This window comes from Candoia aspera, chromosome 4, assembly GCF_035149785.1.
Source record: "Candoia aspera isolate rCanAsp1 chromosome 4, rCanAsp1.hap2, whole genome shotgun sequence".
Taxonomy (NCBI): Eukaryota; Metazoa; Chordata; class Lepidosauria; order Squamata; family Boidae; genus Candoia; species Candoia aspera.
Window position 1 is genome coordinate 115,957,542 of NC_086156.1, and position 58,940 is coordinate 116,016,481.

Sequence of the window (58,940 nt, forward strand, 5' to 3'; positions counted from 1 at the left end):
GCGGTTTCAGGAAGTTGGGCATCTCTCAATGGAACTCAGTTCAGGGAGTTGGAATGAAGGTAACAAGTGAGAGGATATATATATGAAAGAAAAGAATGCCACAAAATTTAATTTCCCATATGGTGGAAGAGAGACAGGAGGAAAAAGGGGAGGGAGATGAGGCAATTCGCAATGCTTAACTACCCTACAGATGATTTTGCCTTCTTCTGCAGGCTGTAGCTTGACTCACTTGCTTGAGCTTCACGGCTCTTGGCTCACTTACTCCCTACCAAGTGCTGGAGGAACCCAGCAGTAGCTCTTCATTGTAGCAAAGCCACTCTAGAAGGAAAGGACCTATTTAACATCTTTCCAGCCCCCAAAATCCCAGGGCAAATTTCTTGGCTCAGTCAGGGAGTTCCTGCTCAGGAAAGGCACTGTTTGGTGTTTATTTTATTTTTTAATTTAAAATATCTATCAATAGCCACACACCCCCACCCCTTCTAAGTCCATTTTAATAGCAGCGACCTATTAAATCAGCTTAATCAGGAAATCCAGCATCAGACAGTCTAATCTATACATAGGTGTGCTTTCATCACTTCTAATCTCCTTGTGTATCAGACTTAATACTTCGTGATCCCTAATCAGGCTTGCTTTAATCTCATTTGCACATATGCATATTTTAAGCTGCTTTTCGCTTATCAGGCCACACTACTGTCTCCATCTGCAAATTCTGCATGGCAGCCAATTTCCAGGCCCTTCTTCCCCAACCTGGCACCCTCCCAAGGGCTTGGGGCAGCATCGGTTGATCACAGGAGCTTCTCCCACATGTAGCCAACTCAACAGATACACTTGATCCAACTGTTTAGATCAACTGAAAAGGCAACAGAATAAAAACCAGACAGCAGATTTTATTTCCAAGGAGGCCTTGTTTGCAATATGCCAGCCCAGGGTGAGTATATAAAGGGAAAAGTGGGGTATAATAAATAAATGAGGAATAGAAATCCTGGCAGGGACAGGTGGACGGAGAAAAGCAGAGTCTGTGTTTTTTCCTTTCCCAGTGGGAATGTCTGCTGCATCCTATGGATGCAGCCTCTAAAAAAGATGGAAAGGGTGCTTTTTGATAGGCACAACTTTCCCTAATTCCTCTTTAAAGTCCAACAGAAATTCCTATTTTTTTAAAGCTTCTGTCCACGATGCTTTACTCTGAGAAGCCAAGATAAGAAGTTTTTCAAACAAGCTGATCCGGGAGATGAAGGGGAAAACCTCAGAGTGAAATTCAGGAAAATATTCTGGAAAACAACTCAAACGCTTAAGTCTGATTTCAAATTCTGGAGGAGGCCCAAGCAACCACATATCTTTAAAGTCATCAGAAGACACCGCAATGCCCAAATCTCCTTTTTTCTGTCCGTTCTGAATCCGCTCGCAACAAATTCCATCGATTTGCTGCTAGCCCGGTCAACTTTTATATATATCATGTAGGATGAAGGGGTCATATTTCTTTGAATATACTTTAAAAATTACAGCCATGGTCCTGATTTCAGGGCTTGATGTCACGGCAAGCATCAAAACTATTTTTCCTTTGTCCTCCCTGCTCTAAAAAAAACCTCATTACAATGGCAAAGAGAATGCATAATGATTGCTTAAGCCATTACTTTCATAACGCAAAAATGGCAACACCAGGCCCTCCAGATGCTACTGACATCCGTCCTCAGCTAACCAGGATAGCCATGAGGGATCCTGGAATCAGTAACATACAGGAAGTCCTCACTTAACAACCATTCGTTTAGTGACAGTTTGGACTTACAACAGTGCTGAAAAAACTGACTTATGACTGGTTCTCACACTCAGAACTGTTGCAGCATCCCCACAGTCACATGATCACAATTTGGGCGCTTGGCAACCGGTTCACATTTATGACCATCACAGCATCCTGTGATCACGTGATCACCATTTCCGACCTTCCTGGCTGGCTTCTGGCAAACTAAATCAATGGGGAACTGTGTGATTCACTTAACGGCCACATGGTTCACTTAATGCCTGCGGTGATTTGCTTGACAAACGCTGCAAAAAAGGTTGTAAAATCGGGCCAGATTCGCTTAATGACCACTTTGCTTAGCAACTGAAAGGTCCCAGTTGTGGTTGTTAAGCGAGGACTACCTGTAGTTCCTGACCTCTCCTTCAAAGGGTCCCTGTGTGTTCTTCCCATAGCTCTATCTATAACTTGTATGAGCATGAAATATATATTTCTGAATCTCTCTCTCTCTTTTTCTCTTTCATTCTCTCTCTCATTCTCTCTAGATTTTCTAAATTTAGAAAATCTAGATTTAGCTCAGCTAAATAGGAACAGCTAACCAACTATGGCTAACCTTAGAAACCAAGCAGTAACCCTTAGGTAGTATTTGGATGGGACACCACCAGGAGATATTTCCCACTGCAAGGTACTCGGGCAATAGGCCAGACTATGGTTGCTGAAAAAATTCTGGAGAAGGCCGTGCCAAATCACTACTCTATTGCTTCCAAGAGAACTAAATGAGAGCCTCCCTCTGGTCACCAGGAGTTAAAAGAGAATTTTTAAGTCTCTAAATCAGTTCAGAGTAGGCTATCCTATCTCTCCCATCCTAAATTCATCTCTTCTGAACTTAACCTCCAACTCTTGAGGTCAGGCAAAATTATTTCCACGCACAACTGAGAATGGGTTCCCATTTTCTCTAATCAGAGTTTTTGTAACTGTGGTTTGTAGAATAACTGACAATTGGTGAGATTCACATGTTATGTTAACTCATATGCTTTGATTTCAAAACCCAGATGACTGGCTTCACACAGCACACCAGATTAACATCAAAGATACCCCATTATAGTCAAAACATGATTTACTTGCTTGGGGTATGTGAACACAGTCCTTGGGTTTTGCTAATGTAGGGGTAACATTTTCCAAGTCTTGAGAATGCACCTATTTGTCCTGAGTGGAAAAAACAAATTTTCTTAAATGGAGGGGAATTGTAACTGCATGGTTCATCCCAGGACAGAGGAACAGCATCTGGTCAGGAAGGAACTAATATTAAAGCCACAGGTGTGGCACCCGCTGGACGAAAGGGAACTGAATGTGGGTGGACACGCTCATTCAAGGTCTTAATCGGCCTGCACCAAGAACAGAAGGATGGATTGTAACTTCCTTGGAGAAGAGACCAGCTTTTTTCACACTGACGGTGCCAAAAAATCTTAGGCATTAGCAATAAACAGAGGATGCTTCTTCCCTTCCTCTGATGGCAGAGAAACATAGCCTGGTTAGATGGCTTTTTATGCCACATCTTTGTGACACTGCCTTTGCCCCAGACCCAGACCCAGACCCAGACCCAGACCCAGACCCAGACCCAGACCCAGACCCAGACCCAGACCCAGACCCAGACCCAGACCCCAGCCCAGGTAGCTTAAAGACATCTTGAGCAGTCCCAGTTTGCAAGTAGTGTTTTTCCACCTTTCCCGATAGAGTTCTTGCCCTGAGCATCTCAAGGGTACATGAAGCTGGGCTGCCTCAAGATCTCTTCTTTCCAGTCATTGGATCTTGTTCCCGCTGGTTATCTTGTCCTGGCTGCAGGACAGATCAGACCCGCAGCTTCCACAGAGGCATCTCCCCACACGCTGCCTGAAGAGCCCTCGTCAGATGGTTGGTTATAGATACGAGTTTTGCGCTCTTTTGAAAGGGCGCTAAACCCCTCTCTCAAGCAGCTTTGAACTGACCTGCACAGGTCAAATTAAACTGGGAGGAGAGTGAGAGTCGGTCTGGTGGGTGTTGCTGGTTCTGTCCCCAGTGAGTGTTGTAGAGCTGTGCTTGTTTCCTTTGTTTTTTAACCTTTCTGGGGTGGCAGCTCTGTTTTGCCTACTCCATTAGCTACTTGGGGTGTGGCCAGCCACGGCCACTCATTGCCAACTCCGCCGTTCCCTGATAGCACTAGCTGAAGGTGGAGTTCACTCATAATCAAATGCTCCCTCCCACTTCAGTCCGTGCCTCTTCTCAATGTCCACCAGGCTATTCCGGGGAACACAGAATTAGTGCTTTTTCAGGAGAGTGCGGGACCCATGTTCAGAAATAGCCCAACTAACAGGGAAGAAGGGCCGGGCACCTTCATCTGTCAAGCTAAAGCAACTATTCTCTGCACCCGCCTCCCCTCACACAACCCTGCCCTGCCCCACATTAAGTGTGTGTGTGGGGGGTCCACTAGCAAGTGATGTCTGGAGGAGGGAAGCAAACCAGGGGACTCCCCCAATCCATTCCTTAACTTGTCCCACATTAAAACAGTAAAGGCAGCACCACTGTGAAGGCAAAATAGGGAGATGAACAATTGCACTTTTATGTGGCTGTCTGGCCTAGCCCAAAGTATCACTGGTTATACAGGTAGTCCTCACTTAACAACCAGTTTTTTAGTGATGGTTCAGCTTTATGATGGTGCTGGAAAAACCAACTTACAACCAATCCTCACACTTATAACCATCACAGTGGCGGTCACGTGATTGCCATTTTCGACCTTTCTGGCCGGCTTCTGGCAAGCAAAATCAATGGGGGACCGTGTGATTTGCTTAATGACCATGTGGTTTGCTTAACACCCACGATGATTCGCTTAACAACCACCACAAAAAAGGTCATAAAATTGGGTCAGATTCGCTTAATGACCACTTCGCTTAGCAACCAAAATTCCAATCCTAATTGTGATCATTAAGTGAGGGCTATCTGTAAAGGTATTGTTGCACCAGACACCAAGGTCCCCCCGACAGGTTTGGGGGAGCCCCGAGGGGTGTAAAAATAAAAAATAAAAAGTAAAAAAGGTAATGTTCCTTCTCATGAAAAAAAAAACCCCAGCCTAATTAGAGCTTTGCACAGTTAAGTAATCACAGGATCTTGAATGTCTGGGAGGAATGATTGATACGCCAGCTGGAACACCCTGTGGGGAACTCCTTATGGCAACATTTTTGGTGCGCATCCTGCTTGTAGTAACAAATGAAGGATGCAGAAAGAGACCTGATGGACCCTGTCTATTATCCTGGCTCCAGCAGCGACCGACCCGGTACACTGCTCCTGGACAGGGAGGCTCGATTTAGCCATCATGGCTGAAAATCACCGACATCCTCTTGGAACGCAGGGATTGCACGCACCGGAAGCGACAGCAGTTTCATGGTTTTTATTCTACTTTTTAGAAGGGAGCAATGCTGATATACAGAGCGTGGGAGACGGGGGAAGGTTTCCCCAGGGCCTTTTAGGTCTGGAGGTGGGTGCGCAGGGGTCCAGGAGAGTGGAACATCTGGTCTTCAAAGGAGTTACTCCTCGTACAAACCTTTCGGCTAAGGAAGAGAGCGGGCAAAAGTGAGAAAGGAAGGAAGGAAGGAAGGAAGGAAGGAAGGAAGGAAGGAAGGAAGGAAACATGAGATAGAAAACAGACCTAGGGAAAGGGATGAAAATGGCGGGGCCAGTGCCTTCACAAGCTGCTCACCTTCACCCCAATGTCACGACTTTTGGCCCTCAGCTTGTTGACCTGGGACTCAGCAATGTCCGCCCGCTCCTCGGCTTCGTCCAACTCGTGCTGGACCTTCCGGAATTTGCTCAAGTTGCTGTTGGCTTGTTCCTCCTGGAGAAAGAAGGGAGGCATTGAAAGTTCTGGAGAACTTCCTTGCTCCTGGCTTTCGGCTCTGGTGAGCCACCACTGCAGGGTCTGGCGCATAAATCGGCCCTTGGGATGGGCGCGAGGGAGCCGGCTGCTGTTGACCTGGCTCGTACAAAAATTGCTCGTCTTTGTAAGGCTGAGCTTCCCAGAACCACAGCAATATGTGCCCTGGAGGAATTGATTTCTAAAACTGAATTTGGTGCCCCCCGTGGCACAGCGCCTTTGTGCAGGACACAACTTTCACACCCACTTGCAGCGGCCCCGGCGGGAGCCCTGATGACAGGGCTGGGAGATTCCGGTCCCGCTTGGATCAGGCCCCAAGTGAAAAGAGGAGGTCTTTTTGGTGGTAACAGGCCTTCTGGGTCATCTACAGCATCTTCCTATTCCCCCCAGCATTTTTAAGATTTCATTCCGTCTCCCCCAACTTGGGCGTTAAAGTGCCAAGCGAGCCACGGATCTGAGGGCAGCAAAGAGCCGGTGCCAGCTTCTTTTAAAATGTTTTTCTTGCCACACAGAGTGAGCCTCTGTTTTCTGTTTCTCTTTTGAATGGGCTGCTTTGGAAACAGGGTTGGGAACGTGGAAAAAACCAAATAATATAGCATTAGGTATCTACAGCGTCAAAGGAGAGACACGTGGAAGGTTTGCTAAACTGGCAAGACGCTTTAGGAGATACCCCGGCAGGAAACGTCCATCATGGGGCAGGATGCGCACAGTAGTTTGAATTCCAAATATTTTGAGCTCGAAATGGATTGTTCGGATCTTACCCGCAGCGTTCGGACGCAGTTCTCAACTTTCTGAAAATGTTACATGCTCAAGACAACCAGGATCCAATTCCAGTTCAAAATGGTTTTCACACTCCTAATGTTGAGGAGCTGAGAGAGGACGTTTGCGTGAGGGCCCAGATCAGTCACCTCAACTGAGGTGACAATAAAAGCTCAGAGATGAAAAGGAAGAGGATGGCTGATGTCTTCAGTTCAGCATCTTGCAGGTGTGCTAAACGGGGAAGACTGCCAGTGATGGACAAGGAAGGTACAGGCAGTCCTCGCTTAACAACCATTCGTTTAGTGATGGTTCAGACTTATGATGGTGCTAAAAAAATGACTTATGACCAGTCCTCACACTTACGACCATCACAGCGTCCCTGCGGTCACATGATCACGATTTGGATGCTTGGCAACTAGTTCACATTTATGACCGTTGCAGCATCCCATGGTCACGTGATCGCCATTTTCGACCTTCCTGGCCAGCTTCTGGCAAGCAAAATCAATGGGGAGTCCACTTCATTAACCACATGGTTTGCTTAATGCCCACAGTGATTCGCTTAATGATCACTGCCAAAAAGGTCGTAAAATCGGGTTGGATTTGCTTAACGACTGCTTCGCTTAGCAACTGAAATTCCCAATTGTAGTCGTTAAGCGAGGATTACCTGTACCAAGAAGGAGAGAAAGATGGACGCCACTCACCGCCTCCTCTGCTTGCCTCTTGTAAGCCTTCACCTTCAACTGGAGTTTATCAACCAGGTCTTGGAGGCGAATGAGGTTCTTCCGATCCTCCTCCGTCTACAGTGCCAAGAACAAGACAGGGAGAACAGGGGCTGTTTGGCTGCAGCAAAAAGTGGCTTACACCACCGTGTTGAAACGGCGTCACCTCCTACGCTGCATCACAAGCTCTTAATTATCTAGAAGCAACTGTGAGATTTTAAAAAGGCACTCTTTTTGGGAAATCCTTCTCTAAACCAGCACTTCACAACCGTGGTCACGTTCTAGCCTCCAAAGTGGAAGGTGGGGAAATCCAGCCGTCTTCTGACCCTAGAGCAGCCCTTCTCAAGCTTCTGACCCCGGAGGAACCCTTGAAATATTTCTCAGGCCTCGGGGAACCCCTGCCCATTCAGGCTCAAATAGAGGCCAGAAGTTGCAAAAGTATTCAATTCGTTTCATGGGTAGGCCTGGATAGATGCATCATTAACAGTGTTCTTAAACTGAAAATAAAGAATGAAACTTACCTCTTGAATGTGAAGTTGCCCACATTTGAAATAATTTTAAAAATAAACCGTGATCTCCCAGGGAACCCCTAGGGACCTCTCCCAGAACCCGAGGGCGCCACGGAACCCTGGTTGAGGAACCCTGGTCTAGAGTATTTTTACCCCACAGATTTGCTTTGGATGCCTGTTTGAAAAGCGTCCAGCTCCCAGGTTCTTACTGCAAGTGGCTGGAATAACAGTACACAAAGTTTCTTAGGAAATGTGTTTTTTAAACAGGACACGTTTTGTCTTCAGCTTTGGCAGAGGGAGTGGCATCTGAGATCTCGCCCAGCTACAATGTGCAAAATGGCATCTTTGATGAGATTCTGGGAAAAATGGGGTTCAGTCTACCCACCACCCCCAAAACTCCTTGTCCAACCCACGTTAGAAGAGATGCCCAAATGTGAAATGTTAAAGTAACGGTGGTGGACCCACCGGTCAACATGAAGGAAAGGCTTAAGTCTAGAACCAGGGTTGTTCCAGACAATCCGAGTCTCCTCACCTGGTAAGTGAGCTCCTTGATGCGGCGCTCACACTTGCGCATGCCCTTGACGTTCTCCACGTTGCGCTTCTGCTCCGCCTCCAGCTCGTTCTCCAGCTCTCGCACCCGGGCCTCCAGCTTCTGCAGCTGCTTCTTGCCCCCCTTCAGGGCCAGCTGCTCCGCCTCGTCCAGGCGCATCTGCAGGTCCTTGATGGTCTGCTCCATGTTCTTCTTCATCCGCTCCAGGTGGGCGCTGGTGTCCTGCTCCTTCTTCAGCTCCTCCGCCATCATGGCCGCCTGCCCCGGTCAAGAGGACATCCGCCGGAAAGAGGGAGAAGGACGTTGGGTTGGGCAGACCTCCCACCTGCTCTACTCTTCACACCGATTGGGGACCGACCCTAAGCTCACAGGCTGCTTATTCACGTGAATATTCTGGTCGGGGTCCTCTTTTGACCCAGGAGGCCTCTGTCCACCAGCGGGACGGTGGACCAGAGCAAAGGAGAATCTTGAGATGTGTCTCATTTCACAGACTTTGGGTCTCCTTATTGAAATCAGGAGAAGGAGGAGCTATTTTTGTACTACGTGGTCTGTGATGGAGAGGGAGGGAGGTCCTGCCCCATAGGGGCCGGTTGGACAGCCTCCCTGTGTCCTTCACACCCAACACTTGGCCTCTTCCTCCCTCCCAGGATCTCCTGAACCAGCTCTGTGGATGTGAGGAACAGAGAAGGGCTGGAGGATATGCATGTAAAAGGGAGAAGCCCTTCCTCCCCCTGCCTCATATTTAGACGTGAATTCCATCTTTTTTAATCCTTGTTTTTTCACTAAGGAAGCAAAGATTCTGTCTCAATTTATCTGTAATTCATAAACTGTTTATTCTTGGGCACAACAGAAAGGGCTTTCTCCTGGGTTGATCTCACAACATGACCTACATTCCTTTCAGAATTAGCAATAGTTGTCAAGGTCTGCATGACGTGAATTTATTAATAATAAACACCCATGCACAATGAAGGCCTCTATTCTAAATTAACTGCTTTTGCTATTTGTAGGGCTGCTACCAGATTGGGTCTGCAAGCGTTGAAGTGGCCACAAGATGGCAGTAAAGAGGAGTAGAAAACTCCCTTTGCTCCCATCTGCTGGTCACTTGGAATTTCTGCAGCCCAGATTGAGTATTTTTTTTATTATTATTATTTAGTTTCTATCCCGCCTTTATAATTTTTATAAATAACTCAAGGCGGCGGCCATACCAAATACTCCTTCCTCCTCCTATTTTCCCCACAACAACAACCCTGTGAGGTGAGTTGGGCTGAGAGAGAATGACTGGTCCAAGGTCACCCAGCTGGCTTTCATGCCTAAGGCGGGACTAGAACTCTCCTACCATGCCTGATTGGCTCTTGGGCTGAGAGAGAGGGACTGGTCCAAGGTCACCCAGCCAGCTTTCATGCCGAAGGCGGGACTAGAACTCTCCTACCACGCCTGATTGGCTCTTGGGCTGAGAGAGAGGGACTGGCCCAAGGGCACCCAGCCGGCTTTCATGCCGAAGGCGGGACTAGAACTCTCCTACCACGCCTGATTGGCTCTTGGGCTGAGAGAGAATGTCTGGTCCAAGGTCATCCAGCCAGCTTTCATGCCGAAGGCGGGACTAGAACTCTCCTACCACGCCTGATTGGCTCTTGGGCTGAGAGAGAGGGACTGGCCCAAGGGCACCCAGCCAGCTTTCATGCCTAAGGCAGGACTAGAACTCTCATACCACACCTGATTGGCTCTTGGGCTGAGAGAGAGGGACTGGCCCAAGGGCACCCAGCCGGCTTTCATGCCTAAGGCAGGACTAGAACTCACAGCCGCCTGGTTTCTAGCCCAGCGCCTTAACCACTAGACCAAACTGGCTCTCAAGAGTATCCTTGATATTCAGTGCTTTGAGCACTGCCAGAAACAATGCTTTCCAAATAGCCACTCATTGAAATTACTGCTTTCTTAGAAAAGTAGATGTGCTAAAATTTCACTCACATCTGTGATAGCTTTCTTAGCCTTCTCTTCGGCATTTCTACATTCCTGAATGGCCTCTTCCACCTCTGTCTGCAGCTGGGAAAGGTCAGACTCCATCTTCTTTTTCTGGTTGATGAGGCTGGTATTCTGAGAAGAGGAGAGGAGAGGAGAGTCAGGGAGTCTGTAATTTTTAGATCACCCAAAATTGGAAATAATTTCGTTAAAGCAGGATAACAGTGTCTCTCTTGGCTGCCCACAATCCGTGAGCTTTAAGAAGATCTGCTTCTTTGCTTTCAAATCTCCCTTACCTGGGTGTGAAGGAGCTGGACTCTTTCACTAGTTTCAATCAGTTCCTGTTCGGCCAGTTTCCGGGCCCGTTCTGTCTGTTCCACCACAGCCCGCAACTCCTCCAGCTCAGCCTGGAGCAAATTGTTCCTTCGTTCTACGATGGCAATGTTTTCTTTGAGGTCCTCATTGGCTCGGACCACATCATCCAACTGTATCTGAGTGTCCTAGGAAGAGGAGAAGGAAAGATGGGTTGAAGGTGTGAGCAAGGGAGAAAAGGAAATGGCACCATGCTGGAGATGGAAGGATGGAAGGATGGAAGGATGGAAGGATGGAAGGATGGAAGGATGGAAGGAAGGAAGGAAGGAAGGAAGGAAGGAAGGTCCTCCAGATCAACTTCCAGGCTGTACCTTCAGATAGCCTTGCAAAGTTTTCACTTGCTTCTGAGCTTCGGCTGCTATGCGGTTGGCATGGCTAAGCTGGATCTCCATCTCGTTGAGGTCGCCCTCCATCTTCTTCTTGACCCTCAGTGCCTCGTTGCGGCTGCGAGTCTCGGCATCCAGGGAAGCTTGAAGCGAGTCCACCGTCCTCAAGTGATTCCGCTTGGCCTGCTCCATTTCCTCGTCCTTCTCAGCCAACTTGCGCTCAATTTCAGCCTTGATTTGGTTGAACTCCAGCTGAGCTCGGAGGATCTTTCCTTCCTCGTGTTCCAGAGAGGCCTGGAGGTTTGGGGTAATATTGGACAGAGGGAGAGAACAAGTTGGCAAAGAGACTCCTTAGATCATGGGTAGCCAAAGTGGTAGATAATGTCTGCAACTGGTGTCTTCAGAAAAATGTCTGCCCGTTGGAAAGAGCCATGATGTGCATTCATGTCCAATACTTGACCATATTTGCATTTTTTAAACCCTTTTAATGTCAGTGCAAATGGGGCCATGAGCCTGGATTTCCATGGGGGGAAGGGGGGGCAAAAAAATCAAGATGGTGGCCACGACCATGCAAAGTCTGAGTCTTTTATGTGGGTTGTGATGCTAGGCTTCAATTGCATGGATGTGGTTGCTATCTTGACTTTTTTGACCTCCTTGTGCCCTTGCTCCCTGATTAGCTGAAAGTTGGTAAGGAATAAAGTCACATGTTAGAAGAGGAGAAATGAGGCATAGAAAGGTTGGGGAAAACATGCGTAAGCCAGGTTTTCCCATAGGATATGGTAAAAAAATGGCAGCCATGACGGTGCAATCAAGATGGCAGCCATGACAGTGCAATCAAGATGGCCGCCATGACAGTACAATCAAGATGGCAACCACAATGGTGCAATCAAGGTGGCAGCCGTGATGGTGCAATCAAAGCTCTGCATGTGATGCACATAAAAAATGGGCAGTTTTGATTACACCGTCGTGGCTGCCATTTTGACTGTTTTGCCTACACCCTGCAGACTCTCCTGATGCCTAGGAAGCATTCAACTGAAAACATAATGGTGGGAATTTGGTATTTTGCAGCCAAGGGGGCTTCTCACCTCAGCTTCCTCTAGAGCGGCCTGCAGTTCCAACTTCTCTGTTTCCAGCCCCTTCCGCGCCTTCTCAAGCTCATGGATGATCTTGCCGCTGGCTCCAAGCTGTTCGGTGAGATCTGAAATCTCCTCTGCCCAAAAAGAAGAGGGAACGTTGGTTCTCCAGAAGAAGTGGGGTCCATTGAGAGCACAGTGTGTGCTGGAGGAGACATAGGGAGGCTTCGGCCCTGAAGGAGACAACCTCACCTTGCAGGTTCTTGTTCTCCCTCTTGAAGGTCTCCAGGTGCTCCAGGGACTCCTCGTAGGCGTTCTTCAGCTTGAAGAGCTCCGTGCTGAGCGAGCGGGACTCCTTCTGTGATGACTCCAGCTCAGTTTGGGACTCCTCAAATTTCTGCTTCCACTCGGACAAGATCTGGGGTGGGTCAGGAAGAAGAAGAAGTGAATGCAGGTTGGGTCAGACAGGTGGAACGGCTCTACAGCTCCTGTTTTCAGAGCGAGAACTGGCTGGAAGAGTCGCTGGCCATAGACACAGTCTGGGGTTTTGTAGGTTCTGGAGATACAACTGGCCACTTGGATCCATGCTGGAATTAGGACGGGCAAAAATTCCAGAGTAGGACATATTCTGTCAGGTCTGGGGCATGACAAACCAAACTTCTCCAGAAGCCCAAGAACTCAAGTTTTTGCCTTTCTGCCTAAGATCCGCCACTGGGAATGTCAGACCAAAATGCCTTTTTTAAATGTAATCTTTGGCTTTCTTCCATGCAAAACCAGGAGTGGGCAGCTTGTGGGCCACACGGTGTCCACCAGGACTGTATTCGTGGGCACCAGCACCTCCAATCCAACAAAACCACACACACCCAAGTTCAGTCTTCCCCTTCAAGTGATATCACAGCATAATCAGATGTTGGGGTGGTGAGCCCAGCCTTCCAAAGATTGCCCACCCCTGGGCTTTTGAGCTTCCTCCATCAAATGCCCTCTTTAATAAGAGCAGGTCTAAGGTGGCTTAAGTTTAAGAACAGCCCCTTTTCCTCTCTGTAGAGTCAGACTGTCCACATTATAAGACTGCCCCACCTGTAATGCCCAGCTCTTTCCCCTGCATCTTCCCCAACATACTTTGTCGAAGTTCCTTTGCTTCTTGTCCAGGGCAGCTGCAGCTGCGTTTGAGCGCTCCACGTCCACCATGAGGTCTTCAATCTCGTTCTGCAGACGGTGTTTGGTCTTCTCCAGGGAGGAACATTTGGCGTTCACGGCCTCCACCGCTTCCTCGGCCTCCTGCAGCCGCTGGGCCAGCTTCTTCCTGATACATGAGAAGATGTCCCAGTGAGCCAGTCCCCAAAGCCATGAATATGTCATCCAGGATGGGACTCCAAGGCTTAATTGAGAGGTAGGACCATTACATTTCCATATTGGGTGAACTCAAACTTAACCATGACTCCTCCAGATTCTGGGGAAAATGAAAATGAAATTGAGGAAGATGGAGGAGGAGGAAGTCAGGAAACCAGGATGGAGGAGAAGGAAGCCATCTTGCATGGGGGGTAGATGGGCAAAAGAGGTGGAGAAGGATGAGGGGTGCTTATAAAGGGGAAAGATTGGGATGAGTAGATATAATGGCATGTGGGAAAGACCATGGGAGATGAGGCAAAGAGACGCTGCCTAGGGAATGGTTGGATAAGAGAGGGCATAGCCTGCAGCTGGACAGTGGGCCGGGCAAGAGGCTCAGAAGGGACCCTCCCTAGTTTCTCGGGCTGTAAAGGAGACTTGCAAGATGGTTGTCAGCCATCCCAGGTAGACCAGACAGGGAACATGACCAGATGAGCTAATTCTTCTTTATTGTAATGCTACATTGACAGAATCTTGCAAGTCTGTAAGTGCAGTTCTCCCACCGTCTCCTTTACAGCCCGAGAAACTAGGGAGGGTCCCTTCTGAGCCTCTTGCCCGGCCCACTATCCAGCTCCAGGCTATGCCATCTCTTATTTGACCGTTCCCATGGCAGCACCTCTTCGCCCATCTCCCAAGGTCCTTCCCACATACCATTACAGTAGAACACCAGTCATGCAATGGTCTCTATGACATGGATGAAGGTAACTAAGGCACTTACTTGGCCTCTTCCAGCTCTTCTGTCCTCTGGATGGCATCAGTTTCATACTTGGTTCTCCACTGGGCCACCTCGGAGTTGGCCTTGGAAAGTGAGCGCTGGAACTCAGCTTTGGCCTCTGTTTCTTCCTCATACTGTTCCCTCAGAAGGTCGCAGTCATGGCGAGCTGACTGGAGTGCATGTGCCAAAGCATTCTTGGCCTGAAGGTGGGAGAGGAACAGACCTACAGTTTCAGTGCCTCGTTCTCAACCTAGCTAGCTCTCTTGATTTCTCCCCTCTTGACCCTCAGCCTCCAGGCATCCCATGCCTTAGCTTCTTCCTCTAGCTGCCTCTTCATATCTTCTAGCTGTTGGGTGTACGTCAGCTTCCCTCGTGTGAGCTGGCTGATCAAAGCTTCCTTCTCATCCAGCTGGCGGGACAATTCCCCTGGAATAAGACACAGGTAAGGGAGAATGGAGGAGCTCACCATGGGAGAAGAGCTCTTGCTTAGTGGTGGACTACTGATTACTCAGGTGAAATATTCCAGGTTGAATATCTCCAAGAAGGATTGGGATAGACCCACATCTGAAACCTTGATCAGCAGCTGCTGGTCAAAGTATACATTTCTGGGGAAACAAGACCAAAAAAAGGATCTGGGCTCTTAAGGATAAATGAGTGAAGTTCACCCATTGCTTACCATTCTCTGTCTGGAGCTTGGCTCGCTGCGTGGTGAGGTCATGGACCATGCGCTGAGACTCTTCAGACTTGGTCCGGTGCTCATTCATTTGGTCTTCAAAAGTTCGACACATCTTCTCCAGGTTCGCCTACATTCCCAAAATGAGAAGAGATGGTGAAAAAACTAAAAGAGAATCAGATTTAAATACGGGATGGATGGATGGATGGATGGATGGGTGGGTGGGTGGGTGGGTGGGTGGGAGGAGGAACAAGTAATTTTGTCTTGACATACTTTGAACAAGGACTCCTGTCGTCCTCACAAACATGGCTATGCTGGCTGAGGATGATGGCAGTTGTGACAACATACTAGGAGGGTGCTGGGTTTATATATCATATCAATAGTTATTGCCATGATATATGAAAGAATAAAGAAAGTAAAATGGAATGAAAGTCAATGAAGTTCAAAGAAAAAGAAAATGGAAGGAAGGATGAGCAAAATTAGACAACCATTTGACTGAGATGGTATGAGGATTCCTGCCTTAAGCAGGGGGTTGGACAAGAAGACCTCCAAGGTCCCTTCCAACCCTATGATTCTATGATTCTATGATTCTATGATTCTATGATTCTATGAAAATGCAAATCTTTAAGAACCAAAAAGTTGAGAAGCAGATCCCATTCACATGCCGGAACAATTCATGTTCTTCCCATCTTTGGGTCCTTCCCCCTTTCCAAATTAATTATTTCCATGTCTCCCGACCAATCTCCAAAGCCCAATCTTGTCCACAAATCTGGACTCCCCCCCCCACTTCTAAGGGGCACCTCCAATGTGGTCCCACCTCCCCCTCATGCATGTAGGACCTTGGCTTTCATTAGCTGCTCCATGTTGGAGGCAACGTCATCCAGTTCTAGCTTCAGCTCGCTCTTCTCCTTCTCCAGCTTCTGCTTCACGCGTTGCAGGTTGTCGATCTGCTCGCCCAGCTCCGCCACAGAATCAGCATGCTTCTTGCGGAAGGTGGCCGCCGTGGCCTCATGTTGCAGCGTGGCCTCTTCCAGGTCACGCCGCATCTTCTGGAACTCGGCCTCCCGTTTCTTGTTCAGCTCAATCTGCACCGAGGTGGCTCCTCCGGCCTCCTCCAGCCTCTCGCTGATCTCCTCAAGTTCTCGCGAAAGGTCGGAGCGTTGTTTTTCGACCTTGGCGCGGGCCGTGCGCTCCGCTTCTAATTCCTCTTCCAGCTCCTCAATCCGTGCCTGTGCCAGGGAGAAGGAAGCCATTAATGTGTAGAAAAGTGGACTCCAGGAATTAATCTGAAATGTTCAGAAGGCCAAATCCAGATCCAGATCCTAAGTCTTCACAGACAGACATAGGAAAGGCAAAAAATGTTCCAGACAACTGATCATTTTAGGTAGAACCAGCTAGATTAGGGGTCCTCAACTACTTCAGCCAATGGGAACATTTTGACTTTTGGATTATGGCTATTGATTGGTGGAATCAAAGAGAGGTGCCAGAGGGAACCCTGGTACCTGTGGACACTGTGTTGGAGATACCAGACCCTACCCAGAAATGCTGTTTTCTGGTTTTGATCTAGATTTTTTTAGAGAAACCACATCAGTGAAGCCTTGGACTTTGTACCTGTAACTCTTTGAGTTTCTTCTGTAACTGGGCAGCCAAAGATTGCTCATCTTCAATTCTAGCATTCAAGGTGCTCAGCTCAAAATCTTTCCTGAGAACCAGGAGGAGAACCAGGTTGGATCCAGCAATAAAGAGAGGGACAACAGCTTGCATATCCATAACTAGGAATGATTAAGTATAAACCCCCTACTTTTTCAGCTTTTCGTCAAGTTGTTGCTTGTCATTCTCCAAGTCCATGATGCTTTCTTGAGCCAGCTTCAGGTCTCCTTCCAGCTTCCTCTTGGCCCGCTCTAGGTCCATGCGGATCTTCTTCTCCTGCTCCAGGGAGCCCTCCAGCTGTCAGGCCAAGAAAAAGTGAATCATCTAGGTCAAAAGTGTAGCAAGATATTGCTCCTACTAAAATTGTTACTGCAAGAGATTTTCTCTAGGGAAATATGAAAAACACAAAAATTCTGGCACCCCAAGATTGGTGTACTTACATCATCCACCTGTTGTTCCAGTTTGACCTTGGCTTTAGTCAGCGTGTTGACCTTATCTTCTTCAGCTTGTAGATCATCTAGAGCTTGCTGATGGGCCTCTTGGAGAGCCTTCTTCTCTTTGGTTAGCTTGACAATAATCTCATCCAGGCCAGCCATTTCTTCAGTGAGGTTCTTCACCTATGGCCACATCATAATGTGCAATATAAACTGTCTGGAGCTGGCAAAATTCATTGGGTACCTTAGGACCTGGCGACTTAGTAACCCAAGTCACAGCTAACAGTGGAGGTTTCAGGTCAGTGCCCTGGATTGTTTCTCTCACAATCCAAAGCTCTTAAGGAAGGATGAAAGCTCAGTATTTTGCTGTTTAAATTCCTGGCACTAAAATGGCAAATGTTCAAGTGGCAGATCACAGGAGACCCCTTGTGTCATCGGTTGGAACAGATAATACTGTACGTGTGAACTAATGGCCGGATGTGGTGTAAGGCAGCTCTTTGGGTGTGAGTGTGTGTGTGCACATATTCCTAATTAGTAGCTGCAAGCAAATGCTGTGATCCATCTATTGCAAAGACCTAAGTAACAATATTTCACGCTGATGGTCGTGTGAATTTTTCCTGAGATAATGCAATTCAACCCAACCCATTTTCTAGAGTCAGTTCATTGGTATCCAAGTCCAATGACCCAGAGCACTGATCACGGGGCTCAGTCCTGGGTGTGCCCCCTTTTCTAGAATGGAGTGCCATGTAAGGGCATCATATGTGGCTCAAAATCCTTCAGCAGGGTGGTAGACGACAGGCATTCAGCCCAATTCAATAAAACAGCTTTTGAAAACCAGACCAGGCTAATTTGCAGCCACATCAGGGTCCCCTTCAGCATTAACCAGAAAGGTGGGGTATACATCTAAAAGGGAAAGAAATTCAACTAATTCCACCCAGCCATATAAATACTGCTTGCCCACCCTACAACGCACACACCATACAACTGGAAGGAAAACCAATGGCTACTGGATGCTTCCAAAGCAAAGTGTGTGTCATGATCACCGATGGATGCTTGTGACATCGCAACGGCTCACATAACAATACAAGGAAATGGGTACCGGGCGGATTAAGGGAAAAGGCAACTAGCTAACAAAAGAGAGCAACAGGTGCTGGCAACGAAGTATCGGCTCTAGCCGGAGGCACGGAAGGAAGAGATGCAATGTTGCAAAGAAGGTGATTGACAGGACCCGACCACGAGGCGCGCCCGAGCTGTCAGAAAGATTACGAGCCTGATCGCCCGGCAATGACCCATCTCCGGCCGGGAAAAACAGTCAAGGAAACGCCCGAGGCACAGGAGGGGCTCCACGACCCCTCACCTACCGACCCCTCACCTACCGAAGATGGAACCAACGGGGCTTGGGGCACACTCGGAGGAGGAGGGGTGGAGCGCTGACCGGCACAGGCTATTTAAACCCCGTCCCGGCGGGCTCCACTCACTCTCAGCTTTTCCAAGGGCATGCATTCTATACTCAAATAAAACCAGAACCTAAAGCCTACTCTAGCGTCTGTGTTTTACTGGGTAGCAGGCAGAACCTGACAGGGTGTCTCCACCAAGTTCAACGTTTCCCTGAGTGATCCCACCAACCAACCCTCAACCAATATTTCTAGTATCTCCTTGCATACCTAATGAACAGATTTTGGATTCTATGACATGCTTAATCCACCCTTACCTTATTCTCAGTTGCATGCTTCTCTTTTTCCACCTTAGCCAAGGTCAACTCCAGGTCATCGATATCCTTCTTGAGCTCCGAGCATTCATCTTCCAGCTTCCGTTTCTTGGCTGTAAGTTCGGCATTCATCTCCTCTTCATCTTCAAGCCGTTCTGTCTGTTCCTTCACTTTGGCCTCCAGCTGGATCTTGTTCTTGATTAACTGGTCACAGCGTTCTTCAGCATCTGCAAGATTGTCTTGCTCCTAGGAGGGAATAAAGAAAGGGAAAGGTGAAGACTGTACTCATACCTTAGTGCTTTCATTTTCACACGTAGAAAACTTAGTCAACGTTGTTCTTGGCTTAACATGACCAGACTAAAATGTTTGCATGCTAAGACATGTGGAGCTTCACGACTTACTGCCTGAACTTGCAGTTGGAGGTCGTTCTTCTCCTGCAGTAAGGAGACCATCTTCTCCTCTAGTTCCTTCCGACGGCCCTCGGTCTTCTCCAAGGCCTCTTTCAGTCTAGCCAACTCCTCCTTCAGGGCCAACAACTCTTTCTCAGTCTCTGCACTCTTCAACAGTGGTTTGATCTTGAAGTACAACCTCATCCAAGGCCAGTTCTTCACCCCCATGAAGGCCCGGATATTGTACTGGATCACCAGCAGTGATTCCCTGCAAAACAAATGAAAAGGGAAAGCAGAAGAGGACATCAGGCAACAGGGTAATTGACCTCACTTTCATAGACTCTCCCATGCACTGATGGTGTAATCTAGCCTGGTAATGTTTCTAGTCCACAAGAAAACCAAGCTCAGAGAATACCAACAACCAAACAGTTTTCAAGCCTGGGCTACAGATATTCTCAAGTATGAGAACTTTCTTGTTCCATAAACATTATGCAGGTCTGATCTTGCTGTGGCACTGAGATTTGGGGCTAAAAGCTATTTCGTACATTCAGATCTGGATGTCCCTCTTTCTTACTACAAATCTCCTGGAAGCTATTTCAAAGTAAAGAGTATCTAGGATCTTTCTTATTCTTGTGCCTCCTAAATAATGGGGAAGGGGAGAGACACCACCCTGGCTGGTGAGCAAAGCCCTCCCATCATTCCTTCACTTTCACCAAATCATGATGAGACCACAAGCCCCAGGAATCAGGCCCACAACAGCAGAAGAGGATCTGTTTTTGAACCAACATCAGCGAGGGGACCCAGGGAATGGTCACAGAAGGTCTTCGCAGAGCAGTCACCAAAAAGAACGTGCTCCAGATGAAATAGCAATCCCAGGAGGACCAGCCTAAACACAGATCGTCCAGTGGAGGACCTACTTCCGTTCCATGATCTTCTTGAATTCTATCCTGGCCAGCACACCGCGGGACTGGGCCTGGATGCGCGTGATGATCCGAGAGAGGCGTTCATCTCTCATTTCCTCCAGCAGCCCCAGGAGACCCGCCTTGAAGAACACCTGGGTGGGAAAAGACTCTTCTTAAGATGGGTGCTGTTGCCTCCTAGCGCCCCACGTTTGCTCCGCAAATGAAGCCCATCATCTTTTTTCCGAACCCTGGAGTCTTTCAACCACCGTTGTTCTCTCACCTTGGTATGTCCAAATTTGTACTGGCTGTGGTCAATGTCCAGGGAGCCCAAAAGTTTTTCTGCCCCCTTCCGGCTGTCTATGAACTGGCCCTCTGGGATGGCCGCAGGATTTAGGATGCGGTACCTAAACATGAAAAAAAGGAAGGGCTGTAAGTTCCTGTTCTCATCCACATAGATGCATTCAAACTTTGATTCCATTCTACAGCTCAAAGTCTTTTGGAAAAGTATCCCGTGTTCAGGAGAATTGGCAAATAACGCACAGAACTTTTAAACCAAGACTTACAACTTTTCATTAAGAAAACTCGACTTAGAAACAAGCCCTTCTTTTATAAGGACCAAAAATGTAGATAAAATATCTGGTATAAAAGTTTTCCAATTATATAAACCTTCTCACTTTCATTTTTAATTAAACATTACAATGTCTGAACCGGACAGTTGGAATTCAGTCAAATATTGAATGAATGTTGATGAGAGTTGCCCTCTACAGCTGTTCTCTTTGTCTAATCCGTTAATTAGCACTTTTTTTCCTCTTCCCTCCACTGACACTCCTCTTTTACCATGCCTTCTCTTTCATAGTAGCAGCTTCTCTTCTTGATTTTATTATGCTATGGGACTCAGAATCCTGAATCTCCTCTCTCCTCTCTCTGTCTCATTGTAAAAATAAACTTTAAAAGGGGTATTTCAGGTCTGGGAAAAAGCCAAAAACCACAGAAGGAATTTGGGTGGGAATGTCTAGTTGAATGTGGACTGGAGTTTCTACGTTCGCCAAGGTTTTAATTTATTTTTAAGTGAAGTAAAGACAAAATAACCAACCAACCTTTCTAAAACATGAAATCGTTGTGTTAGGAGCTTTCCTCCCACCCCCACCATATTTTCCAGTGTCTTTTCTAAGTGTCTTTAAAGCCCATCCCCAACTATTGAAGTTGAGACCTACCTTTGCCGGAAATCCCCGTAGAGGATCCGGTTTGGGAATCCCTTCCGGCAGATTCGGATCCCCTCCAGGACCCCATTACAGCGCAACTGATGCATAACCAAGGGATTGTCTATCAACCCTATGGGAGATGGACAAAAGCTGGTATGTACTAAAGAAAGAAACTAGTCCTCATTATGGAAGTATCAGAAGACTATGAGGCAAGCATCCCCAACTTGGTGCCCTCCATTGGGGTTGGACTGCAACTCCTATCACTGTAGGACTGGTAATCCAATATGTTTGAACAGTGTTTCTCGACCTTGGCAGCTTGAAGAAGTGTGGACTTCCACTCCCAGAAGCTGGCTGGGGAATTCTGGGAGTGGAAATCCACAAATCTTCAAGTTGCCAAGGTTGAGAAACATGGTGTTTGAAGGATACCAGGCTGAGGAAGGCTGGCAGATGTTATAAACGACATGGCTGGGATCCCAGGAATGTAGGAAGGCCAAATAATAAGATTTTGAAAGCCTCTCCAATTTCCTCTCTGCCCCATCTTATACTAAATAAAATCAAGGTGGGGTTATTTTGAGTTTCTTTCTCACCTTCCCCACTTTCCCAGGGCTGAGTGATCTTTTCTGTAAGTCCCCCATAACGGCTCCGCCATTCCTCCCATATCCCTATGTGGGTTGGATCTGCATTCCTTCACAAGTATGAATTGGGATGAGCTCTGAGATAGTTCATTAGGACCCTTGGTTGCATAGCCTTATGGTTTATTTATCTTGTGTTGTCTTATGTTTACTGTTAGCCGCCCAGAGTCACTAGATTGAGGTGGGTGGCCATGGAAATGCTTGAAATGAAGACACAATGAATAAATAAGATCCCTCTCAAGGGTGGGATCTGGAATGAGATCTCACCTGGGGTTTTGGACTCATTGGGAATAATGCAACGTACAAAGTGGGGATGGGTGGAACGCAGATTGGTCATCAGTTTGTTGAGGTTCTCCTGGGAAAGGAAAGCAAAGGAGAAGTATTAAGATTGGAGGGAAAGGTGGGTAGGTGGATTGATGGAAAAAGTGAGGGATGGTGGGGGAAGAGAGGAGGGGAAAAGGGAAGAAATGGAAAAATGGGCAGATGGTAAAGAGGTAGGTGGGCAGAACTTCAGTTAGGCAGGAAAGAAAGGAAATAAATGGATAGCTTGGATGGATGGATGGGGGAGGGGAGGGGAGGGGAGGGGAGGGGAGGGAGAAAAAAAGAAGCTTGATAGAATCAGAAAAGAAGAGAGCGAGACCAATGGATTGATAAGAAAAGAAAGCTAGGAGTCAAAAAAAGAAACAAGAACCCTTGTGACCCCTTTCAGTAAGGAATTAGGACAAACGGGCATTGGCAAAGCCTTCACTGAAAAGGCCACCATAGACTTTGCCCAGCTCCCAGGGTGGGCCTTCCTTCTTCCGGTCCCTTTTTTTTCTGGGTGCAGCTGGCAAGTGGGTGACAGTACCGGAGTTTTGGAGATAAGATGATGCCTCGAAAGGAAGTTGATGGGCCAGAGGGATGCAACAGCAAAAGGAAAGTGGCCATTCCCACAAGGTCCAAGGGCACCCCTTGAAAGACCCGCTCAACCAGTCTTCGGAATCTCCTTACCCTGTGCAAGGCTGATACAGTCTGGAAGGACGAGCCCTTCTTCTTATGAGTCCCTTTCCCCTTGATGGACTCAATCGCTATTGGGGGTGAGAAAGACGGACAAACATTGAAAAGCAATTCTGGGCCCGGTGGGATGGAGCAGCTATTGTCCAATCGGACTGCTGGACTACAATTCCCATCATATCCCAGCTGACCCAACTGGTGGCTGGTTGTGGATGATATGGGGTGGAATTCAACACATCTGGAAATACTCTGCTTGGGAAGGCGGAGTTATATTTTTATGGTTAAATAAAATAAAAGCCATGCATTCATCAAGAAGATATAAATAGTTGTGTGAGATCAGGCCAGAGTATCTGCTTACCTCACCCAAACATTTCTGCCCTGAAGAGAGCTCCTTCCCATCACTTAATCCCTGATCCTCTTAAAGGCCAAGGCTGAACCCAGAACCACCTGAATGTTAAACTAGAACTCTACTGTGAATTGAAGAACTTTTTCTTCAGTGAGCAAAAATGAGCAGACATCAATCTTCACATTATTCTCAACAGAACCCTACACTGTAAGGGAGGCCACGCTGGTTATCCTGAGAGCACCAAGTTTGCTGTATCAAGGATTTGAACCCATATCTCTCTAGTCTAGGTCCATCACACTTTCCATACAATCGCATTCGCTACAACACTCCCTACTCTCATGGCTGATGAGTTATGGCCGTTGGGTTCTGCCTTCATCTCATAGACCAGACAGTTGTTTGAAGGCTTCAGAGGGGACAGAGGAGACTCTGCCTGCCTCCTCTTTTTCCTATCTTACTTACGTGCATCTGCTCCAGCGTAGTTGGCAAACAGATTGGCTAGGAGCTTAAGAGATGATTTCTGGTAGAGCCCCACCACCGTTTCATTGAGAGGGTCCTTGTTCTTCTGCAGCCACCCATTGATGTTGTAGTCAACGGTGCCAGCGTAGTGGATGAGGGCAAAGTGGGCTTCTGGCTTGCCCTTGATGTTGCGGGCTTTCCCAAAGTTGGCTGACTTGCCCAGGTGGTTATCGTACAGCTTGGCTTTGAAGGTCATGTCGGTGGCCTTTGGGAACATGCACTCTTCTTCCAGGATGGACATTATGCCCATTGGCTGTGGAAGAGGACAAAGATATTACTACTGAGTAAGTCTGCTTGCGATCTGTCTTATAGTCCCAATATGGAACCATTAATTCCTAAAATAACATTTCCTCATGGATCTAGATAGGTCACAACCCACTGGCTGGAATCAGGAATGAAAGATGGAGCTTGATATTTTAAGGAAGGTGCATGAGAAAGAGTGAGGTACCTTCTCAATGAGGTCAATGCAGGCCTGCAGGTCCATGCCAAAGTCAATGAACACCCATTCAATGCCCTCCTTCTTGTACTCTTCTTGTTCCAGCACAAACATGTGATGGTTGAAGAACTGCTGTAGCTTCTCATTGGTGAAGTTGATGCAGAGTTGCTCAAAGCTGTTGAACTGGATGGGAGGGAAAGTGAAATCAACTTTCATGGAGGGGAGCAAGTCGCTAAGATTAGCCTTTTCAGAAGGGACCACTGCCAGTTAGTTTCTAAAAGGCTCCTGAAAATTAGTTCAAGCTGTATTGGGCATGGATGGATGGATGGACCTGGTGGAAGCTAAACAAGATGGGATTTAGGGCCCAAAAGCCACCTTGACAAATTCCTAACTGCAAACAAAATGGTCCCACCACCCATTCATCTATCTTAACTTTACCCAGGTGTTGCCTGGGGAATTCTGGGAACTCCCAACACATTGGAGAAGCGAGTTGGAGAAGGCTGATCCATCCAATAAACAAACGAAAGGAGGAATTACTCACATCAAAGATCTCAAAGCCAGCAATATCCAACACCCCAATGAAATACTGTCGGGGCAGCTTGGTTTCCAGGGTGGAGTTGATTCTCATGACCATCCAGCTGAACATCTTCTCATAGACAGCCTTGGCTAGAGCCCCAGTGGCATAGTACACCTGTTTAGGAAAAGGAAGGGGGAGAGATGAAGCTTGTTCCCTTCCTAGATTCTCAGACAAAGTTGAAGGGAAAGGAAAGGAGAGAATCCAGGTCTGCTTGTGCATATGTGCATAAGCACATGCCACCACATTAAAGAAGCCAATGCAATGTTTTGTCCAGCTTAAGACTGAATTTGAAAACTGGGTTCTTCCCATTTTTATTTTGAGAGTTTGGACACAGAAGTTGGTTCTCTCTAGAGAGGTGGGATTCTTACCTGCTGGACATTTTGCCCTTTGGTGACGTACTCATTCCCCACTTTGACCCTCGGGTGGCAGAGACCCTTGAGCAGGTCTGCTGAGTTCAGTCCCATCAGGTACGCCGACTTGTCAGCTTCTGTAAGTGCCGTGAAAGCAATTCAGTACAATCATCTCTTGGATCGGGAGGTAGGATGGCAGGTTGGAAAAGATTCAAGGGGCTGACTGCCAACATGATACAACGCAAGACCAACCCATAAGACTTGCTTTTCCACAGAAAATTGATGGGCTGCTGAATTTCTATGCTACAGTCTCGGAGCACCAAAATGTTAGTTTGCCGTGTCTTAAGACCTCCACCTTAACGTCTTTCAAACCATAGGGTAGAGGGGAACATACACATGGAAACCTTGTGCATTTCCAGTTCTGTTACCCTTGTTTTCCATTACCCAGAGGAGAACCCACCACTGGAACGATATGCCTATTGAACTGATTTTGCTGTCCTGGTGCAAAATCTTAGCTGGGAGTTTTCACAGCTCTACTTTACAGGTAGACCTTGCTTTATGATCACACGCAGGACTGGAATTTCTGGGGCTAAGCGAAATGGTCATTAAGCAAATCCAACCTGATTTTGCGACCTTTTTGCGGCAGTCGCTAAGTGAATCACCACGGGCATTAAGCAAACCATGCTGGCTGGGGAATTATGGGAGCCGAAGTCCACACATCTTCAAGCTGCCAAGGCTGACAAACACTGTTTGCAGGACACACCGTATGTTCTGCAATCTCTCTTTGGTTTGCCTCCATTTTGTGCAACAACCATGACAGTTATAATTGGAAAGGATTGATAATTAATTGGAAATAATTTATACGTTTAATATTTTATAATTAACCATACATTAATAACCATTTGTAAATTATTTATCGTAGTTATAAATGGTGGCAATGACCGTTCCCCCCCCCCCACCTTCAGTGCCGTCTGGCTCAGCCTGTTCTTCCCGCTGCTTCTGCTTGAATTTCATGTTCCCATAGTGCATGATGGCTCCCGTCAATTTGTAGATGGAGTTTTTCTCCTCTTGGGTGAACCCTAAGATGTCAAAGGCACTCTGTGTTTGGAGAAAAAAAAGATGGCCAGTGAGTATTTCTGCAGAGAGATTGGAGATTGATTCTTTGGCCAGCCATTCAGTGCCAAAGAATCTATCTCCAATCTGGTACTTCTCAGATGTAGGTTGGACTACAAGTCCCATCAGCCTTTACTTGGGCAGGGTTCAGGGAGCAATAGTCCAATACATCTAGAAGATGCCAGGTTGGGGAACACTTAGACTACTACTGTCATGTTCATCGTTCCGACGTTACCGCTGCATCGTAACGTTTCGCATGTCATTTGGCTGATGTGTGGTTCGTCTGGGAGGGGAGGAGGATTCCGTCTCGTGGGATTGTTGTATGTTAGCAGCTGGATTGGAATGTGTTTGGGTTATCTCGGGTGTTCAAGGTTCCTTTCCCAGGACATCAGCAGAAACGGTTACCAGCACCTGGGGGGGGGGAGTTTGCAACGGCCGGGCGAGGGGAGGGATTACGTTTGAGCCGAGGGTTTTTAGTTTGTATTTGGCGCGCTTTTGCTCATTCTCAGCTTTCTCTGTATTTGCATACTATTCTTTAATAAATCAGATATCATTAAGTTCCTGCTTGTGAGTCTGAGTCTATTAGGGTAGGCAATCCTTACAATTACTGTACCCTCAACACTCACATCAGTTGCTAACAGTTCCTCTGCATCATCAATAGATGGCACCGTGGTCTCTCCTTGGGAGATGAAGGCATAATCGTATGGGTTGTTGGTCACCAACATCATATCTGGAAGGAGAAACCCAGGGAAGAGGTCAGCAGAGTAGGGATTTACGCAGACTGACAGACCTTCTCTTCCTAAGTGGTTACTCCATCACCAGACAATAAGTATGTCCTTAGATGAGGGCAAGGACAAATCTTCAGAGTGGACATGGCAATTTAACATATCCTTATAGCACTAACCAATACGGTAAATCTCAAAGCAGTTCACAATCAAACAGTGAAAACACTGTCATGCAAACCATAAGTCTAAACAATGTAAAAAGGTGCGACGGGGGACGGAAACCAAGAGCCAAAGCAAGCCATCCCCCATTCTTACAGAGAAGGTCTGGGTGAGGAGAGAGGCCTTTGACGGGTGTCTAAAAGCTGCACTCATAGACACCACCTGCATTCCAGGGGAGACAGTGTTCTAGATAGTGTTCTAGAGTGTTCTAGAGTACAGGTTCCACCACAGAGAAGATCTAGTACTCTGCAATTCTTGGGGTGTAGAGGGGAACCTCCCCTATCAACCAGGTCAGCAGTGATGGAGACAGAGATGAACTTCAGACTAAGTAGAGGAGAGTGATTGAGGCACCAAGTAGCCCACTCGATCCTTGTTCAGTCTTAACGAAGTTGGAAGTCACACCACAACCAATCTGAACTAGTGAAGAGAGACCCAATTCAACTCATACTAAGTCAAGACGATCTGACTAGAAGTAACTAGAAGGGAAATGCCAACTCAACAAGACCAAGGCACGTCAACTGGGAGTCAACGAAACCTTCCCGGCCTCAAATATATGAACTCATCAGACCTGTAAGAGGTCAAGACAGAAGAGCTGCAGTTGATCTGAGCCAGCTTGGACAAGCTCTTATGAATCTCAAAAGCAATGCAGCAAAATCTCTGGCTACTCAGCATGAAGCTTCGTGGGAATAATCCACTGAAAATAACTCACCCAATAGCTCTGGCTTCTTGTTGGACAAGATCTGGTAATAGATGTGATAATTCCTCTCAGCTTTCAGCTGGAAGATTACCCTCGATTTTTCAAGGAGATCTAAGAAACGCATTGAAAAGTGGATGGAAAAGTAGAGAATGACAAAGATGCTGGGAGGGTGAACAAGTGGGACAGAAACAGTCCAGTCAGAGGACGCAAGATTTGATAATTCTGCAAAATGAGCACTCACAGGTTTCTATGTCTGCTGATGCCAGCTTGCCTGTGGCCCCAAAGTGGATCCGGATGAATTTACCCTGAAGAAGAAAGGAGAAATTAAGCAGACGGAGAGCAGGTTGAAGTTTGGAAGATGAGGCATGATGGTCTTGTCATCTCAGATAGGCCACCCATTCCCCCACGCTTCATCACACTTACAAATCGAGAGGAATTGTCGTTCCGTACGGTCTTGGCGTTGCCAAAGGCCTCCAGAGCAGGATTGGCTTGGATGACTTGGTCTTCCAGAGTCCCCTGTGGGTGGGTGGAAATATTAGAGCAGGGTTCCCTGGTAGTCTGGGGGCATGTGGTCATTAGGAGGGGAAAGATGATTCCAGATGAGAAAACGAATGGGTGATAAATAGCAGAAAGAGGAAATTAGAGCGATGGCCTTTGCTTCCTAAGTAGAACAACTCTGCTCCCCTTGAGAAGGTCCTTGTGAAGCTCGAAGCATCCCCAACCAACTGGTTTTTCATGTGACTGGTGTAAGACAGCCTTCCTCACTGTGGTGGCCTCTGGATATTTTGGACTAGGACTCCCAGCCCTCCTAATCATTAGCCCAGCTGGCCAGGGCTGGTAGAAGCAGCACCAGGTTAAAGAAAACTGGTGTAATGTGTAGCCCGGCTTTGGACACATACCTCTATAGCAGTGTTTTTCAACCATGGCCACTTTAAGATGTGTGGACTTCAACTCCCAGAATTCCCCAGCCAGCTTGGCTGGCTGGGGAATTCTGGGAGTTGAAGTCCACACATCTTAAAGTGGCCAAGGTTGAAAAACACTGCTGTATAGGATTCTTACCTTCCCTGTTGCAGCCGCCTGGTCTTTCTTACTTCGGTCCCCAATAGCAGCAATTACCGCAAAATATTGGATGACCCGCTTGGTGTTCACAGTTTTCCCAGCACCGGATTCTCCGCTGCAGGTAGAAAAACAAGCCTGCCTTAATTTCTTCCTTTTTTGCTATCTGTCTTTTTGTCCCGGGTACAGGCACTCATGGTGGTCCGCAGAATCCGATGCACGTCTTATTCTTTTAAGATTATATGGTGAATCTCTGTCTTGATGGTGGGGAATTCTGAAAAATCAGGAAGGCCACAGCCAGCCTCGGAACAGTGCCTATTTCACGGAGCAGCTTTCATATGGGCATAAAGAAGCAAAACAGAAATCCCGAAACAGACATTTGAGATTCGTACATTTGGGCACAAATACAGCAGTCAGCCCGGGTGATATCTGGAACCCAAGGCAGATCTGGTCTGTACTTGGATCTGGTCTGTACTTGGATGGGAGACCACCAGAGGATCCCAGAACTGTCGATGGGACTGGGAAATTTTAAAAAATAGCAAGGGCCACTTTCATACTGTTCCGAAGAACTTGACTTGGGGGACACTTTGCCTTTACTGTAAAGGTACAGACTCATTCACACACATTTTGCGTGCATCCTTCTGAGCTCCAGATCAAACTTGTTTGAAATACTGTTTAGCCCAGCTCCTAATGGCTACCTTAGAATGGGGCGTGCAAACTCCCTCCCTCCAGTCCCTTAGCCCTCTTCCGGGGTCATTCCCATCTGCGCAGTAGGAGAACCCATTTTTTCACACCTGCTCTCCTTGTACCCACCAGATCTCAGAGCCGATTCCTGATTCAGTGACCTGAATCAGCCTGAACAGCAGCAGGCGGCGGATAATGTGTGAAGCAGGCACAAGTAAGACCTCTCTTTCTCTGCTGTTGAGCTATTCTTGAACAGGGGTTTAGTGCTCCTCTGGAATAGCGCTAAACTCGTGTCCAAAAGGACACCAGCTGATAACTGGGTCCCTTAGAACGCACCCACACAAAACACTTGCACAACACCTGAGTGAGTTCTAACAAATGGCTAAGCTTTCCTCTCCCACTAAGCTATCAAAGCTCAACACATCCCCACATTCATCTGATGTTAAGCAGAATGCTTGCTGGATGTTTTCCCACCGTCTGGTGCCAGGGAATAAACACAGACCACCCCAGCAATCCCGGCCTTTTATGTGTCCTTATTAGTAAGCAATCCAGCACCATTTTCCCCAGCGAGAAAACAAATGTTATGCCCATATAGCTTCCTGCTAGCTGGCTGGGGAATTCTGGGAGTTGAAGTCCGCCCCTCTTGAAACTGCCAAGGTTGAGAAGCACTGTGCTTGGTCAAGGACTGATGGAGAGAACTTTAATCTGACCATGAGAAGGGCCCCCCAGTCAAGTCGGAAGTCAAGCTCCAGGGGATGGTAAGCCGTAAAGAGCGTTGTGAAAGGTCAAGGCAGGGAATGGGACTTACGTGATAAGAATGGACTGGTTCTCCCGATCTAGAGAAGAGAAAAAATGATTAGAAAAGAAAGGGAGGAACATGAAAGCAAGGGGGGGGAGGAAAGGGGGGAGGAGGAGAAGGAGGAGGAGAAGAGGAGGACGAAGAAGGAGGAGGAGGAGGAGAGGAGGAGGAGAAGAAGACGAGGAGAAGGAGCAGGAGAAGGAGGAGAGGAGGAGGAGGAGGAGGAGAAGAGGAGGAGAAGAGGAGGAGGAAGAAGAGAAGAAAGAAGACAAGGAGGAAGAGGAGGAAGGGAAAAGGAGAAGGATCATTGGACTTCCTTATATCTTCAACATTTTTTCTTCTCCCAGGACATCCAAGTCCCCGCCCCCTCTGTTACCTGTCAACATGTACTGATAGGCATTGTCAGAGATGGAGAAGATGTGAGGAGGGGCTTCACTGCGCTTCTTCCCTCGATAAGCAGCAACGACTTCAGCGTTGTAGACTGGCAACCACTTGTAGGGGTTCACCGTCACGCAGAACAGCCCCGAATAGGTCTAGAGAAGAGAGGGAAGAGAGGGCTGAAGTTCCCAGTGTCCTCCTGCTCTGTGGAGGAATGTCCAGCCTTAAAGTCCCCAAATGTGGGAGAGGACAATATATCTCTTTGTTACAGGAGGACCCGTCTTTTCTCCAGAACAGTGTTTCTCAGCCGTGGCCACTTTAAGATAGGTGGACTTCAACTCCCAGGATTCCCCAGCCAGCCATGCTGGCTGGGGAATCCTGGGAGTTGAAGTCCACCTATCTTAAAGTGGCCACGGCTGAGAAACTGCACCAAATAGTTAACGGTGCTCCACATGGAGATTGGGGGAAGGTTTCTAGCTGCGATGCGCATTACAAGCCTTTATTATTCTGGCAGTAGGGATGGCCTCCGAACACACAACCCCACTTGCGCTTTGCTCCTCGCCCCCTGGTTCCTGGAGGGGACACAGAAGAACCATTATGGAAAGCCATCCCTCCCCACCCCTCCAGCTTACGTAGATCATCCAGGAGGCGTAGCGCTCCTTCAGGTTGTAGAGCACGGCCGGTTCGTGCAGAAAGGTGAGCATGGCCATGTCCTCGATCTTGTCGAACTTGGGCGGGTTCTGCTGCATAATCTGGTCTTCTTTCACGGTCACGGTCTGCCAGCGAAAAGAGATTGGATCTTGAGGACAGACGGGCCTCACCACGAGGAGGGGGATCCCTTTCCTCAGTCCTGCCTTGGCCCCTGATGCTGCTGTGTGAGTTCTAGTCCCGCCCTAGGCACGAAGCCAGCTGGTGACCTTGGGCCAGTCGCTCTCTTCGGGCAAACCACCTCCGAAATCTTGCCGAGGAAACGGCAAGATTAGTCCAGGGAGGTGCCAGGAGTCAGCACTGACTTGAAGGCGTGCACACACACACACACACACACACACACCCCTAAGGGGTACAATAGCACTTGACCCACTGGAAGATTCATCACTGTCAGCCCCACGAGGCAGACCAGACTAAGAAAGCAATGCCATGTAGGTCAATACTACTTTTATCGTAATAGCTAGAGTAACAGTCTTGCAAGTCTGAATGCGTTTCCTCCTCCCTCCCTTTATCATCATGAGAACCAGGGAGGTGCTTCTCCGAGATGTTTTCTCGTGTTATTTTCTTGGTCGGGGCTCAAATCCCTCTTATCGGACCATTGCCTTGGTAGGGACTCTCCCTCCTGTCCTTCAAGGCCTTTCCTGATGCCCTCTACTATCATTCCTTGTAGGAGCCAGTCATGGGGTTCCTGTTCCAGGGGCATTTGGGAGATGAAAAGGGGCAGAAGGTATTTTAGGGTCTCTAGCCTTCCCCAGTTGAAGACCCATCATCCCCAGGCGGCACTATGGACATCCCACTCTACAGCACACCTGGATGAAAGACACCAAGCATTTATGAGGGTTCCATCCGCCTCCTTCAGATCCGGAGGATCACTTGCGGAGAGAAAGCACAAAGCAGCTTTCCTCCGTGATCTGACTTGTGAGGATCGTGCCTGGCGCAAACAGAAATCTAGGGGCGGGGGGGAGGTTACCTTGCCACTTTCCGTTTCCGCGGTGATTTTACCACCTTCTTTGGAAATGATCTTGGCCTTGACAAATTCCTCCTTGTTGTCTGGCACGAACACGTCCTTTTTCATGTCGAAAGGCCGGTTCTGAGCTTCGATCCTGAGCTTTTCAGTCATGCGCAGGAAAGGGGCGGCGGGCCCAAAGTCAGCCATCTCAGCTTCCATGGTGGCAGCTGGAGCAAGACAGGAATAAACATCAAGAGCAGGCCGTGATGCTCCCACAGGGACACCTGGAATCCAGGTGGGATTCAAACTTGCAGCACTGGGCAGAGTTTTGTGCACCCACTGAGCGCTTAAGGAAAGAGATGCTGGCCCTACCAATATGCAAGTGTCATTCACAAGGCATCCACCAGAGGGCACCCTGGCCTAAGCCATTTCCCCAAAGTTTTGAATGGTGCTGCTGTCCCCTGGTGTGCAACACAGGAACTGCACCTTGTTGAATCCCTCTACTTCCAATGGAAATATTCTGCCCCCTTCTGGATGTTAGCAGACTTGCACTCTAGAAACCAGCTTTAGGGCTGCACCCAGAACAGGCTGTAACTGGAGTGTGGATAGATATACTTGGAATATATTGCTGTCTATGTCAGAAACAGCTGGTTATGGTAATTACCCTTTGCTTTTAATAGGATTCCACAGGAGAAGAACTGAGGACACCTCAGGCCGGACTCCTGTTATGAAAAAGGGGAGTGTCAATACAAAATCGACCCCAATCCTTCCCCAGCCAGACAGATATCATTTCTGCCATTATGATTCCAATATATTTTAAGAAGAAAAAAATATTGGGGCGAGGGAAGCTGTAATATATAGATTTTTATTATATTTTATTAAAGATCCAAGACTATGGCGTATTTCCATAATGCACAGCTCTTTCCCTAAGGAATTTCCAGTCCAAATTTGGCACTGCAACAGCCAGGGCTGAACACAAAGGAGCTGTGCTATTCTTTCGGCCCGACACATTGAGAACAATAGCCATTTGTTTCTGTCTGGTGAGGATTACAATGGCCATATTTCTCAGCTGGCACTTCAGAACAATGAGAGGTAGTTCCAACTATTTGGAAGAGATCAATTATGGGGAGCAAAAATCAGAAGGGGTCGGGGAGCTCCTTTTCTGACCAACCAATTTTAATAAAATTGGTTGGTCAGAAAAGGAGCTCCCCGACCCCTTCTGATTTTTGGGTTCCTGTAGACCGACACAGCTCTCCTCCTACAATGTCTACAGTTATGGGGCCAGTAAGGGAGAGTGGGTGGAGGGAAGGAAGAATCTTTTGTTGGTTCAGAGTTGGTAAAGCTGGAGAAGAGAAGATCATGGGCCATACCAATTCCTTCCCTTGATGGCCCACTCCTAATGCATAAGGTCAGCTCAGTTTACAGTCTTCCTACATGATCATTGCTCCCCACCAGGACCTCCTGCAAGAGCCGCACAGAAATTAAAAGCAGGAAAGCCCCACGCAAGAGTTTTTGCCCAGGGGTTTGGATGGGACTCTCTCTGTTTCCAGTCTGATATCCTGAGCTCTGGCTTGTCCTGGTTTGTGCCCAGTTCTACAATCTACTTTGATGGAATTCCTTGCTTCATTCACTTTTTATTTTGAACCAGAATTTTGGTCCATTTTGGCCTTTCCCAACAAATGGCTTTCTGGATCGTTGAATTACAACTTCCATCATCCCCAACAGGCAGGTTATGATGGAAGGAGAGAAGGAGGGAGGGAGGGAAGGGCATTTCAAAGACAGAAAGGAAAGGAAAATGAAAGAGGGAATGAGAAAGAAAGAAGGAAAGAGAAAGAAAGAAGGAAAGAGAAAGAAAGAAAGAAAGAAAGAAAGAAAGAAAGAAAGAAAGAAAGAAAGAAAGAAAAGAGGGAGGGAGGGAGGGAGGGAACACACTTTTGAACTAAAGGTTAGCCTTGGAATTGAAAATATAGAATATTCCTGGCAAGAAGTGAGATTGTTTTCAAGACCAAAAATCGAAATGTCTGCCCTCTTTTACAGGATGTGTGGTGCTAACTCATCCTTTCCCTACCTGGGACCTCTGGAGAAATTGGACTACAGCTGCCATTATATGCAGGTGGGGGAAAAGCTCGGCTGGATATGTGAAAGATGCCACCGCCAGGATTGCATAGCCTTATAGATGGCAATTCGACAAGCATCAGCATCTGCCAGAGAAGCTCAGTGGACGTGGTGATTACCGGCCACCCCCTTACAGATACTTCCTTCCCCGCTAAAATTCAGGAGGGGGCTGCTCACGTAGACATCTCATTGGCCACCACGTGCAACCTGGCCTTCAAGAAATGCATCGCATTCCCACAACCCCAGGGAGATACATGTTTGTCATCTGCAAATGCCATGCTGAGGACAAGCCTTTCTTTCATGCGCAGGACTTTCCAAACGGCCCCCAAAAGACGAGCACCCCACAGGCTCGGCACACCCCCCCGTCACCCTCCATAGATGTTGCACTTCCTTGCACTTTGAACAGGACCCCCCTTTCCCCTGCTGTTACCAAGAAATGTTGCCACCTCCCTGAGGCATGCATTCTATATGGGGAGTTCCCCATCCCTCACCCACACCCTTGGACCTCCGTCTTGGGGCTGCAGGGTAGCAACGGGGCCTTACCTGAGACCAGCACAGATGGGGGGGTTCTAAGCAGGGTGCCTAGCCAGGACCCTTGTTATAAATCCCCGATCCCCCCGCCCCCTCCCCCGGGCCAGCCTCATATGGACAGGCAGACCCAGTCCTCCCCCACCCGGCCTGGCCCCGAACAATTGGAACCTGTCGTCATTGTTGTGGTATGAAGAATAAGAACAGGTTCAGGGAAGAGGAGGGGGGAAGGGGACATCAAAATATCTTGGAACAACAGGGCTGAGATTCCAGCGGGAGGGGAGGGTGGAAAGGAGGGGGGTCTCCGGAGGGCGAGACACACAGAATCCGCCGCTCGATTTGTGCAATTGCTACCCCCCAACGGTCCGCTTGCTCTCCCGCAAGATCTCTCCCACCCGTGCTATAGAATCCTACCCTTGAATGCGACCTCACAAGGAGCAGTGGTTGCAACCCAGGGGCAAAACTAAAAGGATTAATTATAGTGGGGCTACCAGATCCAGACTGCAAAGCTCCAGATGCCCACCGGATGGCAGCAGACGGTGTTTTCCACTGCCCCCTCATGGTCATGTCCAGCACTGCAGCCTAGCTATACATTGCTCTCTCTGTTTATTTCTAGTTAGGTAAATCTGGAGCACCGATTTCACTTGGGCGTGTAAATTAATACCAGCTTTTTTAGGGGGTGTTTTTAAGTGACAGAACCGGGCGATATCAAAAAGTTCCAGATTATTGAGAGTTCCTTTTCCATCAAGTTGAAGCTAGCCTCCGGTTCTTCCTCGGAGTGAGAAACTGGGGAAGATCGAGGAAATGTCCAAAAGCGTCTCTTAACTGTCATATTCTCCCTGTTTGCATAGTCAACTTAGAATTATTTGCATGACTTACAACTTTCTTAGACAGAAACCGAAGGTGAGTTCCGACACGTTTTTTCAGCCGAGTTAAAAACCTTGATTATTTCAGGTTTCCTCTTTGCATTCCCAACTTAAATCCCTGCCAATGCGGGTAGGGGGGCAAGCCTGGGAGACATGCCTTCCCCACTCCATGGACTAATAATAGAAACCTGGAAGGGGTTCCAAAATAGAAAATGGCATGTGATGAAACTTAAAACAATATCTCTTATAATCCCACATCCCTGATCAAAATGACCTCCCTCTGATTTAAAGCAAATAATCATCCTAATAATAATAGTTGCCGCTGTTCTTAGTATTATGTAACCTACTCACCATATACTCATGCTGGGGGGGGTTAGTGCCCCAAAGAGGCTCCACGGTTTTATGAATTTACAAACTTAAATTAAGAACTCTTAATGCCGCCATCCGGGATTTTATGTGTTATACTTGTATTTATATCCATATTTGTATTTAAGAAACATGGCTTTTTTTTTAGTGTGTTTTGATTTGTATTTATTTTTAATTTCACTGTAAACCGCCCAGAGTCGCTTCGTGCGAGATGGGCGGTGACGAACTTCAAAATATAAAGCAAGCAAGCAAGCTGGGAAATTAAGGCTGAGAAATGACTCGCCAAAGGCCCCAAAAAGAAACAATAATCTAGGCCAGTGTTTCCCAACCTTAGCAACTTTAAGATAGGTGGACTACAACTCCCAGAATTCCCCAGCCAGCCATGGCTGGCTGGGGAATTCTGGGAGTTGTAGTCCACCTATCTTAAAGTTGCTAAGGTTGAGAAACACTGGTCTAGACTAACAAACTCATTTGGGGCTTTTCTAAAAATGCGACCTTTAAAAAAAACCAACACCATTCTGCCTCTCTTTTGTTCCATAAATCTTTTGCACCCAGGCAAAATTTGGACTAAGTTAGACATAAGGATGTGAGGAGGGCAATCTCGCCAACAGGACAAAAATACATTCTTGATGTTAGATGAACGGAACCCTCTCTGGCATTTTGGAGTTGGTACAAGGAGGGAGACTCATTTTATGTGGTGCCAGGGCTTGCAAAGCAACACAATATCTATAACGAGCGTTGTCTGTCCTCTGATATGGAAAAGGCTTATTTGAGCATGCTGTTCCAACGTTTACAAGCTTTTGTCTCCATTTCAGAAAAGGAGGCTTACTGACTATTGAGGAAACTATTTAGGATGATATGTAGTTCTCCAGCAGGCTGGGCTTCCAGGCTAAGCAAGTTCAGGCCTGGTGTGGATGGGAGACCACCAAGAAATCCTTGAGGTGTGAGCTAAACTGGGAAATTGAAAGGACGTCCTGGAAGAAGGCAGGGCTCATTGCTCCTGTTCCTGAAAAGCTAACATGGAGATGCCCATGAAGTCACCAGGATTCAGTCTGACTTGCGGAAGACTTGATTTAGCGTTAATGAGCCACAAGAATTAAGCACCTGAAGTGGCTTTTTCTTTCCCATCTAAGTTTTTGCCAAATGAGTAAAGCAAGGACAAAATTGCCTCCTCTGAATGCTGGGATGGAGAATGCAGTCAGGATTTTTGTTTGGATGAAACAGCAGGTGGGGGGAACCCACTTCTACACTGGACTTAATGTCACCGTGCGTGCATTCTTTATTGGGGTTCAGTTCCAAAAATGTATTGTGGATCCTGTTTGCTCCTTTCTAATTTCCTCTCCATTATGAGCATGTATGAACTTAAACCTAAGGCAGTGTTTCTCAACCTTGGTAACTTTAAGATAGGCGGACTTCAGCTCCCAGAATTCCCCAGCCAGTTCAACCTTGGCAACTTTAAGATAGGCGGACTTCAGCTCCCAGAATTCCCCAGCCAGTTCAACCTTGGCAACTTTAAGATAGGCGGACTTCAGCTCCCAGAATTCCCCAGCCAGTTCAACCTTGGCAACTTTAAGATAGGCGGACTTCAGCTCCCAGAATTCCCCAGCCAGTTCAACCTTGGCAACTTTAAGATAGGTGGACCTCAGCTTCCAGAATTCCCCAGCCAGAATGGCTGGCTGGGGAATTCTGGGAGCTGAAGTCCACCTATCTTAAAGTTGCCAAGGTTGAGAAACACTGACCTAGGGGGTGCTTAGCTGGGAAAATCCTGAGCCCTGAACCAAGCCTTGGTGAGTTCCCAAAGCAGAAAGCAGCCCCCGTTTTTTCCCTCCAAAGAGCCTTGTTCGTCCCCATCTTCAGGTCAGAAAGTGGGTCTCTCATTGACTTAACTGCAATGGGGCCAGCTGGGAACCCGGACGCCAGGTTCTCTCCAAGGGCCAGTCAGCCTTTAGTTGCAGCTAAAATAAGGCGCCTTTGTGGAGTGGCACCGTTGCTATATAAGGGCCGGAGTCAGCAGGCAAGGTTGCCTGTCCTCCTCCTGCATGTTTGCCTTTTGTTCGGGCCAAGGCTGATGAGCACGTCACGGCCATATCGGGTGACACAGGCAGGCGGGTGGCCGTCGGGGGTTGAGGGGGGGAAGCTGACATTTGGGGTGGGAACGCCACCAGGGACGAGGGCCATGTCATGAAAGGCAAAGAAGGGCCAGGCACCAAAGGAGGGGACGGGGAAAGACAAAGGCCAGGAGGAAGGTGGAAAGGCCCGGGCTTCTCTGCAGAAAGGTCCTCGCCGGGGACAGTGCTGAGTTGCTCCCCAGATTACGGCTTGGCTCCTGCCTCCCATTGTGAAAAAGCTCCCGATGCTTCTTTGTCGTTCTTCTTGTCCAAGGATAAGTCTCTGGCTTCATCCTTTCCTGCATGCACAGAAAACATAGCTCCTGGGATGAGAAGGGGGGGCCTCCTTCACTTCCTTCAGCCCTGCTTGGCCGCTCCCTCCAAACAAGAAAAAAATCCTTCCCTGGCTGTCTTTTCCAAAGAGCTGGCAAACAACAAGCAGAACGATTTAACAGATTCCCAGCTCTAGGCTGCAAAACCACAGATATGCTCCGGGGGGCAGTGGGGAGAGATGGGAATCTGTTTGCTACCCTCTAGTGGGCCGCAGAGGGGGTGGCAGCCCGGATCTGCTCAGCCTAATTTAGAATTAGACTTTGGTTGCGTTACGGGGCACAGTAAGGTCTCTTTCAGGCACTGCAGGAATGGGGAGCTGGAAAGTGCCCACCGCTGGGGGATGTTGAATGTGCTGACCCCAAAGCTCTTGGGGGTACCTGGGAAGTGGGGACAAAAGATGTGCTGGCCCGAAAGCTCTTGGGGGTGCCCAGGAGTCATGCAAAAAAGAAAAATTCTGGAAATGCAAGGATGTTTCAGAGGTTGATGGATTTCAGCTGAAGAAAAAAAAATCATCATTTTAAAAATGGGGTAGTTTCTTTCTTGTTCTAGCCACTAGGGCCTGCTACCTGGCTGACTGTCCCCCACTCCACCCCACCCCCTGTGGAACCATCCCAGGGCTGTGCTAGAAGTGAGGAGTTGCCTACTGCTCACATTCATAGAACCATAGAATTGGAAGGGACCTTAGAGGTCCTCTAGTCCAACCCTCTTCCCAAGGCAGGAATCCCCAGATCATCCCAGACAATGGTTGTCCATCCTTTACTTCAAAACCTCCTGTGGTAGAGCCCCATGGCTCCTGGAGGAAGGCTGTTCCCCTGCTTCATACTCTCAGTCAGGAAATCCCTCCTGATTTTGAGTTTGGATCTCTGTAATGCTCCTGCCTACACTGTAATCCTTGGTCCAGTCCCTTTGCCGTGGATGTCCCTCAATTTATTGCCCCCATCCTTCCATCCATTCATCCATCCACACCCTTGGATAGTGTGTCTCCCTTTCCTTCCGCCCATTCAGCCCTATTCCTTCCTCCCAATGTCCGATAACTCCCCTATAATCAAGCCACTAGACCTCACTGTTCCCCCAATCTGGTGGTTCAGTCCCACCATCCACAATTTCCTCTCCTTCCTCCTAGCTCTTTCCTCGAGCCAGCCCTTTCATCCTGTGAGCCTGGAGGACTTTTCCACGCCAGCAGCAGTCCAGCTGGGCGAATAATAGGATGGTTGGTTTGGAAGTCCAGCTGGGAATGTAATTGGCACAGACTCTATTAAAGATGAGAGTCAGAAAGACAGAGAGAGAGAGAGAGAGAGAAAGAAACAGAGAAGCGGGGAATGCCAACATAGGGGGTCCCCAGCTTAAAGGAGGAGGAATGTGCTGGCCACCAGCCCGGGGTTTTCACAACAATAGGCAGGTGAAGACAGGAGTCCCCAGATGAGAAACAGGACACTAGGAATAAGACAATGGGATGCCATGCGGTTTCTGGCTGGCTCTCCTGGCATGCCCCAGCTATTGTTGCCGAGCCCAAATAGCAGGGCTGAGCATAGTTGGAAAAGAGCTGACATGGGAAATGGCCCCTGATTTATTGTTATGAATTTCCTGGAGATGGATGCTACCTTTCTGTGCAAACACAGTGCGCTAGGCACTGTCCGTTCAGAAAGGAACGAGTGAAAGGGCAAAAAGGACAATGTGTAGGAGAAACAGCCCAAATATGAATAGCTCAAATAAGATAAACATTTGTCTTTAAGGACCCGGCTCCAGAGGTGCCCCTTTAGGGTTTTTCTAAAAGCAAAGACAGGGTACAAATGATGGAGTGGCCCCCTGCTTTGGGAGCAACGCAACAAGGTCTCTGCTGTGTGAGAGGGGACCTTTGAAAGCCTCTCTTGCAGATTTTTATGTCTTGTTGGGAGGTGCTTCTCATGCAGCAAGACCCCCATTCCTTTAACAGTTAACAACCACAGCACCTTCAGCGCTGCCCAGAAAACTTTGGTCCTGCAGTCCAAAGGCCACTTCACACCTGATATGGCTGCCAGCAGAGAATGACCATGAGATAATCTATAATTTGCCCAGAAAACTGGGGGCAATTTGCCAATCTTGCCTGATCTAGAAAGGTTAAGCAGGGCCTGGCTTGGTTAGTTCTTGGATGGGAGACTAGCAGGATATCTAAAGACTGGGAAGAAGAAGTCAAGAATGCTCAGCCCAATGAAAATCACATTAGGCTGTTGTTAGGAGCGCTGCCGGCATAATTTTAAACTGTGTATTTGCTTAGATCCGCTGTCTTGACCTGAGTGCTTTCTAGAGGTGTTTGATTACAGTTCCCATCATCCCCAACCAGCACAATTGACTGATATGGTTTTCAATTGTATCCAACCAGCAGGCAAAACAAGGATTAAATTGTTGGCTTTCTGGGTGCACCTCCTATCAAGGCCCCTCTCTGTTCAGCTCTTCACAGCAGCTATTCCATAGACATTTTGTTATTTTGTCATTGTTGAGGACTCAGGCAGCCTCAAAAGTGGATTAAATAAATACATTTCCTGGTGGTCCCCCATCCCTTTCTCAAGATCAGCCAAATTTGGCTCAGTGCTCTCCCCTAGCTGGGCAGATTTAGACCCCCTCAAATCAACCTTGAGTGCTGGAGACTTTGTGGACATGGACATGGTGTTTTCTTGACAACAATAGGGAAGGCTCCCTATGGTTTTAGAATGTTTTTTCAACTCTGGGTGGTCTCCTTTCCAAGCCCTAAATTGGGCTGGTCCTCCTTAGGGCTTTGAGATTAGCCAGGATGTGTAAGAGCTTCCACATTCTCAGGCACAGACTGAGGATAAAGCAGAAAAATGGGTCCAGGGAAAAATAGATAGATGAGATAGTTCTGACATAACCCAAGGACCAGTCTTAATAGTCAAGACGGGTTATAATAGCGAGTAAGGTAGGAATGAGTTAGAGGAGGAGAGCTGATAGAGGGCCCAGGGAGAAGATCAACAACAGAGTAAAATTCCTGGAAGCAAAGCTAATGTTTGGAACAATGGGCAGCCAGATTCCAGGCAGAGTGAGCTCACTTGTCCATTGTTCCAAAGAAGACAATGCCAGATCGTGGGGAATCCTCCCTGGCCCGCCCCAGGGAATCGCTGCCATCCAAAACATTCTCAGCTGGACTTCTGGCTTTACCTTATTATCTTTATTTATGATGCCGCGTTCCATGAGTTGGCTCAGTCAGGTACTAACCGAACAACCGAGTCTGTTGCAATTGTACTGACGTTTCAGGGTGCTGAAGACGGCGATTTTTGATGGCAACGTCAAGGGGATCTTTTGCATGCTTCATTTAATGCAGCGTTTCTCAAACTTGGCAACTTGCTAAGACCTGGGGACTTTAACTCCCAGAATTCCCCAGCCAGCATTTGTGGACTTCAATTCCCAGAATTCCCCAGCCATATTAAAGTTGCCAACGTTGAAAAATATTGGTTTACAGATTATTTTCCGAAGCCCTCGCCAACCTACAGCCTCCAGATTGTTGGACTACAACCCCTATCATCTTGGCTGGGGATAATGGGAGGTATGCTGTCCCCCAAACAGTTTATCAATGAAAGTTGCAATAGAGTACTGTAATAGAACGAGGTCACTGATTGGACCAAGTGTTTCGCGGGCGGTCAGGTTCAAATTCTGATAGGCTGTTGGAAGCAAGGAGGCGGGGATTCAGCAAGATTCTGTTTATAATTCTTTAATGGATGTTTCTGACTCGCCAACGTTCCAAATGGGAGGCCCGACCTCCTCCCCTCATTGGCCACACCTGTTCCGCAGGAGGTGGGCTCTTAAGCGCTATTGGTTATTTACCTTCATGAAAGAGGCGGGGATCCACGTTTAGAACTTCCACCTGCCCCTTTAAAAAGAAGAAGAAGAGAAAGACTACTCGCTAGAGTTCGGCATGATTGGCTGGGAGCCTTCAGCGACGCGAAAGCCGCTCAACTATTGGCCCGAGGGCTGTGCCAGAGAGGCGGGCGTTCTCTCGGATTGGACGGCCCTCCCGAAGAAGGCGGGTTTTTCTCCCAGCAGGAAAGAACGCATCTTTTCCACGTGGGAGTCAAAGCGATGGCGGCCGGGCCGCCTCCGTCGTCTGAGCTGCGGGACTCGCGGGTGAGCAGGAGGCCTTGGAGGGAGGGGAGGCGTACGCACACGTGTTGAGCACGGGTACTCGTGAGAATGAACAGTGCCTTTTGTCTGAGCAAATGCTCTTTGCCCTGGGGGTGTGGACCGAGTCTATTGAAGTTAATATATTTATGTTTATTGTATTTAATTTAATATGTGTGTGTGTGTATTTATATGCGCGTGTGTATATATATAATATATTTTTTTCAATACTTCTACTTTCCTCTTTTTCTTCCCTAATTGATGTACCTGTAGCTGATTTAACTGATTTAAGTTGCACCGTCGTGGCTGCTGGCTCTCCTTCGGAGGAAACCTTCACGAAAGGACTGGGTCGAAGGAAAGAAGCTTTGGCCGGGCTTTAAATAGGGATACAAAATAGAAGCCTGGAGACCAGTTGCTTAAAGTTGCTTAAACGTGGATTAGCTCCTCAAGAATAGCATTAAAAGGATTTAATTCTCCTAGGTGCCTCCTTTTGTGGATTTACCGTCCAGTTCTGTGCATGTTTAGTTGGGAAGAAGATCCACCGAGGTCAGGGGTTATTGACAAGTGGGCAAGCCTAGGGTTGCAGGCTAAGGGAGCGGAGAGAGAAATGAGCTTGGAGATTGTGTGGGGGCCATGGAAGAGGAAGATAGGGGTGCATTTTGGGTGGGAAAACAAGATCTGGGTGGAAAAAATAGTGTAGAGCAGAGTTTTTCAACCTTAGTGACTTGAAGATGTGTGGACTTCAATTCCCAGAATTCCCCAGCCAGACTTCAATTCCCAGAATTCCCTTTGAGTCGTTAAGGTTGAGAAACCTTGGTGTAGAGAAAGCACAAGTGGAGGAGAAGGAAGATGGAGTGGAGAAAAAGGAAATTGATTGGGGAGGTCTGAAAGCAAAGCGTGAGAAGTCATAATTTGGAAGCAGGGTAGCCGGAATTGCAAAGAGGCAAAAAAGTATGAAAGGGCGGAGTTGTTTTCTGAATAGATGCAACAAGGGGAAAGTATGTGTGAGGGTATTTAAAAGAGCCATGTTGATTGTTAGTAAATGTAAAAAAAAAAGTCATTTTAGGCTTAGTAGAAAAAGTAGGAGTACAACAAAATAATGGAGAGACCATTGATAATGAGTAGGCTTTCAAAACAAAGCCAAGGGCAAGTTTGTGGATTTATTTCTATGCTCTACAGCTTTAAAATGTCATGGAGAAAATCTACCTGCGTGGTTGCCAGGAGTCGAAAACGACTTGATGGCCTATGATCAATCGAAAGCTTTAAAAAGGTGACAGTAGCAGAGTTCTTCCAGGTGAAACCGAATTGCAATAGAAAACACTCTGAGAAGTGGGCACCGGGAATTATTTTATCAATGCCTTTGCCCAGGATTGACTTTTCCAAATGCTTTGGAAAAAAAGTTCCGGAGAAGAAGGAATTTTGAAATGAGCAAAGAACGTGTGACAGTGGCCAGCTTGGTTTCTCTGTTTTTTTCTTCAATGCTCTGGACGGGATCTGTTCAGTAGGATCTCAAGGGGAAGCAAGTTATAGGTCCCACATCTGTCGGAGTGGAGGGCACGAATCCTTGGTTGGACAGCCCCCCTGTGGAATAGCTTCCCCCATCCAGATTAAGATTTTGAGAGCTGTGAAGATCTGACTTTGGGGGAATGGAGTGAAATGAAATGAGGACACTGTCTCAGGAGGAGACAGGTGACATCTATTCAGTGTGGTTGAGAGAGCCACAGAACAGACTGTTTGGTTCACCATTCATATTTATATCATTTTAATTTTATTACTGCGGGTAGGAATTGTAAATTACCCAGAATCTGTTCACCTGGAGTGGTATGGAAAGAGGAAATAAGGTTGCAACAAAGAGGTTGAAAATAAGTGGTTTGAGACTGTAATTTAATACGTGGATTGATATCATACCCCAGATTTGGATTTTTGTGCCTATAGAATCTGTATCTCTACCATACAGGAAACTGGATTTTCAGAACAGATTTCAAGAGTGCAGTAAAATAGTTTTAATTAGTGATTTATACTGGGTTTACCAGGTATATTTGCTTTGAAGCTTAATAGGGATTTTCAGATTCTTCTTCAAAAAGGTGTTAGGAAATGAAATACTGTTTATTCAGTCAATGACCAGTAATAGTTGAAAATACACAAAAGTAAAATCAAATGGGTAAGGTAAAATACTAGCATAATAAGGAGTCTCTATAATAAAAATGTAACATACACTACTATAATGGTGTGTTAATTATCTGTGCAAGTGTAAATCTAAAATACTAGTCTATGAGGTAAAAATACATATCGCCTAAAACAAAATAGCTAACATGTAATAAACCTGAAGTGATGAATAAAACAGAAGTGGTTATTTTTGTGACCAGTTATGCCTTATTTTCATTGCAGCAACACACAATTCGGCTACTGCGCAATTGATACATGGGTTCTGAATCTTCTAGAAGATGGTTCACATAAAAATTGCCTGGCCTTCCTGGAAATTTACGTATTAGGGGCAGAATTTTGTTTGTTTATTTATAAATGTATTCACCGCCCAACTCCGCCTCATGGATCTAATACCCCTGTAGAATTTGCAGTATAGTAATACATGCAAAATGGTTTTGATCTTGTTACCACATGGGCAGGTACGCTCAGTTAAAAAGTGATATACAGGTAGGCTTTGACTTACGACCACAATTGGGAGCGGAATTTCCATCATAAGTCATTGGTAAGTTGACTCACCACTTGAGTGGACCCAATTTTATGACCATTTTTATGGTGGTCATTAAGTGAATCACTGTCCTCGTTAAGCGAATCACAGGTCATTAAGCAAATCCAGCTTCCCCAATGGACAATTTTAGCCAGTAACTGGCAAAAAGGCTCGCAAATTATGATCACATGACTGCAGGACACTGCAACCGGTTGTAAATGTTAGCTGGTTGCCAAGTGCCCAAATTGCAATCATGTGACTGCGCGGGTGGTACGACAATCATAAACGCGAGTACAGGTCATAAAGCACTTTTTCCGAGGCTGTCGTAACTTTGAACCGTCGTTAAATGAACGGTCGTAAGTCGAGGACTACCTGTATTTTAGAAAAGGAATGATATGTTGGAAAATTGTAGTTTTCGTGACGTTCGAGATCCTCTTTTTATGTAATCGCTCTTTGCGTTCGGCTTTTTAATTCTTTTTACAGGTCTTTTGTTTCTTCTTGGTTATATTCTTTAAGACATTTAATAAATACAATTTACAATTTAATAAACAAGAAGAAAAGGTAGGTGGCTGGGGGTGGTACTAGTACTAGTACTCTGTGTCAGCTTAAGTTTCATGAGACAAAGTGTCAGAAAGGATGGCGCTTCAGGGCACTTGAGAAGTTTGGTTCCGCTGTGCTAAAGGACTCCAGTATTTCTCCTAAGCCTGAAATACAGCAATTGGTTTTTTTCCCCCCTGCCTGTATTTTCCTCCATGTTTCAGGATGCTGTGGAAGCTGACTTGCCTGCAGCGCTAACCTTGCTCAAATCTCTCCAAGAAGAGGTGAGAGAAGGATACTGTTTTTTGCATGACGTGGACGTTCGGTCCCACTTCACCTTTTGCAGCTGGCAACGCTGCCTCGTTCCCTTTCTGAGAATTGCTTTCTCTGTTTCCTGCCTTTGTGGGGTTACAGGTGGTTGCAGTTACTCATCACATCCAGCGTTTAGTGCAGACAGTGCGAGCAGGCAGCTACCCCACCGAAAAGGTAAGCTGTTGAAGGAATGGGGGCAAGCGGGGGCAAAGAAACGCCAGAGATGGGGCTTGGGTTGAACAGACCTTGCTTTTCTGTGCGAAAAATTTGCAAAAGCCCCCTTTCTTCTTAGGTTATAAGAGAGAGAAGTTGATGCCTCTAGGCATGTGCAGAGGGCAGCTAGTGTAATTTGAATTTAATCCTGGGGCAGGTTTAAACCTTGCACTCTTAAAAAAATAACATGTTAAAGCACTGTTTTTCAACCTTGGCAACTTTAAGGTGGGTGGACTTCAACGCCCAGAATTCCCCAGCCAGCATGAAAAAACACTGTTAAAACATCACTTAAGGGTTTGTGCAGAATTATCTTCTGCCTGCTGGTTTGAGTTTTTCATATTTTCTTCCTGTTGTTTCAAGTTCTAGCTTGTAACAGCAGAGAAGGGGAGTAGGTGACTCCGTGTATTGGACAACAGTTCCCATCATCCTTAGCCCCTGCAGGCTAAGGCCGATAGGAGCTGGATTTCAACAATTCCTGGAAGGTTATACTGCATGCAGCCTTGCTCTGCACTGTCACAGCTCTGAATTCGCAGAGCTGAGGATGCACCTCCCTCCATGCCGCCCTCTTGTCTGTGGCTCTGAGAGGGCCAGGAGTGGTTAAGCATTCACAATCTTTTCCCAGTGTGAGAGTAACTCGATACCTTAAGGGCCACTCACAAAAATAGGATTATTTTCTGCACCTTTTCTCCAACATTCAAAAGCAGTGTTTCTCAACCTTGGCCATTTTCAGATGCGTGGACTTCAACTCCCAGAATTCCCCAGCCAGCCAACCCAAGAATTCTGGGAGTTGAAGTCCACGCATCTGAAAATGGCCATGGTTGAGAAACACTGCTCTATATTAATGAGCTTGATTGATCCTCCCTCCCTCTCTCATATTTAAAGGGTTGTCATTGTGCCCCAGAAGTCATCCTTCTCTGCATCTGCTGTAAAGTTTAAATTATCTGCAAGATCTCTCCAGCCAGGCTGCTCTGACTTCCCCCTTGTCCTGTGTCCATGCCAGATACCTTTCTCCTTCTGTTGTGGCATCTCACACTTTAATTCTGTCTCCCCCCAGTTTTCACCCCCATGGAATCTTGTAGATCCCTATGGCTCACCTGTCTCCTCTTTCCCTCCCATCAGGGCCTCAGTTTCCTAGAGGTGAAGGATCATCTGCTGCTGCTCTACCTTCAAGATCTTTCCCACCTGATGCTGGAGAAGACCTCAGGACGTTCTGTGGCCAACCATCCTGCCTTGCTGCGCTTGGTGGAAACTCGGACGGTATGAGCCGTGCTGGACTTCTGCAGGGGGATCTTGTCCATGCGATAATAGTTTGACCAACTAGGGGGTAGCACCTAGCTGGCCTTGGCTGATTTCAGAAAAGCTAAGCAGGGCCAGACCTGGTTGATGTGGGGATGGGAGGCCACCAGAAAATCTTAAGGTGTAGGCCAGCCTGGGAAGTTGGCAACATGCTACTGCAATACTGATGCCAAGGAAACTTCATGGGTGTGATCGTGAAGTCAACCAGAATCACGCTTGTTTCAAAAAAATAACTTTGCCTTATCATAGAGAGCATCGCTGATAGGATCAATTCTGGGCACAGCAGCATCTTTTGAACTTGTTTCCCATCTGAATTCCTGAATTATTCCTGAAATGCTCATGGATTAAGCGTGCACCGAGGCAGTTCTGCCTTTTCCCATTTCCCTGTGCCAGTGTTTCTCAACCTCAGCAACTTCAAGATATCTGGACTTCAACTCCCAGAATTCCCCTGGCTGGGGAATTCTGGGAGTTGAAGTCCAGATATCTTAAAGTTGCTGAGGTTGAGAAATGCTGCCCTACGCCTTCCTTTTCTTTGCCTTCCCAACAGTATTGATCTGTTTCTTTTGTAGGATTATTAGCCCCTGGGGTCACAGAGAAGTTGCCCTTTGAGATGCTGCAGAACCCTTAATTGTTTTTAATTGCAATCGACTGACACAGCTCCTCTCCAGGGAATTAGATTTTTTTAAAATTTCTTAAAGTGCTTATTATTTTTATTTCTTAAAGTGCTTATTATTTTTATTTCTTAAAGTGCTTATTAATTTTTAAAATTTCATTTGTACTTGTTAGATTTTTAGATTTAAGATTTTGTTTATGTGTTTGTTCTTTATCCTGCCTTTTATATGGCAGGTGAAGGTGGCTTTCACAGCACCCTCACTTTGCATCCCTACCATAAGTTAAGTTGGGCTAAGAGACTAATTCACTGATTTTCCCAGTGGATTTCCGTGGCTGAGGATGGACACGGTATCTGGGTCCACTGTTGCCCTCACATCTTAAGCAGCTTCCAAAGTAATTTTATTGCTCTATTCCAAATTACTCCCAAAGTGATTGTGGGCCAGTCACTCACTCTTGGGCCAGCCTACCTTGCAGGGTGATCGTTGTGGGGGAAAATGGTGGGGGGGCGGTGCTGGAGCTCCTGAATGAAAAAAGGTAAGATCAAATCTAACAAATAATTAAAGCTAAATAAAATTCTGAGCTGTTAGGCGATCTTGCTGTATAAGGCTAATGCTCGGGTTGGAGATGTTGCTGTTTTATGGTGATAAAATCCAGAATCTTGTGATAATGTAAATAACTTAAGACAAACCGGTGGGGTGTATAAAATACTCCTTTCCTGATCAGCGGCCTTACCTCTGATGAAGCACACTGGGATCCAGAGAAGTTTATGACCAAATAAAAGAAAGCTGGTTCATTTTTCAACAAGCTGCTTCCCCCCCCCCCCGCCACCTTTTTTGGGACAGGTGTTGGAGAAGATGCGCCCGATTGAGCAGAAATTGAAGTACCAGGTGGACAAACTGGTGAAGGCAGCTGTTACTGGCGGGCTGGGTGAGTCGTGAGGGATTTGGGGGGCCGCCAGTGGGAGGTGCAAATTGGACACTTCAGAAGAGGCATCCTAACCCGCTTTCCGTGGCGCTGTTCCTCTGCTTCCAGCTGAGAATGATCCACTGAGCTTCAAGCCGAATCCGAATAATCTGATGAGCAAGGTAAGAGGGAAAAAAAAGAGATTTGGATCTGAATGGATCGAGAAGACGACTTGCTTTAGAGCACAAACGAGCCGGGGTCAAACCTTCCCAATCTGTGCTTCAGGATATATGGGGTTACAGCCCCCCTCATCCCAGTTCAGTGCATCTGAATGTCAGCGTGGAGAAAGTTGCACCCAGCCTCTTAATTTTCTATTGGAATGTGTTATTGTGTTCGTTAGTGTAATGCAGTGTTTTTCGACCTTGGCCACTTTAAGATGTGTGGACTTCAACTCCCAGAATTCCCCAGCCAGCCATGCTGGCTGGGGAATTCTGGGAGTCGAAGTCCACACATCTTAAAGTGGCCAAGGCCGAAAAACACTGATCTACTCTAAGTTAAACCGGCCTCTGGCAATTCTCTCTCCCCACTCCCAGCTCAGCGACTCAGAAGACGGAGAAGATGAAGATGATGATGGTGGTGCCAAGAATCCTGGGAAAGAGACATCGAAAGGAGGCATCCGGAAATACGTCCCTCCTCGCCTGGTCCCTGTGCATTACAGTATGAATGAAGCCTGGTTGAGAAAAGGGAGGGGGGCAGTGTCTGGTGCCGCGGCGTAAAAAAGCGCCAACTGGGTTGCTCCACCCCGAAGGGGCTGCCACGGGGCACCGAGAGAGGGCTTTCTTGCCAGCGCCAACCTCTCTTCCTCCCTTGCAGATGAAACCGAGATGGAGAGGGAGAAGAAGATGGTTGAGCAAGCCAAGAAGCGAGCGCTTAGTAGCTCCGTCATCCGGGAGCTGAAAGAGCAGTACTCGGACGCTCCGGAGGAGATCCGGGAGGGGCGTCAGGCACACATGGCCCGGCAGAATCGGGAAGATAAGCATCGGTCAGTGGGGAAGGAAGGGGCAGGCCGGGGGTGGGAGGGGCAAGTTTTCATCTGATTATTGTATGCCGCGAAAAGTCTCTCATCCCATGAGATGGGCAGCTATATAAGTTTGACTAATAAATAAAAATAAATAAATTTAAAAAAGGAGAGAGGTGGGAAGATGGGGGCAGCAATCTGTTCGCTGGGAAGGACTTGGGGTGGGGCAAGAGTTCCAGGGGTGGGTTTCACCCCATCCAGGAGCGGTGGGCCAAACTTTCCGGGCCTGAAATACTCCGCAGTGCGCCTCCAAGCATGGAACGAAACCCCTAAGGCACCAAGTGGTAGTGGCCAGGTGCCTGGGTGGAGCCTCCAGGGGCAGGGGCAGTCTACCTCCAAACACCGGGCTGCATCCTCCTGCCTTAACTGACCTCTGCCCAGAGACCTGAGCTGCCCAAATGGCATGCCATCTTCTTGTTGCAGGATGGACTACGAGGAGAGCATGATGGTTCGCCTCAACGTGAGCCGGAAGGAGAAAGCCCGCCGCAGACGAGAAGGGGTCCTCGGCTCCCAGCTCAGTTCCCTCACCCACTTTGGGGACATCAGCGCCCTCACCGGGGCCACCCCGTCTCTGGGAGAAGTGAGTTTATGGTGGCTGCGTTGTTGCTGAGTCAGGAGGGGTTCGGGGGGGCATTCAAGCCACCCGCATGTTGGTCCCAGGCAGGAAGTGGGGAAGGCGAGCCATGTTGGCCAGGGAGGAGGGAAGGGTGGCCCTTCTTGTGAGCCTTTTTGGATGCATGAATACCGCACCCCAGCAGCCCCCTGGCCTGGTCTCCTCTTGGTTGTTGGAGAAATGGGGGGTGCCCGGCAGTGCTGGGCTGTGCCCAAGGTCCTTCCTGCCAGCACACTTTCCAAACTGGGAGGACTGGCCTCTTTATTTTCACCCAAGTCCCCTCTCCTATTCCCCCCCAGCCACAGTGGGGATCGACAGAAGTCCTCGTGTCTGTGGCTTCCTTCTGAAACGGTCCAAAGTAACTGCTGGCCCAAGGAAATGGGGCAGAGAAGCCACTGTCTGTTTCCTCCTCCTCCCAATTCCCAGCCACTCGCGCTGGGTGTCCCCAAAGTTTTCTTCTGAGAAAGTTGCAGAGCCCCAGACGCAGGAGGTCCTTGTCTTCTGGGCCAAGGGGGGACCTCAAAGCGTGAACGCCTGGAAAATTCACAGACGGCTTCCATCATTCTCCCAATGAAACAAAACTTGGCTCGCGGCAGCCAGAGAGAGCCCAGCAATCGTCGTTTGCAAATCTCAAGCGTGGAAACGGTCCCCCTGCGGTTGCCCATCTGTCTCCCATCCAGAAAGTTGTCTGGATTGGATGGGCCTTCCCTGGTAGCATCTTCCCCGATGGCATTTTTAAACAGCGCCTCTTTGAGTCAGTTCCCTAGTTCGACTGCAGGGCTTCAGATGGACCAGGAGGCCATGGTGAGGCTCAGCAGGGGTGGAGGTGATGCTGTCCAAGGCCTGGGACCTGATCTAGTGAGATTTCAGATCTGGTCAGTCTCCTGAAGTGCAAGAACAGAGCCAGGTTGGTGTAGAGATTAAAGGCACCAGGATAGAAACCAGGAGGCTGTGAGTTCTAGTCCTGCCTTAGGCAGGAAAGTCAGCTGGGTAACTTTGGGCCTGTCACTCTTGGCCCAGCCCACCTCACAGGGTTGTTGTGGGGAAAATAGGAGGAGGAAGGGGTATGAGGTATGTTCCCCATCTTGAGTTATTTATAAAAATAATAAAGGCGGGATAACAAATCTTAAAAAGAATTCCCTTCTCCACCTCTGGACTCCTCTCTGCCTCGTTATCTTCCTTCTTTCTGATTCCTCTTTCTTCCATGACTTCCTGCTTACAGGATTTAAATCTCCCAAAGAAGAGAAGGAAAAAGATGAGCACAAAACGGGGCAAGAGAAAAGGTAAGCGTTGATGAAAAACGTGTGTCCTCTTTTCTCCCTCCCTCAATCACAGGATAAGGAAGTTTGGAAACTTCCTTAGTGCGTTCTACACCTGCTGGCTGGGGTGGCGGGGGTGGAAGAAACGAAGGGAATCTGAAGGTCTGAACCCTTCCCTATGGAAAGATAAAAATCTGGACTCACGCAAAGCCAGTAGATCTCAGAATCAACCCCAAATACCAACTGGGCATTTGAGTTTTTTTCTCTATCTTTTCCATAAAGTAACTTGGAATGGCGTTCAGCCAATACTGTCCCAGGTAGGGACCCAGTGAGGACTTGAAAGGGAGACACTGGGAAATCTCCAGCTGTATTTTGATTTGGGGCATTGCAAAAATCCCAAGAAGAGGCCATTGCAAGCGGTTTCCACGTTACTGCCAGAAAAACGTTAACACGGACAGGGCCTCATCTGCATCGGGGGCTGAGCTTGACTTGATGGAGATTAATCTCCATTTTTCTTCCTTCCTCTTCCCCCAAAACACCAGCATCCAAAAATCACTTATTGTTGAATAGCAAGCCCCAACCTAACTAGAAAAAGAAACTTGGGGGGGGGGAAAGCTGTAGTTCCTTTGCTCCTTGTGAATATCGCTTCCTCACAGAGGTCTAGCCTCTTGACAGAAACCCCATCCTCTTTCTACCTAAAGCTGTGGTATTTTCTGCACTAAGTTCATTCCTTCTTCCTTTCTTTCTTTCTCTCCCCTCTTCTCCCTGCCCCATCCTCCAGGTTTCCGCAAGAGACGATAAAAGCTCCTCTCACTGTTCAGGATCAAGCTCTGCTGACCCCCAATAGCTGGGATGTACACCCCCATTTTCCCTATTTAGGATATGAGTGGTTAATAATAAAACTTAAGGGCCATCTTTTCCTGTCTAGATTCTGTCGTACTTTTTGCTTTGCCCAGGTGGAGGCGTGGCGTAGTCAGTTGGGGAAAAAGCACATTTGGGGGTTCCCCTTAATTCGAATTGCCCTTTGTTTGAAGAAAAGGGAAGCTTAAAAAAAATATATTGAAGTTTAACATAGTTTACCAGCTTCACGACATTTAATAAGGGCTGATTCCTTTCTCAATTTTGCTCTGTCCCTTTTCTCTGCCATACGTGCAGTTCACCCCCAGTCACGGCTGTCCCCTGTGTGTTGCATTCTGAAAATGCTCAGCGTGTTCCGTGCGTAGCGTGAAAAATGCGTGGCGTGTTGTTACTTCAGGCTGTGCTTGCTTTTTGAGCGATAAACCTTAATATGGGAATCCCCACATTTCTCACTCTCTCTCTCTCCCCCCCCCAAACTCCTTGTCTGCTTTAGAGCGACTGGCAAAATCAATAGCATTGATCCAGCTTGGGGTGGGGGGTTCCACTGGAGCACGGAAGGGAATCCTCGCCTGCTTTAAACCCTGATCAGGCTAAGTGGAATCCGATAAACACAAGGAGGAAATCAATGGCTTGACACACTTGAGGAACTGTTGGGGGTGGCAGTGGTGATAAGGGAAAAAAAAGGGGAAATGGAAAAGGAGAAATTGTGCCGGATGCAGGGAGTAGTGTTTTTTAGCTGGGGGGGGGGCCAGGAGGGGGTGGATGTCTCCGTTTTTTTTTCAGATTTCAGCCCCCCACTCGACATCCGTCCCCCCCAAAGCTTTTGTGAGTCAGCAATGGCTGTCGTGCCCTTTTGCAGAGTGCAGTAGAGCAAGAGATTAATTCACTTGCCCCTTTTGTGCCCCAGGTCCAGAGGGGACTGGGAGGGCATCACCGGGTTGCCGAGAAGACCAGGGTCAGCTTTAAGACAGAAAGCTGAGCCTAGAGAGTTAAATTGCACAGGTGCACACAGGCACCCTACATTTTATTATCTGTGGGGTTAGGATTAGGGTTACGCTCCGTCCCCTTTTCCTCTGCCTTGGCGACCCTCGGAAGTAGGATAATTTGCAAGAGGAGGACCACTGCCAAGTCGCCCAGTGGGCTGCTGTGGCCGAGGCTGGACTTGAACTCGGATCCTGCTCGATAACCGCCTGTAGAATCTTGGAACTGTCAAGCTGGCAGGGACCCTGAGGGGCAAGAAAACCAGCGAATGCCTCCTTGAGGCGTGGCTGTCCAGCCTGTGGAGATGCCCTGGTTCGCCCTGAAGGGGAAATGAAACGCAGGAGTGGATGAAGGTGGCGGTGGGGGGTCAGAGCTGGGCCTGTCGGGACGTGGGTCCTAATTGATGGGGGCCTGGGGGGGTCTGAAGGGCAAAGGGCCGGTGGTGTCTTCTCAGCTGGGGAAGGGGGGCGCCTTAGGGCTGGAGGGTGTGTGGCCAATCCCTACCTTCCTGTCCCCCCCCACCCTGTGCATGCTGCGTCTGCGTTTTGGGGGGAATCACTTCCTGCCCTTGGCTGCCATTTTTGCATTTATCTGTCTCTGCCTGCAGGGGGCTCCCTGCACCCCAATTCCTCTCCTCTCCCCCCCTCATTTTCATTCCAACCACGCAGCCTCCCGCTCCCGTCCTCAAATTAATTTGGTGCCGTTCAGCACTGCAGTGTGTCTCCCTCACTGCAGGCCCTCCTCTCCTCTTTTTGCCTCCCTCATTTTCTCTCCTTCCTTTCTCCCCCCACAACGCCCCATTTTTTAGGCATTTGTTGTTCTGCTCCTGCTTGCTCCAGCATCTTTCCCATTTGCCTCCTCTTCTGTATGTCAAATTCCACTGGGGATTTGCAGGGCGGGAGGGAGGGCTGCAGAGGAATTGGGGAGGGAACGCTAAGATGCCAGGGTGAAAATCCAGGGAAGATTTTTCTTCTCAAAAGGCACCCTTCAGCTATTCCTAGATGCTGGACCTTGCCAGGAGCCGTTACTAACCAGCTAAACAATCATTTTCTTGATGGATGGCTTTGCTCTATGGCAGTGTTTCTCAACCATGGCAGCTTGAAGATTTGTGGATTTTGCCTCCCGGAATTCTGGGAGTTGAAGTCTACACATTTTCAAGCTGCCAAGTTTGAGAAACACTGTTCCATGGGCTAGTTTCAGAGCTGGCTCGTGTGGGTTGGCCTGCACTGCAAGGCCTTTAGCCCAGCCTTCAAATTTCTCAGAGTACTGAAGATCATTCCCTGTATTATTTTTTTATCCTTGGGGGGGACCCTGTGCAGTAGGTGAGACTGTGAAAAACCGATTGGATGAGATCGACCAACCAAGGTTTGTGGCTAAGAAGTTATTTGAACCCTGGTCTGCTGTGGCAGAGTCTAATAGTGGCTCTCCCAGTATTGTTGGACTCCGGTTCCCAGTATCCCCAGCCATTTGGCCAGGTGAGCTGGGACGCATGGGGATGAGAGTCTAATGACCCTTGGAGGAGCTGGCTCCACAATGGAAAGTGCTGGTCAATTAGTCCCTAATCGTGAACAGGCAAAAAAGAAACCCTACCACAGAGTTTCATCCATTGCAATCTGGTTTGTTTCAACCATGGTTTGTTGAATAAGCCACAGCGACTAAGTCCATGCTGCATGAAGAATGAAGAGACCACGTTGTCACTCAGCATGGATTGTAAATCCTGCCTTTGCATTAATACATACCCAAGACTGGCTTGTTCACACGCCGTGTTTGGCACGATCTGTAAGTAACGGTTAATGGACCATTCTGCAAATCATGATTACAACTGTCTTGGCTTGGAGTGTACGAACAGCATCACCTGATTTCGCTTAGTCCAAAGGACCCTTTGGGGAATCTGCTGGTGGGCATTAAAAGATCTGCCAGATCGTCCAGCTATCAGCTGCCAGATCCCAGTCTCTGCTCCCTCTCTAAGGACAGAGAGCTCTAATCTGGTCCTGTCCTAAACCACCTTAGATCCAGATTCAGGTCCCCCTTCCTACAAGCAATGGGTGTTTTCAGCAAAGGCGGTTTCCTGAACAGCCCCGCCCAATGGGACGCTTGAGTTGTGGAGACTGCAGCTCCAATCGGTGAGACCAATGGGAGTTGTAGTCCAGCACACAGGATGGGAAAGAACACCAGAGATTGGAAAGATGTCTGGGCCAAGGGCCAGTATCAAAACTCTCACATCCGAATTCTGGGGTTGTAATGGTCTGTGGGAATGACCTTGGGAGACGGGGAAGAGCCCCTGGGCACGTAAAAGGGATCTCGGCCCACAGAAGGAGGGAGGGTGTGGGAAGCGTTTCAGAAGGGACCCTCCCTAGTTTTCTGGAGAGTAAAAGGAAAGGAGGGGAGAAATACTTTGGCTGGCTGTGGTCAAAGTCTTGCAAGATTTCGTGAATGTAACCTTAACAATAAACTTAGAATTAGTCCTTATGGTTTTCGTTTCCAGGCTGGACTACCTTGAGAATGGTATCGTCAGCCCTTTGAGGTAGGCCAGGTCAGGAAGCAGACACCACAAGGCTTTAGAACTTTATTGATATAGGCTAGTGTTTCTCAACCTCGGCAACTTTAAGATGTGTGGACTTCGACTCCTAGAATTCCCCAGCCCACAGTGCTGGCTGGGGAATTCTGGGAGTTGAAGTCCACACATCTTAAAGTTGCCGAGGTTGAGAAACACTGATATAGATGATGAGCATAGCAGGGCTCGTAACTTTACGTTTGACTAGTCCTCAATATCTGCTGCATGTGCCTTTTGCAATAAGCTAAGAGCATCGCAAGCTGTAACCACGAACTCAGCTGGTGGGCATGTGGGCTTCTTCCCACGGCTATCTTTTAGCCCGACAGAAGTGCTGGCTGTGGTCAAAGTGGTCGTTAAGAGAGCAAGAAAGCAAGGTTCTGAAGAGCATCCTGCACAAAATTTGCGTAACGGCATGTGGGAAAGTGGGCCCAGAGACACCGCCTAGGGAACGGTCAGATAAGAGAGGGCGTAGCCCGCAGCTGCATAATGGGCGAAGAAAGAGGCTCGGAAGGGACCCTCCCTGGTTTCTCGGGCTGTAAAGGTGACGGTGGGAGATCTGTACTTGCAGGCTTGCAAGGTTCTGTCAATGTAGCCTTACAGTAAAGAAGAATTAGCTCATCTGGTCGTGATTCCTATCTGGTTTATCTGGTAAGGCTGACAGTTTGAGACTTAAGCAATGACCGGTGGTTTCTCTTAGTTTCTGTAGTTTATTGTGGTCCGTGTGTGTGTGTGTGTGTGTGTGAGAGAGAGAGAGAGATTAACTTAGCGCTCTTGCTAAAAATGAGAATAGGGGAAATGTGTTACCTGTTTCCAGATTTTCTCTATCAGCAACTGTTCTGGTTTGTCTTCCATTTGATGCCTCGTGGATACTTCTGACTACAGCCCAGCTGAGGAGGGGGAACAGCCTTCCAAAATTTCTCAGGGGCATGGATTACAATTCCCGTCATCTGCAGCCCAGGTGGCTACACAACTCCCTTACATTGACAGATTTGCCTCCGTTTTAGAAACAGGGACTGAAGGAGATTCAGTATTATTGAGCAGGTGGTGAAAAATTTGCATTGCTTTTGACACAAACCATCTTCCTGCTCCCCGGAGTGGTTTGACTTTGGCTTGGGATGTTGTACAAGTAGTCCTCACTTAATGACCATTCGCTTAGTGACGGTTCAGACAACGGTGCTGAAAAAACTGACTTACAACCAGTTCTTATACTTATGGCCGTCGCAGCATCCCCGCGGTCACAATGTGGGCGCTTGGTAACCGGTTCACATTTATTTATTCATTCATTCATTCATTCATTCATTCATTTTTATCTAATTTATCCCCGCCCATCTCCTCCCATCGGAGGCCTCTGGGCGGTTTACAACAAGTGATTAAAACTTGTGATTAAACAACAAGTGATTAAACAACAAGTGATGAAAATTTATGACTGCCCCAGCATCCCGTGGTCATGTGATCACCATTTTTGACCTTCCTGGCCTGCTTCTGGCAAGCAAAATCAACGGGGAAACCATGTGATATGCTTAACGGCCGTGATGATTCGCTTAATGACCGCCGCAAGAAGGTCGTAAAATTGGGGCAGATTCTCTGGATGACTGCTTTGCTTAGCAGCCAAAATTCCAGCCTTGATTGTGGTTGTTAAGCGAGGACTACCTGTATGAGCCCAGCATTCATGGTTGAATCAACAAGACATGGCTTTAAGGCAGGGGTTTGAAACCTTTCTGTCCAGGGGCAAAGGGGTTGTTTTGCGAAGTCATCCCGAGCTGGCATTTGCAAAGTTGCATTCACTAAAAGATAAGCTGTTGGGGTCCTTCTGGTTATCCTTTATCTCAGCCTCCTTTTCTCTGTTTTTCTGGGAAATTTATTTTATATTTATTTTGTTTGTTTGTTTATCAAATTTTTATTACCGCCCATCTCCCCCACACAGGGGACCCTGGGCGGTTCACAATAGAAACAATTTAAAATTTCAGTAAAATCATAAATACAACCAATAACCAGTCAGGATAAAATGCAACAAAGCCCAAGCCACGGCGGATCTAATTCAAACCGTAAGGGAATAAAACCGGTTCCCGCAGAACTAGGGAGTTGACCAGCCCCAAGAATGGCTCTTCCCCTCCCTATTCCAGGCAAGGCGACAAATAAAGGTGATCCGGATCTTGAACATCTGTGCGCTGCCCAGCGACCTTCCTGCTGCTTAAAATGAAAAGAATGTAGAAATAGACTAAAAGCGGATGAGGTGGTGAGCCCAACAGCCGCTACAGAAATGATGCCGGAAGAGCTATTGCCTCCAAGGGCCATGACGGTGTCCCAGCATAGCGCGAGGCCTGAACTCACTCTGCGAGTGTCTCGGATGGGAAGACTTTCTGGAGTGAAGCCCTTAATTCGGAGATTGGCATTGCCTGGGATGCTGTGCAGGACTGGCCTGCTTAGCTGCCGTGGTAGGTGGAAATGACCTTGGGAGACAGGGAAGGGCCACAG

General features: G+C 47.7%; 2 protein-coding genes across 3 annotated transcripts; one reads left to right on the forward strand and one right to left on the reverse strand.

Annotated features, from left to right (window-relative positions):
- Positions 1-5,138: 5,138 nt before the first annotated feature.
- On the reverse strand, positions 5,139-34,805 carry LOC134495915 (myosin-7). The gene is made up of 40 exons (XM_063301573.1): positions 34,796-34,805; positions 32,802-32,859; positions 32,159-32,364; positions 31,113-31,256; positions 30,479-30,635; positions 30,112-30,139; positions 28,623-28,737; positions 27,987-28,079; positions 27,805-27,868; positions 27,576-27,674; positions 26,549-26,652; positions 25,769-25,907; positions 24,828-24,946; positions 24,424-24,573; positions 23,895-24,065; positions 23,390-23,699; positions 22,582-22,658; positions 21,859-21,946; positions 20,972-21,089; positions 20,038-20,161; positions 19,773-19,909; positions 18,868-19,123; positions 18,470-18,712; positions 16,765-16,941; positions 16,476-16,621; positions 16,286-16,376; positions 15,514-15,903; positions 14,678-14,804; positions 14,309-14,427; positions 14,005-14,201; positions 13,020-13,203; positions 12,153-12,318; positions 11,913-12,037; positions 10,813-11,121; positions 10,426-10,629; positions 10,139-10,264; positions 8,156-8,431; positions 7,097-7,192; positions 5,463-5,597; positions 5,139-5,313 (listed from the first exon to the last, which is right to left on the reverse strand). The coding sequence occupies exons 3-40, from the start codon at positions 32,354-32,356 to the stop codon at positions 5,290-5,292; spliced, it is 5,826 nt and encodes a 1,941-aa protein (XP_063157643.1). The 5' UTR covers positions 32,357-32,364; positions 32,802-32,859; positions 34,796-34,805; the 3' UTR covers positions 5,139-5,289.
- Positions 34,806-42,489: 7,684 nt separating this feature from the next.
- NGDN (neuroguidin) lies at positions 42,490-52,999 on the forward strand. Of its 2 annotated transcripts, XM_063301574.1 has the most exons (11): positions 42,490-42,566; positions 46,011-46,070; positions 46,201-46,272; positions 47,431-47,568; positions 49,062-49,146; positions 49,252-49,304; positions 49,716-49,839; positions 49,996-50,164; positions 50,624-50,780; positions 52,036-52,096; positions 52,854-52,999. In XM_063301574.1, exons 1-11 carry the CDS (start codon positions 42,522-42,524, stop codon positions 52,871-52,873), a joined length of 984 nt encoding a protein of 327 aa, XP_063157644.1. In that variant the 5' UTR covers positions 42,490-42,521; the 3' UTR covers positions 52,874-52,999. The 2 variants fall into 2 exon arrangements, with proteins under 2 accessions (XP_063157644.1, XP_063157645.1); XM_063301575.1 differs by lacking the exon at positions 46,011-46,070 and having other exon boundaries at positions 42,507-42,566.
- The last annotated feature ends 5,941 nt before the right edge of the window (positions 53,000-58,940 follow it).

Bases quoted from the DNA above. Each gene is read 5' to 3' on its own strand.
- LOC134495915 (XM_063301573.1), bottom strand. From the start codon at position 32,356: ATGGAAGCTGAGATGGCTGACTTTGGGCCCGCCGCCCCTTTCCTGCGC. The intron at 27,675-27,804 runs GTGAGTGCTCAT...TGCGTTTCTTAG, and splicing joins ATCAGCAGACATAGAAACCT to ATCTCCTTGAAAAATCGAGG. The intron at 19,910-20,037 runs GTGAGAGAACAA...TTTCCCACCCAG, and splicing joins ACAAATTTGGACATACCAAG to GTGTTCTTCAAGGCGGGTCT.
- NGDN (XM_063301574.1), top strand. From the start codon at position 42,522: ATGGCGGCCGGGCCGCCTCCGTCGTCTGAGCTGCGGGACTCGCGG. The intron at 47,569-49,061 runs GTATGAGCCGTG...TTTTTGGGACAG, and splicing joins GCTTGGTGGAAACTCGGACG to GTGTTGGAGAAGATGCGCCC. The intron at 49,840-49,995 runs GTATGAATGAAG...CCTCCCTTGCAG, and splicing joins CCTGGTCCCTGTGCATTACA to ATGAAACCGAGATGGAGAGG.